At 42.0% G+C, this 72,089-nt stretch overlaps 1 protein-coding gene and 1 long non-coding RNA gene across 7 annotated transcripts in view; one reads left to right on the forward strand and one right to left on the reverse strand.

Annotated features, from left to right (window-relative positions):
- Positions 1–1,368: 1,368 nt before the first annotated feature.
- LOC121146798 lies at positions 1,369–55,233 on the reverse strand. Its single transcript, XR_005882249.1, has 3 exons — positions 55,122–55,233; positions 2,692–2,860; positions 1,369–1,400 (listed from the first exon to the last, which is right to left on the reverse strand). It is a non-coding gene; the product is annotated as an uncharacterized LOC121146798 (long non-coding RNA).
- A 15,785-nt stretch (positions 55,234–71,018) lies between these two features.
- CPEB2 (cytoplasmic polyadenylation element binding protein 2) overlaps positions 71,019–72,089 on the forward strand; it is a 59,077-nt gene continuing 58,006 nt past the window's right edge. For all 6 annotated transcript variants that reach the window (XM_040966167.1, XM_040966169.1, XM_040966165.1 and 3 more), the window contains exon 1: positions 71,019–72,089. This exon is cut by the window's right edge and continues 708 nt beyond it. In XM_040966167.1, the coding sequence (XP_040822101.1) occupies positions 71,433–72,089 (657 nt within the window). In that variant the 5' untranslated portion in view covers positions 71,019–71,432.

The following is a 72,089-nucleotide window of genomic DNA, read 5'->3' on the forward strand; positions in this document are numbered from 1 at the left end:
AAATACTCATGCTTCTCTGAGTTTTTCATTTGTAAAGATTTGCATGTTCTCATACACGCTACTGAGGTGGAGAAGACACATGCCATTATTTTTATTCCATCTTGAGAGTTGCTAGAATTTAGAGTTGTTAAGAAAATCCCTCAGGTGAGAGATCCAAGGAATGGGGACAGAGATTACCTTACCTCTATGTCCAGCAGACAACAAGGAGGAAAACAGGTAAGAGTTGAGCTTACACACACCCTACAATTCGACCCAGTCACATAGTTGTTTGAATATCAGTTCCTTCATTTATGAAATGGATACTATTCAAATGGAAATACTGCTTTGTGGGTTCAAGGAGATTATATAGGGTAGACATCCAGTGTATACTAAATAGATATTGCTAGTTCTCATCTTTCTCCCTCTTTTAGAGAACACTTTATGCAAAGTTAAGCATGACCTGTGCAATTCCAAAGTCATGATCATTATGTAAAAGCCATGCAAGACCTTCAGCTATCAGTAAGATTCATATTTACATTGACCATTTCCAGTTCCATCCTTGCCACTACTCTTTCTTCAATATTTATTTCATTTATTTGAAAAGCAGAAGTAAAAAATCTTCCAGCCACTGGTTTACTCCCACAAATAGCCACAAAAGTCAAGCCTGGATGCAGGCTGAAATCCAAGGAATTCACTTGGAATTCAATCCAGGTCCCCCACAAAGAAGAACACGACTTGGGGTGCTCATGAGTGGAAAGCTAGAATTGGCATGGAAATCAGGAGGGGGCATCTCAAATGGTAATTTAGCCTGCAGCACAAGTACCTGCCTGCTTTTCTATTTCTTTTTTTTCAGCAGATAACACTTCCATTTCTAAATCTGAAACCTGCAAGATACCCTATGCCTCTCGTGCTTGCCCTCTACATTCCCATTAATCATTGTGTCCTACCATGTTACTTCTTAAAAATCTGCCCTAATTCTACTTTCTCCCCCTCCTTCACAATGGCCAGTGCACTGATGCATTCCCCCTCTTGCTTCCAGTCTCAACCACTCCACTCTTAAGTCTTCAGGACATCTGCATGGCCATGGAAGCATCCTGAATCAAGCAACCCTTCCATCTGTCTGAAGACTCTACAATCTCTAGGTCCAAAGTCGCGCCCCTCCCCAATTCCATTCACTGTCCATTGAGGGCAGCAGGTGGGCCCCGGACCAGCCCAGTCACGGAGACCTCCCTCCTCGGTGTACTCACCCCAAAGGGAGCAGCCCCCGGAGCCCAGGCAGGCCTGGTGACAGCTCACCATGTGCACATGGTGGCTGTTGTCTGGGATCCAGGCATGAGACACCCCATCCTGAGACCCCGACCCTAAGGGTTCATGTATTAGATGCCTGTTCCCAGTGTGATCATGTTGAAAGGTGGTGGAACCTGTAAGAAGCAGGGCTTAGTGGGTAATGATTAACTAATCAGAGTAACTGTCCTCAGAAAGAAGTATTTCTGGTCTTGCGAGGGGGAGTTTTTTTCAACAGTGAATTGTTACAGAGGAGCAAGACTGCAAGACTGGCCTCTCCCTGGCATCCTGTGCTAATGTGGGATCTCTCTCTCTCTTCCACACATAAACACACACACACACACACACACACACACACACACACATATACATACTCATATCTGCCATGACCACATCCACCAGAGGGAACCAGGCAAGAGCTGACACTATCCTCTATACCATCTGCTTCCAAAATGTTTTCAAAATAAATGTCTTTATTTTTACATGACCTAGTGTTGCATATTTTGCTGAAGCAATGGAAAACACAAAGACAGTTGTAATGTTCTGCTGGGGTGAGAAACGAACTCTAAGAGATGCTGCAATCATCTCTTACCAATTACGGGATGTATAATTGACTGCTGTATGTTTTTTTGTATGTGTTTGTAAAAAGGGTGTGTATTAGCTGGGAAGCTTATGCTCTCACAATTGTGGAGGGCCAAAGTCTGATGTCAACCTGTTAGCAGAGTCCAGCTCTCCTGACGGCTTCAGAGACAATCTCACAAGGACACTAGTCCTTAGATTTAGGACTCCACTTGATAATACATAATGATTCTTAATCTCAAGATTATCATTTTTTTATAGTAAGGTCACATTTACAAACTCCAGATATTAAGACGTAGACATGTATTTTGGGAAGCCTTCATTCAACTCACTGCAAGGTGTGACAGTTTGCAAACACTGATGGAGACGACAAATGTAAAGCTCTCAGAATAGAACCTTGCAGAAAATAAATACAATAAATTACTGTTGATATTGCTAATGTTACTAACACTGTGTCATGGTGACTGTAACCGAAGTTGGCACAAAGATAGTACTTTTCCATTATTGCTTTTCTATTTAGGAAACTATATTTCTTAGGCTAAAAATATTAACTATCACACTTCAGACATATGTGCAACAGTTTAAAAAGGTTATTCTAGTTAATCATCAGTTTGCCAAAAAAAATTCAATCGATCAGAATTATCATTCCCTGTGTGAGAATATGAGTATCATTTCGATCTATAGCCATTTAATAATAATAAAAAAGATTATTCATGCCAAGGGCATGGAGTATTTGGGATTTTTGTGTTACTCAAATAGAGACTAACTTCATTTGAAATAAAGTTGAAAAGGTCAAGTGTATGTAATTATAGACTTGGAAAGGCTAGGAAAACAACATCAAATAACTACCTTGCAAGATTACAGCTGTGGGGATGAGCAAAGTTGGCAGAGAAACGACTTGTCCCAGGTCACTCCCAGAGTTGGTGACAAAGGGGGCAGTATTGATCCAGCTTCATCACAGTATACGTGTTTCATCTTGTCATCACCCAACGCAAAGACCAGTGCTAACGTAAGCTACCTGAAAGGACAGGGAAGATACAAAAAAAATCAATGTGTGTGACCGAAAAGCTTACTCTCAGGAGCTTTCACTATTCTAACACATCCGTGAAAATATATAAATAATACATTTTTAATTTACCTCTCATTTCATTTGATAAAAGCACCAGGGAAAAGCAGTGTAACAGCTTCCAAATGCCTTATTTTGATACCCAATGTCATTTACAACTTTCTCTGATAGTAACATAACCCTTTTCTTCCATTTCACATGTACTCTGTTCCAATAAAATGAAATGCTCACTAGTTCCACAATTACTCCATGCATCCTTCCTTCCACATTTTGATCAAAGTTTTGTTCTTTCTGTTTTGAACATTATTTATTTCCATATATCCAAACCCTGTTGCATTTGAGAGCTCAGTTCAAGTGCTGTATGGGCCATGGAGTCTTTGCTCCTTCATGGTGGTAACACTTCCTGTCTATGAGCCTCGGTAGCTCATTTTCTATACCTCTCTGGCATTAATCACATATAAGTTTGTATTTATTTTTATTCATTTAGTTAAAGCCCCATGGAAATTTTTAGCAAGAGATTTCAATAAATAGTACTTATGTCAGATTTTATTAAAAGTCCCCCTGTCCATAGAAGTATGCTCTGACAGAGATTAAAGATATGAACCTAACACCCTGGCCCAAGCAAATGGAGTAGGATGAGAACGGAGCTCAGGTCCACCAATGCCTGTCGTGAGCAGGGACTATGAGGTAGCAGACAGGGAGGATAAGTGATGAGAGTTCACCGCTGCTTCACGGGATTTGTTCAGTTTTCAGAATTTGAACAGTCAAGTGAGTCACAGTGTTGATTTCAAATCAACTGTAGTGCGAATATTTGCATTACAGAAAATGACAAACAGTAAATAAGTATTCAGGTTAGCCCAGGCCCGAGCCGACCTCCCAGAGCACCATGACGGTAACAAACCAAATCTTGTCCCTTGTTGTCTTGAGTATGAGGCCTGCCGTCAGTGGTCCTTGACAGAAACAGACAAGGAGAAGTCAACAAGAAAAGAGCATGAGTGGTGAAAGGAATACAGCGGCCAAGGCTCGGAGGCTGAAACCTAAGAACAGAACTAAGTTCATCCGCGATGGCAGGTGTCGTTAACGCACAGGCGTGTGGTGCAGCTGTTATGAGCACAAACTCCTACAGTAGGAGCACAGACTCCACCTCAGTCCCACAGTTTTTCTAGATCCCAAGCATCGTTTTTAATCCCTGCTGTTCGTCGGGGCAACCTCTGCAGTGATCCCTGTTTTCCTCTCTTTTTGTCTCTCTCCATTTTTCCCCCTCTTCACACTGGACTTGCAACTCATGGAACATGAAGGAGTTACCAGAACACTTTGCAGGCTCAAGAAGTACTTCCATATGCATCCTCGTGTTTAATCCTCAGCACAACCTGAGCAGGCACATAGGTCATTTACTCTCGTTAGCACTTAAGAGAAGGAAGCTGAGGCTCAGAGAATCTGCAGCCAGAAAAGTGAGAAAAAACAAACCCATGTCCTCTGGTATCAGAATCAGGAACCCCAACCACTTTTGGTGTCGTGGACCTATAAGTTTCATGAAGTATGAAAATATTTTGGCGGTTTCCAATGTCAGGTCACATTCCGTGAATGACATTAGGATTAGCAAATCATCAAAGCACAAAGGCCCAGAGGCAAAGAAAAAAATGAAGGACAGAGAGAGAATAGGAGAAAATGAGATTCGAATGTTTGAATGCCATAACTAGAAAACGTAGTGTGTTAATACACAAACACAGATAACACACACACACAAGAGAGGTCTTGGAAAAGTTTATGGATGATGCATACTATTAAAAATTGTTATTAAAAATTATGCAGTTTTCAATTTTTGCACCAAAACAAGCTTATCTTTTATTCCATTTCCCCTGAACTTTTGGTGCATCCTCATACATGTGTACTATTGCATGGATACTATTAAATATGCATTGTGTGGCATCAAACATACCCGAGTTAAAATCCCAGCTTACCTACAACTTGGCCATGATAATCTCAGCAAGTCACATATCAAGCCAGCAGGATCCATGCATAAAAAGAACTTTGGTTTCTTTGTTTCCCACACTAGGACCTGGTAAATTTTAATGGTAAAGGAATGTGACCAGCTAGGCACAAATTTTGCCACAGAGTTAAGTCTTTCATCTATGATATCCATTTATTACTATTATGTTAAGGAAAATAATGAATAATTATGATCATTTAAAGTCACATGACTCTAATCCTAAAACAGGAACATTCCGATGGCTAACAGAGGACTTCTCTGTAGAAAATGAGGGAATTTTACACATATGCACGGTCTACCATGATTATGTACCAAGTTCCAGATTAAACAAACAAAACGGCTGCTGCTGGACTGTGCTCCCTAGAGAGATCTGATTCTTGAAAATAACGAAGGGGCTAGATTGTCCTTTGATTCCTGTGCTACCTGCACGTGGGCGATGTGATTGCCTTCCCAACCTCCTGGCTGGAGGAAGGATTCAGATGCTTGAGAACAAAGCCTACTGAGCTGGACACACAGCTTCCTGGGACCCTCAATCAGCAGGGAATTCCCTGGCCACCTCAGAGACAGTGTGCTAAATCTCCATCTATTTTCTGAGAGAGCAATCACCTGTATTCTCAGAGACCTCTCCATGTGGCTTCATCATTGCCGGCCGTGTCTCTGCTAATACATGATACAGACTCATTCCAGTTGCAAGGTGATTTTCTCATGCTAAAATCTAGAGATTAGACTCAGAACAGCTTCTGGAGAGAGGCTTCTGGATATAATTCTTTTACAATTTCAAAGTTAGAAGAGAAAAATGAATGAAAACATATAAACTAGAACCAAGAATTAAACCCCACCCAATATAGCCTCTATTTTTAAAATTTCCATTTCTTTTTTAATGTGAGAAAGAGAGAATGTTCCCATCTGTTACCCACTCTTCAAATGATGCTAATGAGGGTGAGGTGCAGTCTTGATCTAATTGTGTTGATTGGGAAGTGGGCCTGATGGGAGGTCCATGGGTGCTTGCAAGAGGGTTGTCTGTTCCAGCCCCATTTCAACTAGCCTCTGCCTCTGTTTCTGGGCTTTCAAGGGGCCGTTCCAGGGTGTCGCCGCCCCCATTGGCAGCCTCTGTCCTCAAGAGATACCAGACAACCAGGGATCTCCAACTTACGCCTTTTGTCCTCAGAAGTAGCTGCTTTCAAGTATATTATTCACAATAATGAAAAACCAAAGTATATGTATAGAAACACACATATATCACACACATTTATACATTTATGGGGAAAGGAGGGGTAAGAAAAGCAAGTACCAGGACACACTCAGAGTGACAGACGGAGACAGAGGCGGAGACGGGGGAGTGCTTAAAGACCTGGTTCACATCATTGTGTGAGTTGGCAAGCCCAAAGTTGGGCATAAATGCAGATAAAATCAGGCATTTCAGGGTGGAGTCGTTAGGATATAAACGCAGGTGGGATTTCTCTGCTGTTGTCCAGAGCCAGAATTCCTTCCTCCAAACACCTTTAGGCTGAATGGGTAAGGGCCACCCATATCACAGAGGGCCATCAGCTTTCCATAAAACAAATGTATTATAAACATCAACCACAGCAACATTTAGACTGGTGTTTGAGCAAATATCTCTGGTGAGTACAGCCTAGTGAGGCTAACACACAGAATTCACCATTGTGGCCACATTTCTAATAGCTACTCGAAAGCTCCTACAATACAGTATAATGGCTCCTGACTTTGAAGATGGCAACTTATTTGACTTCCTTTCCAAACCCCAGCATGGGGAGACACATTCTGGGTAAGAGCATTAGCAGGCTGTAAAGTGCTGACAAGGTGTAGACCAGACACAAGCAGCTTCCCGACTGGGTGATTAACACAGGAGGGCAGGGCAACCTAGGCCGCACCTCCTCAGCACACCCCTGAACCCATGCACAGTCCACCTGCTCATGCACCCTGTACTTCAGGGTGTGCGGGACATTACCTAATTATGCTCAATGAAAAGGAGTTCTTTTATCATTAGATGGAACTCTTGTCCCAACCTGCCACACCTGGCTGGACGCAGCCAAGAGAATGCCATTTTCAGGTAGTTATAAATGTCTTTCCAACCCCAAGCCATGTGCCATTTTTGCTTAGCTGCATTCTGGTGTCATGGGAAAGCAGTCACACACCCCTTCCCTATATGGCCCAAGGGGAAGCACCCAGAGTAGGCTGTGGGAAATCCTGGCTTCAGAGTCTAGTGTTCCATAACCTGGCATCGGCAGAGATTCCAGAGAATTTGCTGGTTTGACTCACTGCTCAGTCATGTCCAGGCCTGAGAAACCAAGCTTTCCTTTCATTGTTTTTATTTATTTTTATTTTTTAAACAAAGAATCTCTTCTCTTCCCCAGACATGGACTTTGTTTTGCCTTGGGCTGTCATGGACATCTATGTAACAGGAGTTGGCAACAGGATCTACACAGGCTCTTTTACTGTTTTCTCCATTATCTGCAAAACAGAATGATCATCCATGCCACAGAGTCCCTGTGAGGGTTCCATCACAGCGGAGGCAATATGCCTCCCACAGAGAATCCTCTTCCCTGCTCCCTGTTGTCTATGAAATGCCTTCATTGCAGCGTAGCTTTCCCTGTGTTGTCCTATAGGATGGCACGCCCAATGACACCAGTGTTCATTTCCCCCAACTAGTAGAAGTGGGCACTGCCATCAGTTTGACATCCTTATGACTCTAGGATCAACAGAAGGAAGATCCATTTGGTTCTCAATTCATACATTCACTAGCATTGTGGGGCTGTTTGTCCACAACCTATGACCTAGCAGGGAAATGGGTGGTGTCTGGGAACATGGTGACAGAAGATCAGGACAAGCAGGCAAGAGCGTAATTGGAGAGGCAATCAGTAGGAAGTGCAGGTCCAGGCAGAGGCTGAGTGTACAGGTGACTGCAGCAAAACAAAGGGAGAATCTGAGTTAAATGGGCTGAGAGAATGAAAGAGAAGGTCAATCTGTGCATAAATAACCTGTTTTTTTTTTAATTTCCCAGAATAATAACTGGTGATCTAACATCTTCAGGTGACAAAAGCGAGTGAAAGGAAGTGCAACAGAACTAGGAGAAAGGCAGCTCCTCCATTCAATTGTTCTATCTCACCACCAGTGTTCTTTCTTGGAATCCTAGAGTGGCCTTTTAACTGGTCAGCTGCTGTCAGCCTTCGTCCTTTCAGCCCAGTCTTCCCAAAACAGTCAGATCCTCATAAAAGCAGGAGTCACCTTAGGTCACTCCTCCATTCAAACCCCCAGTGACTCAGCTCACTGGAAGTCCTTGCAGTGCCCTCTGTGGGCCTCTGTGTATTGGCTCTGTTTTGATCCAGAAGGTGACATTTGCATAGCCCACTACTGGAGGGCTTCACTCCAGCTATTTCTCTACTTGGAACATTCTCTACCTCAGACATACGCTTGACTGATTCAGTTGTCTCCTTCCAGCCTGTTCAGATCCAATGCTCTCAAGGAGATGTCCTTACACACCTGCTGTCTACTGTCAATGGTCTCAGTTTTCCTTCCCACTCTTGTCTATTTTTTTCTTGCTATTGTTTTCCCTTTATCATCTGTGTCTCATCATAAAGGATAAGAATCCACAGTCAGGAGATTTTAATCTGTTTTGTTCATGACTGTCTTCCAAGATCTGAGACAGTCCATAGCAAATGGTGGCTATTCCATAAAGTTTTGGAATCATGAATGAATGAACAGAAATTTGGGCTAGGAGTCCTGGCGATCACAGTTTAAGGACTTGAACATTCTGCCCCTTTAACTGGAAGACTGAGATTTCTGTGGCTTGGTGTCCTCATCTGTAAAATGACAACTCCCTTGTACACCTCCTAAATCAACTGTATATAAAGTGCCTGATATAAAATGGGCTTTCAATGAATGTTAATTCTCATTCAATATTTTAACATGACAAACACGTCAGAAAACAGGCTCATAAAGTTTGATATTTTGAGCTGAATCAATCCAAAATATTGTTGATAGCACCTCTGAGAAGGCACCACGCTAAGCCCAGCAAGGAAGACTGGACAGAAAGTCACACACCACCAAGAGGCACTGACATCATGAATTGTTGAGTAAAGCAAATCTAGCCATCATGAGGCATTAGGACCCTACTAGAAGAATTTGGAAAGTGAGTGAGAGGAAAAATGTCTAAAATTAACTTTCAAATATTTTCAGGCTTATGAGTTGTTAAAAATACAAAGAGTTCCTGACTGACTTTCATACAGCTCGCTTCAGTAGTAACAGCTTCCATCACCAAGAGGCACACATTTGGTTAAGTTTAAGTATCAATTTGACTAAGTAAAGAAGAACTTAGATTCTGGAAATATATATATGTATTTATTGGGCATATCTCTGAGGGTATTTCTGAAGGTGATGGATATATGAGTTGATGGATTGAGTGAGTAGATCCTTCAAGTTGTTAGGCACCATCCAGTCGGCTTGAGACCTGAAAATAGACCTAAGGCAAAGGAAACATGAATTTGAATTCTCTCTCTCCGTCTCTTTCTCTCTTCCATTCTCCCCATCCCATTTTCCCTCTCCTTCTCTTTCTATCCCTGGAGCTGGGACAGCTGTTTTTCCCTAACCTTGGACACTGGAACTCCTGAGACTGCAGCCATTTTCAGACCTTCAACTTCAACTGAGAGTTCGTCATCCGCTTCCCTGTTTCTGAGGTCTTTGGACTTGAATTGAACCACACCACTGGCATCTGGATGGATAGGCTATCGTAGAACTTCCCAGCCTCAATAATCAGGACAGCCAATGCTCCTATTAAAGCTTCTCTTTATCTATCTATCTATCCATCCATCTATCTATCTATCTATCTATCCATACCTTCATCCATCCTTTGGGTTTTCTCTAACTCTCTGAAGATCATTGACTAACATCGTTTCAACTACAAACCTTATTCAGATTTTACCAGTTATATATATATATATAATATGCACAAATATATATCATATATATAGGAGTGAGCTATAGTTTGTGTATTAATTTGGATGTCCCCAAAAAGCACGTGGGTTATGGCGTGGCCCTCCTATTCTTACATTATTGGTCAGTGAATTAGTGTTAATGGTTAAAGGTGGACACTTTGCTCAATAGTGGTGTGTGCAAGTGAGGCCTTCGGAGGTGATCAGGTTGAAATGATTAAACGATGGTGTTATAAAGTGGGACATATGGACACAGACAATGCTCCCTGGCTTGGCACTGAATCCTTCTATATGCGGTCTGCTATTCACTGTCCCATTAGACTTGACCTTAGACTGAATTTGCAAAACCATGAGTCAAAACAAACCTTTCTTCTTCAGAAGTCACTGCCCTTGGGTAATTTAGCAGTGATAACAAAAAACTAACTATATGAATGCAGCACTGATATTTTATCACATATATGGATTATTAACTGCTAAAGAAAAGCAGAGATGTAACAAAATCAACAAAGTATCTTGTCCCTTCCACACAATTCTAGAGATCATGACTGAACACTGTCATGTTATAGATAAGTAACAGTTTAAAGCTCAGAAAAGCGAAGAGACCTGCTGAAGAGGATGCAAAGTTATTAAGTAACTGGAGCTCCTGGGACCCTGCGTCTTTCTGAGGCTAAGTGTGTGCTCTGTTGAAGTCTCCATCCTGAAGAAGGAGGCTGAAGGCTGCTGTGAAAGAACAGCAGCAGTTAGGCTCAAGCTTCAGACTTGATAGACTATAGACAATTTTGTTGCTATGGGACTGCCGTTTTATAAGCGCTAAACTGTTATTTCCCTTGATTTTACTCTAAGATCTGAGTTTCAGAATAGCTTTTGTAAAATGCAGGAACGAGAGCCTCCTTTTCCACAGGAAATACCCACTCTCGTTATCCTCGCCAGCCAAAGCCACCTCTTCGGGCTGTCAGGGAGAAGCCTTCAGAGGGAAAAAAAAAAAAAAAGAACGCAAAAAGGTTTCAAAATGGGAAATAGAGAGCAGCTTAAGCAGCCTGGGAAGAATTCTACAGAAAGAAAGTGACTGTTGTCCCTCCCTCTGAGGCGCCTTTTTGTTGCCTGGTCTGGCAGAAAGCAGCGTGGCCTGAACCTCAGCCAAGGCACAAAGGGCTTTTTTGGCTAAGAGAAGTCATTGTGGTCATGATGGGCTGGAACAGGAGGGAAGCGTTTTATGGGGAAACAGGGCCTACCAAATGCTGGCTTCAGCGTCTGCAGGATGTCGTTTAATTCGGCAAGCACTTACTATGCACCTGCTTCATCCCAGGCATATTCAAATAATAAAGAGACAATGCAAGCCTCCACCGATCTCCCAAACTATTAGAGGAGTCATTCATTCCACTCATCCATTCATTCATTCACTCATTCATTTAATGTCTCACTTCTTTCACCATATAATTTGGTAATTAAGATTGCATCCTTGAAATAAGAGACACAGGCCCATTCATTCATTCAATAATTCAGTCTTTCTAAGTGCTCAAGGCACTAGGGAAACAGAGGCAGACAAAATATAGATTCTCTACCTTCCAGAACATTGATTGACTCAGAGTTGGAGAAACAGACAGTGATCAATAAGCATAACAAATAAATGACATAGCACTTGTGTCTTGGCAGCTGGCAAGAGCTACATGAACAAGAAAACAGATCAGGACAAGGGTCTTTGGAGTTACTGCATGGGGGAATTTAGAATGCAACATTACATTAGGCTAACAAGGAAGACCTTATTGAATAGGCTACAAGTGAGCAAAGATCACAACAAGCAATGCAGTGGCCAGGGCACAGAGATACGGAATTGGGGAAGGGAAGAAATGAAAATACAGGAACAGCTAAAAACAAGGTTCTAAGGCACAACCATTCATGCTCCATATGGGAACAGTAAGAAATTCCAGGGCAAAGGCACAGAGTGAGACGGGAGAAGAGAAAGAGGAATAAGACTAGGGGTTAGACTACACGGGACCATGCGGGCCTGGATATGAGTAACCACAGCAGGGTTTTAACTGAGAAGTACCATGATCTATCTCATGTTCTAACAGAATCACTCTAGCTGAAATGCTGGATAAACCTTAAGTGTGCAAATCCAGAGGCAGGAGAACCTGCACAACTGCCAAAGCAGCAATCCTGACAAGAGGCGATGGTAATTCAGGCCAAGACAATACTAACAGATATGAGGAGATCTGGATTCTGGGCATATTTTGAAAGCTAAGTTAAAGCACTATGGGATCAGCTAGGGTTCAAAAGAAAGGGAGGAATTGAAGAGGTTTCCAAAATTCATTCCAGAGCCATTAAACGTTTATCAAGTATGATCTTGAGAGTGAATCAAGATGCATTTGTTACCGCTTCATAATGCCTGGTTCAATTCCTGGCTCCCAGCTCTAGTCTCCAACTTCCCTCAAACACAGATCCTGGAAGGCAAGAGTGACAGTTCAAATCATCTGGTTCCTGTCATTCATGTGGGAGATTGGGATTGCGTCCCTGACTGCAGACTACAGTCCCAACCCAACGTCATTCACTGTGGTCACTCAGGGAGTATACTAACAGAGAAGCTCACACTGTCTCTCTGTGTCCAACTCTCACACTAAAACAACAGCAAAGTGTCATTGTTTTCTGCACTGTAGGATCACTGTGAATATTAAAGAAATAAAACATGTAAAGACTGATTTGTGAGGAAAGCTTATAAGAAGGGTAGACAATCAAGTGTGACATGTGCAAGGCACCAGAACAGCACAGTGAGGGATTCTGAGAAAGACTGAGCACGGATGGGTTCAAGTCCTGAGCAAGGAAACAAGAGACTCAGACTGCATTCACACGGTCACTCTACTAACCACTTCATGGCCTTTGATGAATCACTCTGCTTCTCAAAACATAAAATACAAGGGAAATTGATTGAGATAAGGGAGCTGTAAGCAAATTCACCACATGTTTTTACAAATTAGGTTTTACTGGAATGCAGCTGTGCTTGGTTTTAATATATTGTTTACAACAGCCTTCCTGCTATAACACTGAGAGATAGCTATGACAGAAACAGCTTGTAGATCCGCAATGTAGACCACTTTTTTCACAATGGTCATTTACATAGACATAACATAGATATAGGCCAAGACTTATGCTGGGGAGCACTTTCTTCAAATAAAATCTCAGATACAAGTTTAACAGAAAAGGGTGGACTGATTCAGTGGACAAGTGCTGGGGTGGGAGATGGGGGGAGACTTCCACTCCGTCTGTGACTCTAACCTGTCATCTTCATTCCTGAGGCGTCGAAAACAAGGTTTATGGAAGCCAAATCTCAGGTCATTCCTAAGGCCTTGTCAAGGTCCCTGAGTCTAATGGTTTACATCACAAATCCAAATACAAACTCTGAATACACGGAGATTCACGGTGAGCAGAATGATAAAAACAATCCTCCTTTTATTATGAAAGCACTTCAAAACATTAGTGGAAAATAGTAAAGCCTATTTTGGTGCAAAGCCTTTTGAAATCTATACATATGATTATGTATCAAGGAGATCATGGATGTGACCTTTAGATGTTGGGCAAAGTAACACTTTTGTTGAAAGCCTCAAAATTGGTCTTATGCCTAACAAGGTAATGCTACATTTGGTAAGGCCCAAAGGCAGTTGTTGCAGTGACAAACACTTCCCACCTCAAAAATGAGGTGGCATTTCCTCATTACAGGCTGCTGTTCCTCTGAAACTCCTGAAAATGCTCCAAATTTTAAAATCACATTTACCTTTTCTAATCAAACTTCTACAATAAGGTATCTTCTCTACATACTTTCTTTTATTCTCTCCTTATATGGATATTTGTGTGCTGTGACCTGAATGTGTGCCTCAGTCCCCAAAACTCATATGTTGAAGCTATCACTCCAAATGTGATGGTTTTTGGACAGGAGCCTTTGGAAAGTAATTGGGGCCAAAAGATGAGGGTGGATGGGGGTGCGTCGTGATGAGATTACTTCCCTTGCAAGATGAGGCTGCAGAAGAATGCTCTTGCTCCCTCCCTCTCCATAATGTGAGGACACAATGTGCAGGTGTCTGTCTGCCTGTCAGAGACAGAGCCCGCACTAGGGAAACTGGGCCCTCGACCTCGGATGTCCAGCCTCCAGAAAATTCACTTCTTTTGTTGGAGAGGTCCAGTCTGGCATTTTGTTACAAAGACGCCGTATCTGCAGTTGCATTAGCTTACCAAATCAGTCCCTGACCTTTCTCAAACCAACCAACCTCACAGAGGAAATGCCGCTTCTCTGGCCGATGCTCTTTCACACCAGCACAAAATCAAACATCTGTTGGCCAACATCAACTAGTTCTCCTACACAAATATCCTATTACCAATGTCCAAAATAAAACTATCTACCCCCGTCTCCTCCTGCATACTCATCCTCCCTTCCTTGCTTCTCATAATGTCACCATCTTCCTCACAATCAGGTTACTCTATACCCCTGCCTCTCTGCCCCACAAATCCAATCGCCAGCAGTGTCTATTAGCCTGCTTTCATTGCACATTCTGTATTCATCTCATTCCCTGTTTCCAGTGCCGACTTCCAGCTCAAATCCTGAAGCCCTCTCCTCCAGACCATCATATTAGACTCCTATTTCATGTCTCTGGCTTGTCCTTTCACAAGACTCTCAGATAAATCTTCTCTAATTGCATGACTGACCATATAATTCCTTTGCTCAAAAACCATCAGTAGTTCTCCACTTCATGAATGAAGTCAGATACATTTCTAATGTCAGTTCCTTTTCAATTGGATTCAATTGACCTGCCTATCTGAAATCCTGCTCTTGCTCTTTCTGTGCTCTATGTGAACGCTTAAAGGAAGGATTCACCCTTGACTGAATGCTGTCCTCATTCTCCGTCTTCTACTTACAAGAACCTCCCAGAGTTTTAACGCATGTTCAAACCCTTCAAGGCTCAGATCAAACTTCTTTCTTCAATGGCCTTTCCTCTTACCTCTTTCCCCTTTCCTTTAAATACTTTCAATGTTTTAACCAGACACTTGCAATGGCATGCCCCGGACAGTTTTTTCCTGCTTGAGACTTTCAGCATTTGCTGTTTCCTGTTAGGATAATACTAGCTCTTCTAACAAATGTGTATTTTTTCTCTCCCAATTTTGGTGGCTTGATACAATGAAAGTACCAAAGAATCTAATGTGGGTCTTTCTGCTTGACAGAGAACTTCCTCCACAAAGCGATTCATCCTGTAGTTCTATCATGTCTTGAGATTTCTGAGTCTTCTGCCGCTAGTCAATAGGAGAGGAAAGTGAGAGCAGAAACATCTGTGCCCTAATCACCACCACCAGGACCCTTATCGCTTCCTGTTGTACTGTAAAAGTGAGTCAAAGGGAAATGTGATCCCTGGCCGGGCAGTTCCTCCGCAGAGCTCTAGTCCACAAGAGTGGACATGCTGGATGGAGACTAAGCCAGCTCATTCTGACGCAGAGTAGATGCCTTGCATCAAAAACATAGCAGAGACTCTGCAACACAAATGTAACACTGGAGATGATGACAAGACCTCGGTGTCCATAATCTATCACCTAGTAAGAATCTTTTTATATTAAAAATCACACACAGAAACACACTGGAAATTACAGAAATTGAAAACCGAAGTCAGAGATACTCTCATTTTGGTGCAAATCTTTTTAAATTTATGAATAAGTCTTTCATAATTTGAATTTTCTATAAACTCATTGATGTACACACATTAAAATGTATATTATTTCCATCACAAAGGATAATCTTGCAATATAAAGCTGATGCAGACAAAGAAATTTACTTGAAAAACATGCAAGAATAATAATCATAAAGGCAATATTTATTGGGTATTGATTATGAAAAGGAACTAATGGTCTCACATAAAAGGTTAATCAAGTTTATAAGCTGTTTATTAGGTTTTGAAACCAGCCTAACCTGATTTTCAAGTCCCTATTTTTCCTTCATGGTGCACAGCTAAAATGCACAAAATAAAATGGATTAACATTCAGGAAGCACTTCTTATATGCCAGTCTCAATTATATACCTTTTACATGTACAAGTATTGGAAAATTTAATTCACAACATATTTTAGTACAATTATATGTTATTCACTGATTCTCAAAGTGGAATACAAATTATAAAATAGTGTGTATATTTTAATGGTGATATATACTTTATAGCATATATTGGCACATAAAATATATACACATGTAGTATATGTATATTTGTATCCATGCATGCATGAATATATACATACATCCATATTTGTGCCAATGTTTATATTTGTATCTAACAGTTCCATAACAGATAGTTCATATGCGTATGGGCATTTGCATATATACGCCCTATGTAGCACCATAATGTATTTTTTTATAGACATCATGAAACTGAGGCACAAAGGAGCTCAATAACTTGTTCGGGAGCTCAGTGAACAATGCGCCTGCCTGTGTGAGCCTGGGGCAGCCAGAGGTCTTCACACACGGGTTAACCGCCTGGGCTGTCTCTGCTTTGCAGGCCGTATTAGTCTCTGCAGGAGTATGAGCAGGGTTATCAAGAACCAGACTTGTGCTCATAATTTTATCCTTGTTTTCTAGCATTGCCTGCTTCACCTCCAGAGCTATTTGTTGAACTGGATTGACAAAGTTTAGGGAAAATGGTTTCCAAGAGTCAAGACTAGAATTTATACTTTGTGAGGCTAGAGGAGGAGCAACTATGTCTGCCAGAGAAAGAAAGTGGCCAGGCGTTTTAAGAAGAAAATAGGAGTCTGAAGCGCTCACTCTTTGTCCTCCTGGGGAACCTGTGCATTTCTGGCGGCCGACCAGGGCTGGAGAGTCCCACGCAGAGAGAAGTCCACTGGATCTCATCCACAGCTTTGAGGAGTGACTCGAAACCCTCTCCCCAGGCGCATCTCAGCCGAGCAATGCCCAAGGACTCGGGAGCCTGGAAAACACTTTTCTGTTTGCATTCAAAGTTTGGTAAAGGCAGAGTAAAATCCAGGGTCTTTAGCAGTTCATCTTGTATGTTCAGGACATAAGTAAAAATAGGACCTGTGTGAGGAAGATCTTGGGATTTTCTAATGAGGAGACCCATAATAAATAGATTTGTGATGCCCATTAGATAATACAAACATGGCTGTATACAGTATCTTGGCTATTCCATCTAAGTCAAAACCATTCAAATCTTATGATTTTTTTTCTATGTAAGAGGAAATAGGTTTTCATCTGAATGCTTGACTTTGAGGTTGTTGCTGCTGCTGTGTTTTTTTTAACAAGTTTATATTTAGACTTTCCATAACAATGCTTGTTCCTCTGTTCCAAACACACAGATGTGATAGAAATCCAAATGTGAGCGTTGTGTGTGCAGGTGTGTGATGCCAGAAATAAATGGGGGAAGGGAAGCTGATCTCTCTCAAATGAGAAATGAGACAAGTATATAATGAGTGAGCAGAACCCTACAAGGTGACTATCAGCTACCAAAGACAGAAGCCAAGGCTAGACGCACCACTGAGAGACACTAAATGAATACACAGATTTTCCCAATTTGAAAAGGGAAAATGTCCCCCATGCCCTCTTTGTGGGACTGTGGATTATGGTAAGTGTGAGGCTTGAAGGACTCTGGAGGACCTGCTCACTCACCACCAGACGTGGAGCTGGAAGTGTCCCAAGTTAGAGACCAGACCTAGAGAACGTCTGCTCTTGTTTGGTGTGGGAGAGGATTCCTGAAATGCTATGCAGAGAGCTGGAGAACTGTTCTCAGACCTTGGGGCAAATATCAAATTATTAGGTAGGACAGAATTTACACTGGTGGGAAATGGGAAAATAAGTTCTCTGATATAACCTTCAGCTTAACCCCAGTCATGTTGTCCTAGTTTAACCCTAATGGTGTAGAGAACAGGACTCAGAAACAGCAGGTGCTTTGGACATTAGCTGTATCAGGAAACAGAAACTACAAGGACTGCTTAAAACGATGTGTAAAAGTCAGTTGGACTCCTAGTACACCTCCTACAACCTATGTAACTATGCTTCCTGCTCCCTCCCATGCCCAGGGCCACACATAAAAGGCTAGTTCATCATCGGATATATCACACCAGGAATCTCCGGACTCTGGGACAGCAGGATTAGCTGAGGGAGAGCTCAAAAGTAAAGATGCTGACAACGGAAGCCAAGCAACTTTTGTTCAACCAACTTCCACAAAGTCAGCAATCAGGCTGATACACCCAGACAAGAAAACTTTACAAGACTCACAAGGCCAAAGAAAATGTCAATTAGATATTCTGCAACACAACAGTTGACTATTTGCTCCACTAACCCATAATGAAGAATGCCACTCAACAAGCCCTCACTCCTCTGAGGTTTTTTACATGCCTTACTTTTTGATTAAATGGAGAGCAAACAATTTCCAGGCTTTCTGGAAGAATACATCTAACATAATAAACAAACAAACAAACAAACAAACACAATTACAGGAGACAAAGAAATGGAAAGGAAGCGGAGAAGCGGAAGATATTCTTAGAGAGGTAAAAATATACTCCATTCTTGAAACAGAATCAGGATAAAAACAGAGTCCATTTGACACTGCATTGGAGGCCCTGCCCAATGCAGTTCGATAAGAAGAAAATTAAGAGGTATAAGAGAAAAAAAACGGGCTCAAGAATTGGAAAATTCATTTCACACACATAAAATTTTCACATAAAAGCCCAAAGAAAATTTACAGGGAAACTAGAATTCAAAAAAGGAGACAGCCTGGTACCAGGAATGCAATTTCCATGTGTCAAAGCACATGAAATATTCTAGCCTAAGTATAAAAGGAAGGCTTTTACAGAAATGATCATCACTTCATTTTTGTTATAAGAATGTTAAAATCATCAAAATGTTCATCAGTAAGGAATCTTTACAAATATTACATATTAAGTTAGAAACATCAACAAAAATGAATTTAGAACTATCAATATAGAGGCTGTCAAGATAGCTTAATTGGCTAATCCTTTACCTGCAAATGCAAGGATCCCATATGGATGCCAGTCTATGCCCTCATTGATCCCCTTCCCATCCAGCTCCACGCTTGTGGCCTGAGAAAGCAAGAGAAAATGATCCAACGCCTTGGAACCCTGTACCCACATGGGAGACCCAGAAGAAGCTGCTGACTCCTAGCTTTGGATAAAGTCAGCTGCGGCCATTGTGGCCATTTGGAGAGAGTGAACCAATGGATGGAAAATCTTTCTTTCTCTCCTTCTCTCTGTAGACCTGCCTTTCCAATAAAAATATTTAAATCTAATTTTAAAAACATGTAAATAAATCTTAAAATGTAACGTTAGAAAATAAGTTGCAAAACATTAACAGCATAGTGATTTTTAAAACAAATTCTTCACTGATATTTTAAGTATGTTAGAATTAGGTTAACTGTTAGACACAAACACTGGAGACATAAAACCATACCTAATGATCTATTTTGCTCTCATCTAGAAAATACCTAGAGAAATATACCAACAAAGCTTTCAATGGCAGATCTATAAGCTAACCAGAGTTGCAGAATCATCCCCATGATCTTTCTGCCTTCCTAGAGAACATCTCTTACCCCAGGGCCCACGATTGCTGCTATGACCCCATTACACCCCTGTCCCAACAGCAGGATGAAGAAATGGGCAAAGAAGTTTTCCCCTGCTTTGAAGGGGATTTGCTTGTACTTGCTACAACATCCTAATGGTCTAATTTTAGAGTGGTACATTTATTGCAAGCACAGAGGAGCAACATAATCCTTGCACCAAAAAAAAAAAAAAAAAAAAAAAAATTAAGAGTTTGCTATTCCAAAGAAACAGACTGGATCTGAGATGTTAACACACAATTGGCAATAATGTTTAAATGGAATCTAGAGATCATCCCGGATGGATAAGAGAATGAAATGGAGAAAGGAATACGAATATTCAAATATATATGTGATATCTTACGTCTTAGCAAACATTATTTGGGGAAAGTACATCAAAAGAATGTCAGAATTTAGCAAAGCCAGGTAGAAATTTGTCAAAGCATTTCTTTTGGCTTTCACTATATTTTCAGTTTTTTGCAAAATTTAAGTTTGATTCACAAAAGGTCAGTTTTGCATTACTATTTTCGGTTAACAAAAAAATAAACCTACATACATATAATCTAGAATAATACAGAAGCAATAAAGAGAATACCTAAATTTTATTACAAATTGTTTCCTATCTGGATTTTCAGTTACTTTAATTGCATCAGCTTTTGTATAGAGAATCAGAAACCTGGGGAATCTTTCCAATTCCATAGGCTAATACAATAATACAAGTTAAATGACCAACACTGAATATATTTTGTGAAATAGTATCTGAAAGGAAGTCCTGCGATCAGTTGTCTCTACATAATAAGTAGTCACCTAATGATGGTTAATAGTAATGAACAACAGTTGGTAGGCCTAATGAATTAGGAGCCATATGTTAAATAGTTTTGGAACCCTGTGTTAACCACTTCCTTTCACCACCTTCCCTGCACTCTAAGCTCCTTTTCACTGGTTCAAACGCTTCAGATGAGCAGGCTTTCACTGAAGGCAGGTGCGCTGTTCTCACTTTTATAGTGATACCAACACATTGCCCAGAGCATGGTACTTAGGAGGCGTTAATTTTTAATAAATGACTGACTGAATTTCCATTTCCTTTCTCTGTCATTGTACTGGTGGTGCCATCTGGTTTTGTATCTGATTTAAACAACTTCAGAACACTGCAACCACTGAAAGCTAACGGCTGCATGCTCCTTTGACTCTACTTTTGGAATTTCCCTCCGTAAAGATAATCAGAATTTAGAGGTCTCAATTTCTGAGAAGCCATGAGAAATGTTGTAAGAGGCAACAATCAACACTAGCCTACTGAAGGAATTTATGCGAGATAATGAAGTTCCAGAATCCCTACATCAGCAGGAGAAACAGCAGAACAGAGCAAAATCTCTGGCCAAGGCTATGGGGCCTCGTTCATCCCTGTTTCTTCTAGTAGCTTCCCCAATGACACGACCCTTGACCTTTTCAGACCTCAGTTCTTGAGGCGCTACGTGAGTCCTTGCAAAATTTTACCAAATGTAGGCCTAGAGCATCTTAGAATACAATTTCTTCTTTTTTTTTTTAAGATTTATTTTTTTTTTTTTCATTAAAAAGGCAGATATACAGAGAGAAGAGACAGAGAGGAAGATCTTCCCTCCAACGATTCACTCCCCTAGTGGCTGCAACAGCTGGAGCTGAGCCAATCTGAAGCCAGGAGCCTATTCCGGGGTCTTCCACGTGGATGCATGGTCCAAGGCTTTGGGCCATCCTTGACTGCTTTCCCAGGCCACAAGCAGGGAGCTGGATGGGAAGTGGGGCCGCTGGGTTAGAACTGGTGCCCATATGGGATCCCAGCACGTGCAAGGCAAGGAACTTAACCACTATGCCATCGCACCGGGCCCAGGACACAATTTCTTAACATTATCTTGCTCTGACCTCAAAATCACACTTGCAAAAATGGGAGTTCCATTAACCTTCTACAAAGATGCTGAGGAGTCTCAAAGATCTAAGAAAACTACATGTTTACCAGGTCTACTACTTTTTTCTAACTTATTTATTTGAAAGACAGAATGACAGAAATGGAGAGACAGTGAAATGGAGAAATCCTCCATTTACTGGTTCATTATCCTAATGTTTGCCATAGCTAGCGTGGAGCCAAGCCAAACCCAAGAGCCAGGAACATGCAGATCTGTGGTAGGAGTGTCCATCCCAGCTTTAGCCACCAAACAGGTATCGTCACGGGGAAGAAAGACAGTCAAGAAAAAGGCCATGTGAAGAAATGAAGAACTGTGGGAGCCAAGGAGCTGGAGAGAAGGCACACTGTCACCCCCTGCATGGGAGACCTGGAAGAAGCTCCTGGATCCTGGCTTCAGATCAGCTCAGCTCCAGCTGTTTCAGCCACTTGGGGCATGAAACAGTGCACAAAAGATCTTTCTCTGTCTCTCCTCTTCTCTGTAGATATGCCTTTCCAGTAAAAAAAAAATCTTAAAATGGCATACATTAGAATGTAAAGTACATGAGTATGGGAAAATTTGCATGTACTGGTGCTAAACAATTTCCAGCACATGCTAGGAGTCCAATGAACATTTAGTGAATTAAATGGAACTTAATCTTCACAGGCAATGAGCAACAAAAGTAGAAATCGAGGGTTTGGATCCAGGTAAAGTGATTTTAGAAATCATATTTTTAGCCAGTGGCCCAGTCTTCCACTAATGCAATTTTTATTTATTGTTTTAAACAATTAAATAAACAACTTTTAAATAAAACTGAAAAAACTAATTCAGAAAGAAAAGGCTAAAGAAACTATGCAGTTCCACCTGCCCCCCATAATGTACCACAACATCAAGAAGCATTAGCATTGTGTTGATATTCGAAGTCGGGGTTATTTTTATTTTTGAGTTTATACTTTGCCCTGAAGGTTACATCTTAATTTGAAATACATGTTCTGCTCTTAAAATTTTGCATTGTAAGGGCCAATGCAGTGGCACAATGAGCTAACCTCCACCTACAAGTGCTGACATCCAAGATAGGAGCCAGTCAATATAATCATGATGCTTTACTTCCAGTTTGGCTCTCTGTTTATGCCCTAGGAAGGCAGTGGAGGATGGCTCAAATCCTTGGGACCCGCACCGGATGGGAGGTGAGGAAGAAGCTCCGGGCTCCCAGTTTTGGATCAGTTAAGCTCTGGCTGTTGCGACCATTTAGAGAGTGAATAGTGGAAGGAAGATCTCTCTCATTCCCTCTCCTCTCTTCTGTAAAAATTTGCCTTTCAAATAAAAACAAATAAATCTTTAAAAATTTGCGTTGTAACATTTTACTATTTTGTTATATACTCATATACAGAATCTCCCATTTTATTGATACATGACTGGCAATAAATCATATTTTATTGATCTATATGAATGTAAAATTATTATTTAATTGGGAGATTCTCATGCAATTTACTTTGCATATTCTCCATTGTAGGACACAGATCTTTCCACTATTTTTTTCTGCTGCAAACCATTCTTTGGTAAATATTCTGGTCCAAAAACTTCATAATATCTATGAGTATTTCACTAACAAAGTTGCCACAAAAGAAAAAGAAAACTGCAATCAAGTAATGCAACTGTTAAAGAGTATTGTTACTATAAATTGACAAAATGTCTTCCAAAACATATTTACTAATTTACGCTCCAACCAGTAATGTGTGAATATGTGAACAGAAAGTTAGAGATAGTCTCCATAAAAACATTTACTAATCTCATAAACAGTAGATGGCAATCTGTGCTTTTACTTTGAATTCCTTACAAACTAAAATTCTTTAAAACACAACACACATACACTATGGCCCAAAAATTCTACTCCAAAAGTATCTGTATATGTACTCCTAGGTATGTACCCAAAACAAATGCATGGCCATCCACCATACCTCATTTATTCAAAATACTCAAACAGGAAATAAAACTCAAATGTTTCTAAATCATCAGTAGAACAGATACATATGTTTCAGTAAATCCCCCCCCCCAAAAAAAACTATATTCCAGCAAACTGTACCATTTGTCATTATGCTTTCTTATGGAGGTAAATATATTTTAAAATTAAAATTTACTATTCATTTTTCTCTTCTTTAGAAAATGAGAAATGCTTAGTGAAGAAATTATAAACCACATTTAGAAATTTTTAATGAATCATACCTCCTAAATGTAACCAATGCTAAAATTTTGATTTTATATTCTTCAAGCTTTTTAGTATCTTCATTTTTAAAATTGTTTTTCATAATGCAGTTCCTGAGGCCCAGGGATTTCCCTTTTCATCCTCCTCCACCTCCTCCCTCCACACGCCCACACACTTTCTCCCCTGTTGTAACAGCAGTTTAGTCCCTCAACAACAGTCCTAAGTCCATCATTCTGCTATTTTAAGCATATCCTGACACTGTAGGTCTAGAGAATGGTATAAAGTCCAGGATTCTAGTGTCAAGATATATTTAGCAGTTTCATTAGTAGTCTACCTTTCATGCAGAAGTAGAGACACATACTACATTGTATCTCCACTTCATGCTATACTTCCCTATATTATACAGATCCTCTAGATAAGCATATGTGTGTACAAGCTTACCTATATACCTATTGATTTTGTACTTTCCATAAAGGCTGCCTTACATTAGAATGTGTGATATTTCCATCCTGATACTTCACCCTGTCCTTAAATTAAGCATGCCACTCAGGGTTCAATATTTGCAACATTGACATCCCATCAGAAATGCCAATTCTGGTCCCAGCTGCCTAGTTTCTGATCTAGTCTGCTGCTGATGTGCCTGGCAAAACAAAGCAAGATGACCCAAGTTCTTGGGCCCCTGCCACTCAAGCTGGGGCTCCTGATGGAGTTCCTGGTCCAAGCTTCCACCTGGCTCAGCCTGAACACGTGCAGCCATTTACAGAGTGAGCCCACAGAACAAACATCTCTGTCTCTCCCTGTTTCTGACCCCCTCACTTGCAAATAAATAAATCTTTTTGAAAAATGCCACACAAATTCATAAAAATGTGATTTCTAGAAGGTGTATTTTCTTTCCTAAGTTCTTATGGCTATTTCACCAGACTGAACGAGTTTAGAAAAATAATATGATTTTTAAAATTGTGACTTTTTCCCCTGCATAGAATTCCTAATTGAAATTGCTGAAAACCTTGAAAACTTTGATAATTTTGTCAAATGTACTTTCAAAAGTATCAATTTACAATAAAACCAGCTATATACAACTGCCTATTTCCTCACCTCCTTATGAAGATCTAATTGTAATTGGGGGGTAGGGAGTGGGAGGTAGCAATGGAGGTAGTGAAGATTTTGGTGAAGAAACAAAGCCCTACCATTGTTTTATTTCCATGATGTTTAACATAACTTTTAACAATAATGACTTCATTGTATCTGTTAAAACATGTACTGTTATTTTTTTTAACTTTAATCTCCACATTCAAGTAGTGTGATCAACCTTTTCCGAGCACTGCTCCAGTCATTCTTCTCCAGTAAGAAAAGTATAAGGAGATAAGAGCTAGGAAGGAGGCAAAGGAAGCGCAACATGGCTAACAAAACAGGATTCTCTGTATCCAGAGTCTCCATGAGTTCATTTACACCTTAAAATGCACTCGGAACATGGAAAGTCCTATTTGTGCAGTATGTGTGGTCATTCACAGACAGACTGGGCAGCAAGAATCTGAGTCATGCAACATGGCTGCTCCCAACCCAAAGAAACAAGGCAGTGGTCTACGTGCCCAATTTGTTACCCTTATGAAGTCTAGTTAGTGCCATGTTTTCCACATTTCTACACTTCTTCAGATTGGTTTTATGTTTGAAATGATCCTGCAGCACAGTACTTAGGTTCTATTTTCCGTATTCCCAAGTGCAATAAGCTATGATGTGAGAAAATATACGCACCAGTTAAAACATTGCTCAGGCACAAATTACAATGGTGTTGGTCATGGGTTCAATATCAATGGATCAATAATGCCTATGAAATGAGGTGTGTTTAAGTAGCAACCTCCTTTTATAAGGAGGTTATGTATTAACTGGTTGATGAAAACGCTGTGACCAGAGACTCACAGGACCTAACCTTAGGGGCAGCATCTCCTGGGAAACTTAGCACTTGATGATTCAGTTTTCTTGGCAACTCCGTATAATCTAGTTACCATGAAAAAACAACTGATTAAAATAAGATTTTTAAACAATTATACTATAAATTCTAATAGGGGTCAAAGTATCAAATTTGCTTTTACTTAACAACAAAAGCATAAATTATGTAGAATAAAAGTAACTAATATAAACCATTCAAAAATTTCCCTAACCAGAAATATAAATTCTTTTATCTGTAGATTATTAAATTTAAGGGGATGAAAACGAGTATGAACTTACTAAAAATATGGAAGCTTTATGTTTTAAGCCAAAATTTACATTTGTACCACACACAGACTCTCTGATTTGAGGCCATAACAGCACACACTTGTGATACAGATTTTCCCTGCACTTTCCACTCTGAATTTATTCAGTTGCTACTTTGACACTGCTGAAGCCTATGTCACCAGCATATGTATTTGTGACCACAATTCAATGATTTCTCAGACATAATTTTTAAGCTAATTCAAAATCCCATACGTGTACTCTGGGTGCTATTGCTCGACTCCTAAGCTATGATTTGGGTCAGTATTATTAATATCTTATTATCCCTATTATCAGTGATATTTAGAATGGAACTACAGTATTATCTTTCAGATAGAGAGACATACTTTTGCAATGTGAGCATGGACACACACACACACATAGGACCAGGCTAAATCACACATGAGAAAAAAATTCTCTATGGGCCCATCACCAGGAGGCAGCACCAATGATCCAGATGGAAAGGTAAAGCTCCAATGCCAGGGTCCACAGGTGAGGCACCTACTGGCAGCCTGCAGCTGACCTGTAAAGCAAGAACTGCCCTCTTGTGTTTTACTGATTCTGGGACACATACATTTTTTTCCTCCACTTTTTAATGTCTTTAAAACTGAGGCGTGCCTTACATGTGGCATCACAGAAGAGTTCATTGGCAGAAGCTTGCTTGTTTCTTAATGTTGCATAAAAAAATGTATCTTAAAATTGATGGCATATTTCATTTTAAAGAATCCAGGGACATAAATCTGTTTGGGTAGCCCATGGAGCAGACAGGCTTGCAGAGCTGGGAGTGATTGACAGGTATGGAGGAAGACTGAGTAACTGGGGCAGAAAAATGACAAAGGTGAATGAGTGGGAAGAGTCACAGGAACTGCAAATATTTTAGCTGGAAGACTATGCAAAGGTCAGCTTGTCCATGAGCATCATCCTCAAATACGTGAAGGGCTGCCATGTGGAAGAAGAGAACACACTTGTTTTGTTCAACGCCCGAGGGCAGAACGGGGGCCAACAAGTGAAGCAAATTATGCCACTCCAGGTTCAAAACCAAAGGATTTCGGAAATATTCAGAGAGCCAGCAACTGGATAAACTGTGTGAAATGTTTGTGGGAAGGTGTCAGGTTAAGGCATGCAGCACTAGTGGAAATCTCTGCCTGGAGTCTGAGATTCAGTAAAGAAACATATTTTCCTAATTCTCAGATTCCAGAGCTCTAGAAATGTATGCCCATTTTCAGCCTCAACCAGGAAGTTAGCTTACATAAACGCTCTAAGAAGAGAATAGAGAAATTTGTAGGAAGATGTTAATTGCAGAATAAGAGTCAATTAATACATCAGTTTATAGATAGATGTTAAATAAATCTCACAACTTGATGAGAAGTAAATATACCTGCTTAAAACAACCATTGTGAATATAAGAAAAAATTGTATCTGATCTGGTCTTAAAATAATGATTAAGCAATGACCCCAAATTGCAACTTTCCTTGTTATTCTAAAAACATTTTCACATGGACAAAGACTACTACAGGTGTAAGGAAATGAAAGCAGGTGATTTGTTGAGTGGCAGAAGTTGGGCTATTCTTTCTGTTTTATATTCACTTTCTGCTATCATGAATGGTTGCATAAGCAAATTCTGCTCTGTAGAAGTTAGCTCTTGTTCCTGCTTGGGATGGACACAAACTGGAGCCTCTCCAATACTAATAACATGCACCGTAAGCTCCTGACGCTCCTTTTTCAAGCACTTACACTGTGAAAGACAACCCCAAGTACTTCGGGTTGAATAACCTACAGAATACACATCTCAGGTACTTCTTTTAGATAGAGACTAGGAAAAAACAGTGAGGCAAAGCAACCTGAGCCAAGAGACTTGGTGGACTATCTAATATGGTTCCTATACTCCAAGAATTCATAATTCAGATCCAATAGCATTGGTGACAAAGCAGTAAGTGAAACCAAAATAATGAATTACATACTCTAGATTAAAATAGAGAAGGAGGAATTGGGGTTGGAGGAGATGAGAGGACAAGCAGTTTAGACTGCATGAAAAGACGTCAAGAAAAGCTACACAGAAAACAATTTCTAATGTTAGTTGACGTCTCTTATTTCAACAGTAAACACTTTAAAAAAGCAATTTCATACTGGAAGATGGTCCTCTTTGCATCTCTCCCCACCTAATCCCCAATCCAGCGCCTCAAAACCAGACTCTTTCAACTTGTATAATTTTATTCCTACATAATGTCTTTATACTGTTACACATTGTTTTATAAAGTTTAGACCTTAAGAATTGAATTATTGTTGGATAAGTTATCCTTCTTACACGATTGGTGACCTCATAATTTAATTGGGTCAAACATTGGGCTAGTCAGTAGTCATTACATTATAGTAATCAACCAATTACATTATTATTGTATCATTGTTAATATGAAGCTAGATAGAAATACACTGTAATCATGTATCTTATTGCAGAACTTCGCATTTTTGCTAGCTATTAATGATTTTTTCACTGTGTTTATGCGCTAACCATTACTTTTCCCAGTTGTCCCAACAATTTTTGCCCTTGTCCCAAGCAATTTTTACAAATGTTCAACCATAGTTTCAAGCATTCTAGCCATTTCTGCCTCCTACCCCACACCCATTTTCCCACACTGTCTCTTTTTCATAGCCCACCATCCTGCTGCTCCTGTCTGGATCCTTTGATTTCTAGGCCAACCATCCAGCTTTCATGCCAAGCCTTAGTTTCTCCAGACTCCCATAGTTCAGGCATTTAATGCCTTGAATTTCTAATCCCACATCTTTCCCTTGCTTGATCAACAGTCTCATTTTATTAAGTACATCTTTCAGTAACTTCCTAAGAAAAGATTTGTAATGGGTAAAATATTTGAGTTTTCAATGTCATAAAATTACTCTGGATTCCCCATCAATATTTTCATTCAGTAAAAAATGTTAGTTCAGAAATAATTGTTTCTCCAAATTTTTGAAAATACTGATCTTCTGTTGAACTATCCAATATTATTGTAAGTCTTAAGCCACTCAGCCTTCTGAATGGTGATAAAAAAAAAGCACCTTTTGCCTGAGAAGCGTTGGTGGGCCCAGAGTTGTCTTCCAGTGAATCCCTTCTAGCCTGTCCTTCTGTTCTTCCATGGATCCCACTTCGCAGGGATCCCCTGGGCAAGTCATCCGCAGGCTTATCAGTGAGCACTTTCTCCATTCCGCTAAATTGCCACTAGGCCAGAGTCTGCTTCCTATCTGCAGAAAAGTGGTTAATCCATCTGTCTATTGTTGTCTCTTCCACTATCCTGTTTATCCTTGCAGATCAATATCTTCACTCTCCTGCCACCATTTTAAGCAAGGGTGAGGCAAAAGAGGAAGCCTGGGTGGACAAGGCATCGTTATTGTAATGGGTAGGACACTTGGTTGCCCAAAAGAGCTTGAAGCAGTATCGTATTCAATTTTCAAACCTAAGTTCTAAAATGTTACTCAATAGTTTTCACTAAATAGCTATGAACTCATCAGGAACATGAAACCTTTCTAGGCTTCCATCTGTCAATATGAACAATGATTGGACCTACCTCATAATTTTATTGAACCAAATAAATAAAATGGTGCTTTGTAAAGAGTGTAGGAACAGAACTGGCAAAAGAGCACTAAAAAGCATGAGCTAATATGCCAACATCATCATTTAATTATAATTATACATATTTACAGGGAAATTATAACTAAAAGTATTTTGCATAAGCAGAAGAGAACTGTAAGAAGACTCACAAGGGAATTATGAAAGCCTTAAACGAGAGATGTTTTGTTATCTTGAATGTGATCAAAGGGTTAGATATTTAGCCCTGTAACTAAGCCACCAGCTGCCACACCCATACCCTGTATCAAGACACCAAGTTCTGAGTTCCACTTCAACCTCTTGATTTCAGCTTCCAGAAATGCAAACCCTAAAAATGCAACATTTGCAGGGTTCAGGTTGTTGGGTGTCTGACACTAATGGGAAACCTGAATCGATTTCTGCTTTGACCTTGCCCTCCTCCAAGCCGTTGTAGGAGTTCAAGGAGTAAACCAGCTGATGGAAGCACTCTCTTTCCCTCCATTTCAAGCATTATACAATCATTACATGTATAGCATGACAAAGAAGAAACCTTGAATCTTAGAAGTGGAACTCTGGAATGAGAATGCAAGGGGATTAACAGACTTAAAAACTACCATAGATGTATACTCTGATATTTTAGTCAAGCCCTAGTATTAATGGGATGTCCCACTGTGCTCTGGTGCCAGATCTGGTACTTACCTTAAAACACCTCATTTTCCATCCATTTCCTTTCCTCAAAATAATACAATTGTTGGTGGGAGTATCCCGGTGAGCCTAATTCTCCTTCCACCCACAGCTCCTAGCACACAATAATTGCTGACAATAAATGACAGTTGCTTCAATTCTATAATTAGTTCAAAGACAAGAGTTCATATAATAGAAAAGAAAGTTGTGGGACTGGGTTTTTTTTTTTCCAAGTCATTTTCATGCCCCCAAAATCTAATATTAAAACCTTTTTCATTTTCTAAACAAAATCTAGACATGAAGCAGATCCACTGAGTGACACTGCACTTAACCCCATTTGACTCCAACTGTTTTCGTGAATTCCCAAAGCTGGAAAATCTGCCCTGAGCCTACCCAGCAGGGCTGATCACCACTTCAGCCACTTTTGACAAAGCTTGAGAGACAAGCATCTCGGGCCTACAATGGTGATCCTATTTCTTTAAACCAACGTACTTACCAGGCTTTTCTTATTAGTCAGACATCTTGTCACAGATTATTAAAATGAAACAGTGCTTGTTAAACAAATGAATAAAAGATGCTCTCTGCAATGTCTTGAATTTTACTCTTTGTGGATGTGCCAAATTGCAGGATTCTACAATGTTTCCTGTCATCGAAGGGAACAAGGACTTTTTTCTACATACCCAGGGCTGCAGAGCAAACTAAGATGAAATGTTGTAATGGAGTTCAAAGTGCTTTCAGGCATTTATGTCATTTGGTTGTCGCCAACAATCCAGTGAGAATAATCCCATTGTTTCACAGAGAAATAAGGGCTCAGGTAGGGGGTAAGTAACACAAATAAAGGTGGCACTCAGACTGGAGAGCGCACAGGATGGCAGAATGCACCCAGACAAGCAGCAAGCAGTCTGGGAGGGATTGTCTTCCTGACTTTCACAAGCCATTTGCACTCAGGAAAGTTATCTCACTTCTCTGGCTGTTTTCCTCCTTGTCTGGAAAATGAGAAGGTTAAACTGACAGCCTTTCCAGCTCCAATATTCTAAAGTTACCGGATCTAAACTGGACTTGCTGGCCTTTTACCAACCTGCAATACAAAACTGAGTTACCCTCTGCGATCAAGTTTCTGCTGTTACCAAAGAACCCAAACGCATCCTCATTTCCCAATTCCCAGCTGATTACTTCAAAAGATAATAACAGAACACAATTGGGCCGGTTGGTTGGTATTCAGCAGGTGGTACACTAGACAGTGGTGATGCCAAGGTAAAGAGACCTAGTGATTTATTGTGACCTCAGTAATTCACTGTGCAGGAGAGACACCAGCTACAAATCTGCATCACACTGACAAAAAATGAAGAGATGATCTACAGGGTGCAGAGGAGGCACTGACAATTCACTAACAAATAAATAGATACACACTTTGCTAACTCAGGTTTAACTTGGTTAAGAAGTGGTGTTTGGGCTGACTCTTGCAAATGAACCAGAGTAAGACATTGTGTCACTATTTAAAAGCATGTCACACTCAAGAATTCAGGGGGTAGGAAATAGAAGATAGCTAAGACAAAAAAAAAAAAAAAGTCCTCCTGAAGTCGGGATAGGGCTGATTGAAAGGGAGAATCGTGCAGAAAAGGATCCCACTGTGGAAATGGGCCAGGATTCAGTCACGAAAGGCTACTAGGGTCACTTTTTATCTACTTGTGTCATGCCTTGTTCCCTAAAATATTTTTTCCCAGAAGATTTGAGGTAGTTTAAGCAAGTGCAACTGGGGCCAGCACCATGGTGTAACATGTAGAACTGCTACTGTAAGGCCAGCATCCTTCTGCGCACCAGTTCAAGTCCCATCTGCTCCACTTCCGATCCCACTCCTTGGTAATAGTCTGGGGAAAGCAGCAGAAAACAACCCAATATTTGTGCCTCTGCCCCCAGGTGACAGGGCTGGAAGAGGATCCTGGCTCCTAACTTTGACCAGGCTCAATCCCATCTGTTATGCACATCTGCAGGATGAACCAGCAGATGGAAGGTCTCTCTATGTGTTTGTAGGTCTCACTTTCTCTCTGCAACATACAGGTGAATAATAAATCTTAAAAAAAAAAAAGCAAGAGCAACCATAAACCACAAAATTAAAAGCATGAAAAAATTACTTGCCTCAGGAAAGAAAAAAAATCTAGAGACAGTTAGATTTCAAACCATCTTAATCCAGAGGCTAGAGACTCAGTTTCTCTATGGTTTTATGATCATCCCTTACTCTGAGTTCAGTTCCAATACACAGCAGATTCCTCCTGTTCAGTTATCGAAGCTGTCTGACTCAGATCCTAAAAATTTGCCCTTTCTTTTCCCCGAGGTCATGGGTCCACTGAAGAATCAATGAGCCATCCATGTTCACTCATAACTCAATGCTTGAGTCCAGGGTCTAGCAGGTGCTTGTGGACCATCTTAGGCGTGGAGTCCTGAGCCACCAAACCAGCACTGGAAGGATTCTCCCCAGACCTCTCACATCCGCCTCAGAACTGAAGATGGAGGCAGCTTCCCTCCAAGGACTGTGATGGGTGATCTGTCCACCAGTGAATGAACACTGGGTAAAGGGAACCAAGAATGTGGAAACAGCAAGGCGTATCACAACTAGAACTGGTACCTTGAATGTTTTTGTTAACAAAAGCAATCTTAGTTTATTGAATTTAGTTATGAAGTTTGGCTGAGGTTCACACTTAAAACAAATGTTTCTAATTTCTTCATAAACTAACAAATCAACCAAATAATTGCAAGTGTAAATTCAGCCTCCATGTCTTGCAAATATGTGATTGTTTCCCTAATGCCTTGTTCTGATTGTCATTGTTTATCTTTTTTCTTTGTTGCTTCTCAGTAACTGAGTGCTGTTAAAACTAGACACAGAAAAACAAAGGGGAAAATATTCTCCATCTTGAACTTGAGGTTGTTAGATACCCATGATTTGCTTTCCAAAGAGTAAAGCCAGTACTTAAACTAGTTACTTTCTGGGCTAAGCTGTACAGAGACAGACAAAATTCAGTGTTCAATGACTTTAAAAGGATAGAGAGCAGGGCAGGTGACTCCAAGGAGAGAAGGCATTGCGGTACCACAGGTTAGGAAACCATTTGGGAAGTCTGCAAGTCATATCCGAGTGCTTACATCTAGCTTCAGTTCCTCTGCTTCTGATTCAGCCTCTTGCTAATGCGCCTGGAAGGCAGCAGAGGATGGCACAAGTGCTTGGGATTGTGCCACCTCTGTGGGAGACAAGATGGCATTCTTGGCTCCTGCTCACACACAGCAAGCATTTGGGGATTGAAACATTAGTTGGAAAACCTCTTTCACTCTCCCTCCACCACACTCTGATTGCCCATCTGCTGTCATTCTGACTTTCAAATCCATAAATTAGTACATCTGAAACAGAACTGTGTCTTGGACATAAATACTGCATTAGTTTCTACTGCTGCTTAATGAATTCCCATACATTTAGTGGCTTAAAGCAATGCTCATTTCTGAATTCACAGTCCTGTGGGTCAGAAGTTCAGACAGCATCTCTGTGCTCTGATTTAATCACAACACTACAGGCAGAAATTATGGTGATGGTCATGTTGAGTTTTTGTCAGGAGGCCTTGGAGAAGACACTCTTCAAGCTCATCCTTAATGCCAGCTCCATCAGGCTATAGAATTGAGGCCTCGCTTTCCTTGCTGTCAACCAAGGTGTCCTCGAGATGATTCTGACTCCTCTCCGTGTGGCCGCACCATTTCCAAGCTGGTAAAGGTGTGCCAGTTCCTTCTGTGCTTTCCCACAGCTGTTGTCTTGCATCAGCAGCTGGGAGCCCCTGTGCTTCCAAGGGGCTCACAGAGCTCACGCAGTGGTGCCCACAAGATCATTTCAGTACTTTGAAGTTAACTATGCCAAAGGAATGATATTCAGTCATAAAGAGGAGTGGAATTTTATCATTAGGAGCAAAATGGACACAACTGGAGGACCTCATGTTGGGCAAAATAAGCCAGACACAGGAACACAAATATTTTATGTTTTTCCCTTATATGTGGGAAATAAAATTAAAAGAAGGAAATGTCTGTATCAAATGGTTAGTAATGTTATACTACTTTAGGTTTAACAATGTGTGTTTACTTAAACATTTACTGTATATAGGTGAAGTGTTTTTTTTTTTTTTTTCATTCAGCTCTTGTTTGTAGTTGTCTCTATATTTCTGCTATCCTAGGGTATTTTTGCTTTTTATTTGTTAAATTTATTTTATTGTAAAATACGAAACCTTTTCACTGCCATGTAAATTTAAAATACGTTATCTCAAAAGCTAAAAAAGAGAAAGAGATGAGGAAGAGGGGCAGATGGAGAAAGGGGAAGGGAGGGCAGGAGAGAGGGAGGAAGGGAATAGCACTGTGTTTGTAGAATTGCATCTACAAACCACCTTGAGTCTGATCAATCTAATCAAATATTTTAAAAGGAATTGCTGAAAATAAACTACAAATGCTAGTTCAAAAATAATAAAGTCCACTTTATCAAATAATGCTTGAGAAAGCTCCATTATCGTCACAGCCCGGGGACTTACATAAAATACGTACTCTTGCGAACAGTGGATCTTAGGGCCTGCCTCAGATTGGCTTCTCTACCAACCACCAAGGTTAGTCCAGAAAAATGTGTCGAATAAAACCATGAATAACACATGTTGTCACCTATACCTAAATAACCTCACAAATGTCAACATTAAAGTAATTATGATTCATAAAGATATCACCGTGACATCAGAAAAGGAGTGACGTGGTTTATGAGCTGCCATGGTTGGTAAGACAGGCCATTAAAGCAATGACATTGTCTTAACTGTGGGGCTCCCAAAAGCTAAATCCTAATTAGCTGGCAAAGAAGTTTAAATAACTAATGACAATAATAATAGTAATCATAATAACATTGATTAATCGGTAAGGTTTAATTTTCATTTTATTTAGCTGCATATTAGATCTGGTATTGAACAATTCATATAACATGTCCAGTATTGATATCTAACTTCAAAAATGTACAGCCATCTCACAGGTGGCTGCAAGATTTGTACCATTAAACACATGGACATTATCTCATGCAGAGTAGCTGATTGATAATTTGGTCTCCCATCACTCTGAAGAAGTCACCTATGGAGAATGATAATTCTCAGATCTGCTCCATCTAAACAAAGTCATTCGAAGGAGTCACAGGGTAAGAGTGGACAGGGGTGGGCCCAGCGTGGTGGCCTAGCAGCTGAAGTCCTCACCTTGAATGCACTGGGATCACATATGGGTGCCGGTTCTAATCCCGGTGGCCCCACTTCCCATCCAGCTCCCTGCTTGTGCCCTGGGAAAGCAGTTGAGGACTGCCCAAAGCCTTGGGATTGTGCACCTGCCTGGGAGACCCAGAGGAGGTTCCTGGGATCCTGGAAAGTGCCAAGGCAGGGACTTTAGCCGCTAGGCTACCATGTCGGTCCCAGTGGACATGTTTTATTGGAAATATTCACTCTCAATAGAGCAGAGGACTTTTAATATGAGAGTCAACTCACACAGTGGAAGCTAACTCCAGCCCTGCCGTATCATATCTCTGTGTCACTGGATGAGCTTTCATAAACCCTCTGTACCTCGGTATTGTCATGTGAAAAATGGGAAGCATGATTCACCACAGGACTGAGGCAAGGCTCAAATGACTCAGTGTGAGTGAAACTCCTAGAACAATCTGACGTGTGAGGGATGCTGTAACATCTTCCTTGATTAGGATGAGGACTTTAAGAAATAAATGGACTTGGCTGAGAGAACACAAGCCAAGCATGCTCAGTTGCCACCCCCACTTTGTAGACAGCACTGTGTAAACCGCGCTTCTTCTCCACCTCCACTCAGGTTCCCTGAGAAGCAGGCACCAAAAGCAGTGCGATTTAGTGGGTGGAGAAAGAGGAACAATTGTGAAAGACCATGGGGCAGAGGTCCAGGAGTGGGCAGAGAGCTTCCTGACCATGACTCTGATTGAACACCTGCACAAGGAGAGTGGGAAGGAAGGAAGACCCACCAGGAAATGCCTCAGACCACAGGGCAGCTAGGAGGAAGCCTTAGCCAATCCAGCGAGGAGTCAAGGGGCAAACAAAAGACTGCCTGTTAGAGGATTCCCACGTCAGGCTGCAGCACGCCTTCCACCCTCAGATGTTGGCTGGGAAGAGCCAGGGGAAGCATGGCCTTGACACTTTCAGACGTGAAGGCCCAAAGGCTGAGATCCCCACTCACGTTCTACTGAAACAGGATCTGGAAGGCCCACGTGAGCAACGGCCACTGTCCTGTGTTTGCGTTAATGTGCACATAGCCAGTGAGCACTGAATGTCCACCAAACACTTCTGTTAGACCGTCATTAAAAGATCCTTGCTGAGAGGTGGCCACTGCCCTGGGGACCCTTGGAGGACTAACACAAGGAAGCAACTGAGGCCAATGACAGTCTTGTGATGAAATCTACCCAGAAAGAAGGGAGGTACTCAATGTGTCTGGGGCAGGGACATTGAACTTTGCCCTTATTGCATGTGTTATGGCTGTGGAATCCATGCTGAACAACTTCATCTCCCTTCACATGAAGGCCAATTCAGTAACAATATGTATGTATGCATGTATGATGCATCTGTATATGTGTACACATGTATGTGTTTATTATTAATATAGGCCACATTTCTTTTAAGGGAAGATAACCCTATTGGATACCATGGAAAGCTTGTCTGTTCTCAGAACTATCTACTTCAGTAAGAAGAATGTCATCAAAAACAATTTGCATTTTAGCCAGCAAATTAAAAATACACAGACTTCTTTGGAGAGCATATCAACAAATCAGCTTGCTAAGTTTGCCTATGGAAATTAGATCACTGGCCACATTCCAAAGTTCAGCAGTGCCTACTGGTGCTCTGGCCTGCTTGCTGGCCACATGATCCCTTGGCACCAGGCATGCAGGAGGCACAAGGAACCCAGAACAGAAACATTCTGCCCTAAGGCTTGGGAGGACATGGCTGTCTGAACAAAACAGCAAAGGAAGCACTATGCAGGTGCTCTGGGATTCAGGAAAGGGAGCCACAGACAGCAACCACCGGAAGAGCAGTGGCTACCAGGCCCCCAAGAGACAGCCAGGGCTGTCATGGCAGGGCTGCTGCACAGAGCCAACCACCAGTATTTCACAGAGATTGTGTCAACAGATTGAGAGGGTGTGGATTTGGTGTCACAATCCTGGGACTGAGCTTGTGTATGACTTGGACAACTTCCTGAACCTCATTTTCTGTCTGAAAAATAGAGATAGCAGTACATATCTTGCAAAGCATGCATTAAATTACGTATGCAACAGGCAAAGAACTATGATTGAAATAATAAAAAATGAAATGTAGAAAGTAAACATATGTGTAAAAAGAAAATTTTAAATATTTTAAAAATAATTTAGAGTTAGGACAAGTGTTCCTGAGCAGCCTTTAAAAGATCTAGAAGTCAAAGTATAATAGATTTGAATACACAAAAATGATTTTAAAACAAAGCCTAAACAAAATTCTCTAATGGCATATAACAGGCCAGGATACTAATCGTTGCAATGAATCTAATTTACACACATTAATAGCTGTTATATTTAAGGTGTTCTTACAAATAAATAAGAAAAATGCACCTCCACAGAAAAATGACTAAATAGTATATATTAGCAATTTACGGAAGAATTATAAAAGGCTATTAAAAGTCCAATCACATCCTCAGGTGAGGTGGTTTTTAAGGGGCGCAATTTGAAACAATAAGGTCACTCCACTATTCTTACTAACAAGAATGACGAAACAGTTTAAATGTTGATAATAATACTTATTTATTTTATTTATTTTTTAAATTTAATTAATTAAAAAGTAACTTGATATAGTTAATTGGAAGAGATAGTTAGCAATATCTATAAAGATATTAAACAAACACAAGTCTAGGAACATTAATCATACTTCTCATCATTGATCCTAAAAATTATTATGTATATACCAAAGGTATTAATTTGCTCATTAAATAGTTATTCATTAAATATTTCATACAAAATGTGCCCTGTACTCTTCTTACAACTTTTCTCTGCATTTACATGTGAGTGGGAATCAGAAACGATAAGGAAGTGGTTCTCATGTAGCAAGTACTTATTATTAAGCATTCTGTTCAATTTCAATTTCTAGATGTCATAATCTCACAATACAAATGTTTTCAATTTCTTCAAGGCTCCATTGCAATACAACATTCACTTGTGACTGAAGATGATTCCAGAGTCTATCTAATTCTTATAGAATTGTACACCTTACAAACAGTTTATGGGGCAGGCACAGTGACCCAGCAAGCTAATCCTCTACCTGAATCATTCGCTTCTGTATGGGTACTGGTTCCTGTCCCAGCTTCTCTACTTGAGATCCTGCTCTCTGTTTATGACCTGGGAAGGCAGCAGAGGATTAAACAGGTCCGTGGGCCCCTGCACCCACATGGGACACACAGAACCTCCTGGTTCCTGTCTCCTGGCTTTGGATTGGCTTAACTCAGGTCATTGTAATCACTTGGAGAATCAACCAGCAGATGAAAGATAACGAATGAACTAACTAACTAACTAACTAACTCTCTCTCTCCGTGTGTGTAAATCTCCCTTTATTGTATTTCTCTCAAGTACCAATATTGTGATTTAGGTATAAGTGAGTATTTCTATTATTTTCATTAATAATGACTGCAGATACAAGCAGGATATACAAAATGAGCACAAATCAGTTTGTTAAAGAATTGAAAATAAAATCAAGATGGTGGCAAAGGGTGCAGACATGTTTGAGATGATGGAGAACTATTAGGGTAAAGAACAGAAAGCAGATTACAGAAAAATATAAGGGTCAGGAAGTCAAAAGGGAGGTACCTGGAAGACCCCTGGACACAGGGAAGAAGCGACGACCGTGGGGCGGTGTTACAGGGAACAGAAAACCCACCAGCCACCAGTGAGCTGTGATCCAGACTCCAATGACAACCAGCAATCCAGAGGCAGCCACAGATCAGCCCTATGGCAGCCTGGTAGGAGCTTGGGATTGCACAGGGAGCTCCGGAGGTGAAGACAGGCTGGGAGTGTCCAACCCTGCTAAATACCTTGGCCAAGCAAGGAATGGAAAGGGAGCTAAGGACTCCACAGGGCAGACTGGTGGCAAGTTGAAGCTAACAGCACAGGGATCAAATGCTGGAGTGGGCACATTTCCAGCTAGTCACACCCAGCTGATTTCACGGGGAGGACAGCGCCAGCTTCATATCCTACAGGATCTATGTGGTCCCCAGATCAGAAAGCCAACAGCCCCAGCACTCTGGCAGTGCTTCGCTAGGCACCATCTTGTGTGTTTAGACAAGATCAAAGCCACCAATACACTAGTTATCTGGGAAAGTTGGCGTCTTCCTAACCCAAGACATTGATTGAACATAAAAACTGACTTATAGATCTGTAGGTAATACATCATAGAAAATTGCACTAAGGAGAAAAATACACCAAACAGGATTGCAATGTCAAAACATAAAAGAAAAGACAGAAAAGCACAATGAGTATGATCGAAGACTCCCCAGTAAAGGAACAAAAGCCTCTACCATCCTCAGAGTTAACTGAGGAAAACATTGGAAAAATTAGGGACACAGAATTCAGAAAAATTATTATAAAGCTTCTGACGAACAATGAGAAGTACATAATACAAGAGTTCAAAGAATTTAGAGAACTTGTTTGTTACACAGGAAATGAATTAAATGCAAGCTGACATTTCAGAAGTTAAGAATACAGTGGAGCAAATTAAAAGCACAGTGGAGAGTCTAAAAAATAGAATGAAAGAAGCAGGAGAAAGTATCTCAGAACTGGAAGATATTTCCTGTTACCAGGGGGGAAGCAAATCAAAAGCTGGAAAAAAGGCTTTTTAGGCCAAGCTAAAAAAAGTATTGAGGAATTAAAAGATACAATTAAAAGGCCCAACATAAGAATTATGGGAGTTCCAGAAAGTACAGAAAGAGCATCTGGGATGAAAGGTGTATTCAATGAAATAATACACGAAAACTTCCCTAATCTAGGGAAAGAATTGGGAAACAACATTCAAGAGGGACACTGGACTGCCAACAGGGTTGACAAAAAGTGACCTTCACCAAGACACATGATAATTGAGCTCTCCTCAGATGAACATAAGGAAAAAATCCTTAAATGTGCATGTGAGAAAAATCAAGTGACCTATAGGGGAACCCCAATCAAACTCACAGCTGATCTCTCAGAGGAAATACTGCAAGCCAGGAGAGAATGGAGTGACATATTCCAGACTCTAAAAGGGAAAAATTTCCAGCCCAGAATAACATATCCTGCAAAGCTCTCCTTTGTCTTTGAAAATGAAATAAAATTCTTCAACAATAAAGAAAAACATCAAGAATTCATGTCCTCCAAACCAGCCCTACAGCTAATACTTAAAGATGTTCCATTGAAAGAGAAAAGGAATAGCAGCTACTAAAGCCAAAGGCAAATGTGGAGAACATCCCACTAAAAGACTAACAGAAGATTCAACCAAAGAACAACACATTACTACGATGACAGAACCAAATTGCCACCTATCCATATTGACATTGAATGTAAATGGTTTAAATTCATCAATCAAGCACCACAGGACTGAATCAAAAAACAAAACACATCTATCTGCTGCTTACAGGAGACACATTTCACTAACAAACATCAGAGGAAACTGAAAGTGAAAGGATGGAAAAGGATATTCCAAGCAAATAGTAAGGAAAAATGTGCAGGGATATGTAGGCCCTGGTCTCCCAACTCCACAGCTTAGCTTGGTTCTCAAGGTGTAACAGGAAGGGCAATCATGGCCTGATACATTTAGCCCCTGTGGTTTGACTACAATTTCCCTCCTTCCTGCTTCCCCTTTTTGCACATCCTTGGGGGAGCTTAGGTGTTGCTTAACCATTGGGAAGATCCTGGGAGGGGCCAACCAGACTATATAAGAGAGTTCGACTTTGAATAAAGGCTTCACTTCACAAGAATGAGTCTCGGTGTGTTGTGTGTGTTGTCTGTCTTGTCTGTCTCATAACCCTAGTCCCTCCGCTCGGCTCAGGGTACGTGGCAACGCAGGCGATGCCAACAGGCATAGCCATTCTTACACCAGATGATATAGACTTTGATGTGAAGAGCATCAAAAGAGATGAAGAAGGATATCATATAACGACCAGGGGATCCATTCAGCAAGAAGAGATCACCATAATAAATATATATGCGCCAAATGCCAAGGCACCTAGCTATGTGAAACAAACATTAATGGATTTCAAGGAAGAAATAGATTCCAATACAATCACAGTGCATGGCCTTAATACTCCTTTAACATCAATGGACAGAGCAAAAAACAAAACAAAACACAAACAAACAACAGAAACTCAGCAAAGAAACAACAGAACTCACCCAAACTCTACAGTAAATGGACTTAGTTAATATCTATCAAACTTTTCATTCTACAGATATACATTTTTTTTTTCATCAGAGCATGGAACTTTCTCCAGAATTGACCATGTTATAGGCCACAGAACAAGTCTCAGCAAATTTTTTTAAAAATCGAAATTATACCATACATATTCTCAGACCATCATGGAGTGAGGTTAGAGACTAAGAAGTCAACACACCAAGGAAGACTTGCAAACACGTGGAGAATGAACAATATGTTACTAAATGAGCAACGGATTAGAGAGGAAATCAAAGGGGAAATTTTAAAAATTGATTGAAACAAATGAAGGCATCAACACAACATATCAAAACATAATTATGGGACACAATCAAGGCAGAGTTACAAGAAAAGTTCATCTCAATAAATGCTTATGTTAAGAAATTAGAAAGGCGTAAAGTAAATCAGCTAACCTTACAGTTGAAAGAACTAGAAAAATAACAGCAAAGCAATCCCAAGATTACTAGGAAAAAAATAAATCAACAAAACAGGGGAGGAAACAAGCCAAATAGAGACCAAGAGAACAGTACATAAGATCAATGAAACAAAGAGCTGGTTATTTGAGAAAATAAAAAAAAATAGATCCCCCACTAACCCAACTAATCAAAAAAAGGAGGGAGAAAATACACATCAATAACATCAGAGACCAGAAAGAAAATATAACAACAGATGCCTCAGAAATACAAAGAATCATCAGGAACTATTACAAGCAACTATATGTGAACAAATCTGAAGACCTAGAGGAGATGGATAGATTTCTGGACACATACAATCCACCAAAATTGAATCAAGAAGCAATTAACAATCTAAATAGATGAAAAACATGCACTGAGACTGAATTAGTAATTAAAGCCTTCTCAACCAGGACAGTCCAGACCAGATGGCTTCACTGCTGAATTCTACCAAACGTTTCAAGAGGAACTTACCCCAATCATACACAAGCTTTTCCAAACCATAGAAAAAAGGCAATCCTTCCAAACTTTTTCTATGAAGCTAATATCACCTTAATACCAAAGGCAGATAGAGAAACAACAAAAAAGAGAACTACAGATGGATATCCTTGATGAACATAGATGCAAAGATCCTCAATAAAATACTAGCCAACAGAATCCAACAACATATCCGGCAGATCATTCACCTGGACCAGGTGGGATTCATCCCAGGTGTGCAGGGATGGTTCAACATGAGCAAATCAATTGATGTGATACATCACATCAACAAATTGAAAACTAAAAACCATATGATCCTCTCAATAGATGCAGAGAAGCCATTTGATAAAAATCCAACAACACTTCATGCTGAAAGCTCTAAGCAAATAGGAATAGAAGGAACATTCTACAACACAACCAAAGCAGGTTACAAAAAACCCAATACCAGCATCATACTAAATGGGGAAAGATTGGAAGCCTTCCCACTAAAATCTGGAGCTAGACAGGGATATCCACTGTCACCACTACTCTTCAATATAGTATAGTCCTTGCCAGAGCTATTAGGAAAAAAAAAAAGAATTAAAGGAATCCAAATTGGAAAACAAGAAATTAAATTATCTCTATTTGCAGACAACATGATTTTCTACATAGGAGAACCAAAAAACTCAGTCAAGAGACTATTGGAACTCACAAAAGGCTTTGGCAGGGTAGCAGAATACAAAATTAACGGACACAGGTCGATGGCATTAGTGTACACAAATAATTCCATGAATGAGACAGAAATTCTAAGTACAGTCCCCTTTAAAATAGAGGCGAGGAATTGTAAATATCTAGGAATTAAGCTAACTAAATATGTGAAAGACCTCTATGCTGAAAGCTATGAAACATTAAAAAAGGAAATAGAAGAAGACCTTGAAAAATGGAGAAACTTACCATGTTCTTGGATTGGCAGGATCAACACCATCAAAATGACCATATTACCAAAAGCAATATACAGATTCAACACAATCCCAATCAAAATACCAACAACATTCTTTTCAGAAATAGAAAAGATGATACAAAAGTTCACCTGAAATAACAAAAGACCAGAAAGACCAGGATAGCCAAAGCTATCCTGAAAAATAAAAATCAAGCTGAAGGAATCACAATTCCACACTTCAAGACATACACAGGGCACTGATTATCAAAACAGTCTGGTACTGGTACAGAAACAAAGAAGAACAATGGAACAGAATAGAAACACTAGAAGGGAGGCCACACAGGTATAGTCAACTAATCTTTGACAAGAAAAGTGAAAACAATCCAGGCAAAAGGTTGGTCTATTCAACAAATACTACTGGGACAACTGGATAGCAGCATGCTGAATTAACAAGCAAGACCCACACCTGTCACATTATACAAAAATCAGCTCTAACTGGATCAAGGACCTAAATCTACACCCAGAAACCATCAAACTATTAAAGGAAAACATAGGAAACACACTCCAAGATATAGGAACAGGGAAAGACTACTTAGAAAAGACGTCAAAAGCACAGGCAATCAAAGCCAAAATGAACAATTGGGACTACATCAAACTAAAACGCTTCTGTACAGCAATGGAAACCATTAACAAAGTGAAGAAGCAACCAACAGAATGGGAGAAAATTTTTGCACACTACACGAGTGACAGGGGACTGATATCTAGGATTTACAAAGAGTTTCAGAAAACCAGGGACAGAAAAAAAAAAAAAAACCCTGTAACAAAATGGGCAAAGGAAATTAACAGACATTTTTTCAAAAGAACAGATTCAAATGGTTAAGAGACACATAAAAAGATGCTCAGGTTCCCTAGTTGTCAGTGAGATGCAAATGAAAACCACGTTGAGATACCACCTAACTCCAGTGAGACTGGCCTACATATGGAACTCAACTAACACCACCAACTGGTGTGGATGTGGGGAGAAAGGTACCCTCCTTCACTGCTGATGGGAGTGTAGGCTAGTACAACCACTGTGCTGTGGAAATCAGTATGGAGAGTGCTTGGAGAATTGCAAAGAAACTTGCCATATGTCCCAGCTATCCCACTCCTAGGAATATACCCAATAGGAATGAAATCTACATATGAGAAGGGGATATATAATCCTATATTTGCAGCAGCACAATCCACAATAGCAAAGACATAGAAACAATGTAGATATGTGTCCAAAGAAGAGTAGTTAAAGAAACTGTGGTACATCTACTCCATGGAATATTATTCAGCTATTAATGAAATTATACTATGTAAAACTAGATGGCCCCAAGTAAAGACCATTATGCTCAGTGAAATGAGTCAATCACAAAAGAACAAATACCATATATTCTCCCCTATATAAGGAAACCAGCATAGAAAGTGTAGCTTCAATAATCCGATCCATACCGTTTTTTTGTTTTGTTTTGTTTTGTTTTGGTTGCATCCCATGTGTTTTGATTTTTTTTATTTCAGTTTTACACATTCCAAATACTTTCTTTTCTCTTGTCGAATCCATTGATGGCTCATGGATTACACAGTGGCATCCTTTTTCCCAAGAGACTTTTATAATTCCTTTTTGTCACCAATGTGTTGGTTACTCAGTGGCACGTTTTTTCATGGTGCTGTAATTTGTTGTTGTTATTGTTGTCATTGTTGTTGAGGCTGTTGTTCTAACTCATATCAGTTTAGACCTTGTTTCATGGCTTCTCAATTATGGAAACATATAATGATGGAGAACCGGGGTCTGCCATATCCACATGTGGCAGTATAATGCAAAATGCATCCCTGCTTCCCAACGAAAGATGGATTCCCAATGAAACTGCTGGACATGTGTAGACAATGGGATGCTGGACTATCTGACATTGTCTGTACCAGCAATGTTGGGGTACATTTAAATAAGAGACTGATGGAATTATGATTGCTTATGAAGGACAATATCACTGTAGTAAAATGGGGAAAATTTGTTGGGGGTTGGGAGCTTGGGGGAAAATCCCAGTCATTATGAAATTGTACCACATAATTCAAAAAAATCAAAATATTATCTGTATATATAATATATATGAAGAATTCAAAACAAAGAGGCATGGTCTATGGAACAGTACTATTTAGGTAACAAAGTCAGTCATCTACCCCAACACTGCTAGCTCTAATTCTTGGGCTTTCTCACCTACACCACCTTTGCAATTTCAAGTGTGGAACAGAGCAACTAAAGCTAAAATTACAAAGATAGAAGTGTTGGTCATAGTCAAACCAGAGCCTCAGGAGAAATCTAAGACTAAATGTCTTAATTTGACCACATATGCGTGACTTGAATGAGCTAGTCTACCTCTCTGTAAAACGAGGTGATTACACTAATTGAATAATTCCTCCTGGCTCCAAAATGTGATGATGTGTCAACTTTGTCAGCCACGCCTGTCTGATAATTGTGAACATCAATGGTTGTACTTGAGTTGACTCTGCAGGCAGGGATACACATTGCAAAAGAGTTATTTGAGGCAGCTCTGTGAGCAATTGAGTGTTTTAGGCTAAAGAAATTAGGTTTCAAACCTAATTATGACAAAGAATAAGCACCAGAAGAGAGGGAGTTTGTTTGAGCCTCAAACGCCATGACATGACTTTGTAGCTACTTAGGAACAGGCGGCAGATCTGGACTATGGAAAAGGAAAAGTCTTCCTAGCCAATTGCTTCATGCCGAAGGTCTGCTGACAGAAACAAATCTGTCATAGGACATATGACCCATTAGCTGCATACTTCTAGATTACAAAGAACAGCAAGCACACGTAGTCTCTCACCCAACTCTCACGACAATCTCCTGCAGTAGAAAGTAAGTAGGCATTGGCATATCATGAGCCATCGCTGAAAATTCTGGCCTTTGTTCAGAACAACCTTGAATAAAAATCCTTACCCCCAGCACCATCCAAAGGTGGGCTACGTTGGGGGAGCACTGGTTAAGTGCAGAACTCTAGGCTACTCACCGCTGATCATGCGGTCTTTACTGATATGGATGGAGAGAACGGAATGTTTGGAGTTAACAAGGCTGTTAGCTAGTATTCCCAGCTGCCAGGCTTCTCCTTACCTGGCCTTTGTACAAAACAGCAGGCATTTGTTGGAGTTTTTTTTTTAATGTATACCTGTAAGTATTTATAGTATTCTAACTTATTTGGTTCATGTTTTGTGACTTACAAGACAAAAAGAAAACTCAAAGGCTTTAAAAACCATATTGCTCCTTTAGTTTTAAAGTTTTCTAGGCAGTTTATCTTCCTTCTCCCCTCCACAGTTCAGATATTTTATACTTGTTTTATATACAACACCAAGGAATATTAGCTGGAATTATTGAAAGAATAATGAAAAATCATTTACTTTATTAAAGCAGCTATAAACATTTATACTTAATATCATTTTATAGCATTTTAAGGGAGATTGAATAAAGTGCTAAAAGTAGAAAATAAGTTTATTCATAATGGGATTACAGGCAAGTTCAGATTTCTAGGTGGTACTGCCCATATTCCCAGCAAAGACATACACATATCTCATCAACTACACAAGCTAAAGGATATTTAAAAAAAAAAAAGTTATATATTCACCTGTCTTTATTTTAGGTAGATAAAATGAGCTGTCTCTCTTCCCAGTGGTCCCCAGCAGCCAGGGCTGGATCAGGGCCAAGCCAGGAGACAAGATCTCAACCCACCTGTCTCCCACATGAGCAGCAGTGGCCCAACTACTTAGTCATCACCTACTAACTGCACAGGTGCATATTAACAGGGAGACAGAGAGAGAAGCTGAGCCAGGACTGAAACTCATTGCTCTGATGTGGGATGAGGGCATGTCAAGTGGAGATTTAATTGTTGCACCAAACACTCGTCCAAAGGCTATTTTTGGTAGCCAATTCTCTGATTGTCGGTGGATATGTGTGATTGGAAGGCTCCAGGGAAGCCATTATTCCACAAATAAATCCTCTCTCTGGTCAGGCTTAAGCTTTGTCCTCTTGGCTTTTGTTTATAATTCCTGTTGAAATATAGACAACCGTGGAGGATATATGATCCACTCTAAACACCAACTGCTCTGCCTCCTGAAAACACTTCACCAGCAAAGAGGAAAAGTTACTTAATAAAACCAAACCTATCTGAGAGTTAACTGTTTCCTCGAGCACAGTTTTTGGATGTGGATACATACACATACTAGTCACAGCCATTCTGCTTTGCAACACATGCGTATGTATACCTCAAACAATCACATGAGCAAAAAATGTGCAACTGAATGACACTTTTGATTACAAATACTGTTTATAGCCAACTGTTTGGTATATTGACAAGGACACAAACAGACCACTGGTGGAGCAATGGGATTTGATCTTTCATCTCCCTCAGTCATGCAGGAGCTAAGCTCCAGATACATTTATTAAGTACTTTCTACGGAGCAGACACTCTATGCAAGGGATCGGAGGTAAGAATTCATGTATCAGTTTTCTATGCTTTCTCTTATTTGATAACTCTTATACTAACAAAGGTATTTTTGTGAAATCAGTGTTCTCAGGGGTAAGTTTGTCAGCCCTTGAATTCCACATCTATTATTCCTCAGATTTCATGAACTGAAGAGATGCACACCGGAAATGTCACTGTCTTTCCTGTTCTCACATGCCTAGAATTACAATGAGATTTCAAATAACAGATTTTTGATGCCTAAATGCAGGACGCTTTTCAGATCACACCTCGATGCCATTCCTGGCTCCCAAAGAGCTGAGCAGCCTTGATTAAGATCTCATCTTGTAATTATACCCATTTTGCAGAATCTTTCCTGCAAAACACAAAACTCCACCAGGGTGTTGATCTTATTACTATGATCTGAGTAACTGCAAGAGGATCCAGATTCAGAAATTTGAACATAACCCTGATGCTCGACCTTGCTACCAGCCTCAGGACTGATCCCTTCCTGGCTCCACAAATCAGTTACAACAGCAAGAATTATTCCAGCTTAGGTGTCTTGTTTGTAAAATGGACATAACAATGCTTTGCTCATAAAGCTGTAATGCATACATATTAGTGATCCATATTAAGGATGCATAACTCTAACTAAGGCCAGTATGCAGCTCTCCTTCCTCCTCCTGGACAGTAATCTTCAAATGTCTTATTTAAAATCATAGCACATAGCACCTTCAGAAAGGCACAAAGCACTGTGCTGAATGAAGGGGTACATGCATATAAAATCACAGAATGATTAACTATCAATATTACCAAATATTTAATGTTACGAGCAGCAAACCGGGACAATATTTTAGCTATACAGTCTATGTATGTGTGTATGTATCTTCTAGACCAAAATAACACAGATGATCAGTAGTCACGCTGAATTTATTCACTTGCCGTATCATTTATTTCATCTTTTTCCTCCAAACTGGCACCCTGCTAGCTGTCTGCACCCTTTCCTGTAAGCTGATTAATGATTTGCGTACACAATTAGCATTTACTGAGCACTTATAGTCTACTACAGACTAGCTTCCAAAGATTCATAAGACTGTCTTTGCCTTCATAGGATTTATGTGCTACCAGGGAAAATCAACACATAAACAATTTATAATTAATGACGATGTTATGAAAGAAGCAGAAAAAAAAAAGTGCTATGGTTATAAAATGATTCATTTTTCCCAAGAGTTTGCTTACAGGAGCTTACGCACTGGAAAGTGATTTTTCTCTTTGTAAACTAAATTGACTTACTGGTAATAAAAATAGCTTCCATTTGTACAGTACTTTGCAAAGTGCTTTCACATCCATTTCTTCTTTTAATCCTCATAATGGATGTTCTATACTTTAGTGATTTTCTTGAAAATATATTCATCAAAGAATGAGATACGAGGCCAACTGATGAATAATACGAAAATTCAGTCTAACAGCCATAGGGAAAGGATGCAAGCTGAGACTGTAAACAGTATTCTAGAGGAGCCTCACAGAAATCATTCCAAGAAAAGATAACAACAATGCCCAGTTGGTTTCCCTTTATTCTCAATGTCATTTCCTTGCTTCCAATCTGCCCTAACATCTCCCTCCTCCTTGATTGAAAAAGACCTTCTAAGTATATTTCCAGATTCACCCTTGAAGCCATTTGCCACACTGGCCATAAAATGATCATTTTTAAAGGTGAATCGGGCCACATGATCTTCCTGTTGAAAGTCATTTAATTCTGGAGAGCTCCTCATTCCTGTAGGATAAAGCCTGGATGCTTTTGTACATGTCTAACCACTTTATCCTCTAAGCCTATCAACTGCTTCACACTCTTCATTGGTCAACTATTGGCCCATCCATATTCACTTATTATGCAAAAAATCACTGGAGTACTTTTATTTCTGTGCCTTTACAAGATGCACTCATTACCCTAGAATGCCCCTGGTTCTATCATTTTGTCTGGTAAAATGGTGGCAGACATAGAAAATGTGGTTCTTGTTGTTTATAAATAGTTATTTAATAATAATAGCAGAATCTTGGCAGCATAATTTCAGCTCTTTTTCCTCTTGTATCATCACTGCATAAAATAGAGTTTAGAAACAAGTAGTCTAGTTTTTTCTCCTGAAACATCAAGAAAAGAGCAATGTTCTCTAAATGGATGTTAAACACTTGTGATATTTGTATATTTTTAACACAGAGCTAAAATGTATTTATATTCCGTATTAAAGGACAAATTGGCATATATGACTACTACGGAATTTACATTCAAATGAAATAAACAGCCAATATAATAACTAAGTAAATTAAATCTTATAGGTTGGTGACATGTGCCATTAAAAAATGAAGGATGGCCTGAGAAAACAGTACTTTGGAGAGGATGGTCCATGAAGGTTTCCATGCAGAAGCCACATGTAGGTTAGTCTTAAAACATGAGGAGGCAGCACGGAAATTGGGAAGGGTGTGCCGGGTCAAGGACACAGCAAGCACAGGCACTGTGTCATGGAAAAGTGTGAAGTGTTTGAAGACTGCAAGACCAATGGGACTGACCATGCCAGGGTGAAAGGCTCAGTGATGCGACTTACGCTGGAACATGAACACTGTGGGCCAAGGCAAGGAAACCACTGGGGACTTTCAAGAAAATGAACAATCAACCACAGTGTCAAATTGGCTGCTGAGTGGAGAATGGATTACAAGAAGTCAGGAGTGAACTAGGGACACCACTGGCAGAACAGCCTAGTGGTCCCTTCAAGAGACACTGATCGTTAGGGCTAAAGCGGTGGCAGCAGCAATCGAGACAAGTAGATGGGTTCGAGACACACTTTGGGGATGAACCCAATCCATTTTGATGGATCAGGAACAAGAAGCAAGGATGCGTTAGGTCTCTGGCATGTAAATTTTGAGGTATCTCTAAGACATTCTGGTGAGGATGTCAAGTTGAATAAACACGCTTATATCTCAAAAGGAAATCCTGAGCCAGACACGCCAGTGGGAGTTTTAACTATACAAATGAGTTAATCTATTGAGTTAATATATTGAAAGTATCAAAATGAAATAATACATAAAAAACAGTAGCTACTTCCTTTGGCATGTAACAAACCATGCTTAAAATATATTAGTTATCAGAGACTGCTTATGGTGAAAACTTTCTTCACATGGTGTGACCAAAATATTGTGCGATAACAATAAACTGCATTCCTAACACTTTCTTCCTTCTTTCAATATTTATCTATTTTTATTGGAAAGACAGATTTACCAAGAGAAGGAGAGACAGAAAGATCTTCCATCCACCAGTCACTCCCCAAATGGCCGCAAAGACCATAGCTGAGCCAGTTGGAGTCAGGAGCTTCTTCTAGGTCTCCCACATGGGTGCAGGGTCCCAAGGCTTTGGGCCATCCTGTACTGCCACAGGCAAGAAGCTGGCTGGGAAGTGGAGGAACCAGGACACGAACTGGCACCCATATGGGAGCCCAGCGCATGCAAGGCAAGGATTAGCCACTAGGCTACTGCACAGGACCCTATTACTTTCTTTACAATGGAAATAAGAAACAGACAGTAATCTTCAAAAGTTATTCATGTATTTGAGGCTAATGTAGAGTGCTTTGTATATTTACATGTAGAAATGTAAAAGACACAAAGAAAACTCTAGCAAAAACATGTCACCCATATTGAAAAGTTCTGATAAACTACAGAAAAGACATATTACATTATATTTAAAATCATATTCATATAATTTGGCTTAAAATATGTTTTTAAGAAACTAAATGAAAACATGATTATAAGATTAGTAAGTTAATTTATGACCCAGCAGATTGAAATTTATGCTAGCACAGTAGTTATAATTAAGAAAACATGGCTTCACCCCATTATTTTGTTTCTATTATTAATCTTATCTGTGAACTTGTGAAAATTATATATCCTCTTTGTTCCTCAATATCCTAATCTGCAAAACACAGATAATTATAATCTATCTAATCAGGCTATCAGGTGAGCTTACAATAATGTGTGTAAATGTGCAGTAGGTACCTGAAGTAAAGAACAAATAAGCGATCTGCTTGGCTCTTGACCCTGTGTGAACCCTAGCATCTAGGTAATTTTAGAAATACTGATGGCCGGGCTTGAATCAAACCGGTTAAATCAGAATTTTTGGAGGAGGGCCTGAAACCAATCAAAACTGCATAAAGGCAGGCTGTGATTCTAACATGTGTCCAGGGTTGAAAACTACTGATATTTAATGAAAGCCCCATTCAAAATATAGGTGTGTCATCATCTTATTGTGTGTTTTTATTATAAATTGTATTTGTGCAGTCTAGAGTAATGTCAATTAAGCAAATGGTCATAATTTCAAAAAATCTGTCTTGTAGTTAAGTTTGGGAAAAATGTGAAGGAAAAAAATGTAAGAAAATTGGAGAAGCAAATAAATGCTACTTAGGGAAAGGAATGTTCTAAGCTCTCTGGAGTAAACTTGTAGCTCTTGAGTCCCAGTTCCACCACGCTGACTCTGTTACTTTAAGCTAATTCTTCAACCTCTGTTTCTTCATTTATAAAATACAGACAGTAACAGTGACTGCATTTCATCATGCTGTTAGAGACAGCATCAGATGATTTAACACTTATAAAATTCTTAGATAATATCTAGTATATAGGAAGCAAAATATATATGTATATATTAAAATGCGTAGGAGTATTCAAGATGAAATTTAGTAGTCATCAATATGTAAAAAGTTTTGAAGTGACTATCAGTAAGACATGGTTTAGGCCTTATATCAAAGATCCAAGGATCCTCAGTCATACTAGCCATCTCTCACTCTGAAAAGAGGATCCGTTAACTATCCAGGCCTGCATAAGACACCACGGAAGAGGTTAGTCCACGTGTCTGGCACCCTGAAGCCCTGAGGCTCAGATATATGATCAGCTGTAAGGAATTTTTAAAACACAAATATCATGCACAGGTGCTGGGCTCGGTTTAGATCCTTGGAGGCCGACTTCGAGTCATGGCAGTAACGGGCCCTTCTTCATCTCACCTAGACACACGCTTATCTAATTCTTAGGCTTGTTCAGAAGGCCTCGTCTCATACTCTTGCTCCATGCAGGCCACTCTTCACTTGTCCAACACATCTAAGGGTTTGCCTCCTCCAAGTCTTTGGGATGCTTGTGGAATGCTCTTCCTAGAATGTTTTTCCCACTCTGCTCTGACCATATCATCGCCGACCCTTACACCTTCTGAGACACAAGTACCATCCTCTTTCAATACATGTTTGCCTCTGCCTCCTATCAAAAATAACCATTCCCTTTTTTGCATTTACCTATCCCATGGCATTTCAACTAACATGACTGAATCCCCCTAACACCAGTGACACCTTCTATTTTATTTTATTTTATTTTACACATATATTTATTTTATCAGCAGCACCTATCACAATGTGAATTAATTGCACTGGCTTGGGGAATAGAAGGAAGGGATGGGGAGAAACAAAGAAGGAACGGCGTCCATCTGCATGATGGAAGCTCCAGAAGAGCATGAGTATATCCATGGGAACTTTCGGCTTCTGAGTTCAGTAAGGTCAACAAGCAACCCACTCTCAGCAGTGAGTCTCTCCACTGTTCTTACTGTACAGAGTAACACCGCTCCACATTTCAGTGATACTCAGAGCTCTGAGACAGGGAGAAGAGCTCTGCAAAGCTTCAGAGAGAGAGGTCATTTACAAACATTGTGAATTCTTTGACTTCCCATTTATCTAAATTCACTCTCATCTTTCAAAGATCTTCTCAACTGCCACTACTTCTTGGAAGTCTTTCAACTTAGCGGAGACAAAATTCTGAGACACACCATTTCCAGCACGGTGGATTAAGAGCGGGCACTTGGAGAGGCTGCTCAACTAATAGCTCTGTGGTTTAAGGCAAGTTCCTTAACACTTCAATGTCTCAATGCACTTGCTTGCAATAAAGGGACAATGGTTCCTCTTAGCAAAGACGTATAAAGAAGAATTAATATGTATAATAAAGACCTTCACATGGAACTAAATAATGTTAGGATTTTATATTATGCATTGTTAACAATTCCTATTATAAATGTTACATTAATAGCATAGGAAAGAATTACTGAATTTCCCTCCATCCTCTTTCTACCCTTTTTTTGTTTTTCCTTCCACCTGTAAATAGAAAAAAATGTAGCTACCTGTATTTTAATTCCAATAACATCATTCATTTTAGATGTCAGAGGACTATACATACTGACCATATAGAGATTATACTTTTACCTTGTATGTACATAGTCCAGTATACGCTTAACTTACAAAACAGATTTCTCTTCTGTGAACCCTCTGTGGTGCTGATTGCTTCAGAATTTATATCAGCAATTGTGCAACTTGACAAGATAACCCTTGTGTAACGCTGGAGAAATGAAAGGACACCCTTGCCCAAGATTCATAAGTTTCAAGTAAGACAGTATGTGTCAGGTGTACTGGGACACTCTTCTTGAAACCAGAATGAACGGGACACAAGTAGAAAGCTGGTTACTCAGCTCAGTTTCAGTTCCTTCCTAACTTTGGGAAACCTCTACTATCTGTGAAGACCAAGCCATCAAAGAATTATCTATGTGTAGTTGGAGATTAGGCTAAGCAAACACCTACAGACACCCACCAGCCCCATTTCCACCCTCCCATCAGGAGGGCCAACATCTTTCTGAGCAAATGAGCTGCAGAGGGCTCCAAAGAGACTGAGACCCTTAGGATCTGGGGATCCTTAACATGATGCGTAAAGAAACATTCCAGGTTATTCCCCATAAGGATAAATAAACAACCTGCTAATAGATTATTTTCAGTTTATATTTAAAATCAACGAACAATTTCACATACAGTGTGAATTTGGAGAATTATTATTTTAAGCTTATTTACACATTTGAAAGCGGGCAACAGTGAAGGGGAGACTTATTTCCCTAATGTCACAACAACCAGAACCGTACCAGGTAGAATCGAGGGGCCAGGAAATGCATCCAGGTCTCCCCCATGGGTGGCAGGGACCCAAGCCTTGAACAATAATCACTGCCTACCAAGATAGACACTATAAGGAAATCAAATCCAAAGCAGACACAGGACTGGAACCTAAGCACTTCAAAACGACATGTAGGCATCCCAAGCACCGGCTCAACTGCTGACTGTAGAGCCTACCCTCATTTTGAGCATTCCTGATTATAAAAAAGACACTGTTTTAGAAGCCGCATGTTTTTCTAGACATCTTGTGTTCTTACCAGATCAAGTTCTTAAGTTCCTCAAGGAAAGATGTCCTCTTGATCAAAAGGTTTTCTTGCTTTGTCCAATTCCTCTCTGCAGACTTTTAATCCAGCCACTGAACAGTCATTCTGTCCTGTTGAGCAAAAAAAAAAAAAACCTGTGTCTTGATTGGTTTACTTCACTTCCATCATTTACTCACCAACAAAATTTGGATAATAATACTGCCTACTCCCTCCATCTCACAGAATTAGTTTGAGGACACAAGAACTGCTAATGAAGCCAATGCTCAGCTACCAAATGTCACTGCGTGCCCACTCATTCCATCCTACAGCACAGCCCAAGAGCTTCAATCCAGGATGTCCAGAATAGGGCAAGAGGCAAGCAGAATCAGACAAGGAGATAACAGCAGTGACACCCTCCCTCCTGGATCTCTGAAGCACAATCTACAACACGATACATTCCACGGCCAAGGCAAGGAAAGCACTTTGACACGTTCAACCAATCTGGTAGATGCTGGGGAAGGGAATGGTTTGCCTCCTGGTGGAGCTGCTTCCTTTGGACACAATTATATGGAATAGTGAGCAGCCCCAAGCAGTAAGCAATCAAAAGTAACAGCAGATAAGTGATGGATGCTCTGGTTTTGATGAAGGGAATCTGGGAGGAGTACCAAGAGTATCTACTGTACTGCATTTTCTTAACAGTGTAACTTTGGATAACCACTACTCCCTTACTCTCAAGATGGCCAGGTGGAATTGAATCATCTCCATCTCCTACTCCAATAATCAATCAAGGTGAGCAAGGCTAACTCAAATATGGTCATAATTATTGATTTATGAACACTTACGATTTAATTTCAAACAGCAAGATCCAAAGCTAACATTATTGTTGTCGTCATTTGTTTTGTTTTATTCTTTCCATTTAATTTTAGTCTGCTGAATATTAGACATAACTGATGATATATACATATACCAATGTAGGATACGTATGAAATAATATATTATGGTTGTTTATGACAAAAGTTTTTATAAATAAATAAATTCAGGGTATCAGTATTTGTGAACAATCTTATGCTTCAGAAATTTCCCCATCTATAAAATGAATGTGAGAATAATAATGACTCAAAGATCCAATAGGAAGCATGCAATGAAGTGGCACAGCACAGCACTCTGAACAACCTGGAACTTAGAAAGCATCCCATAAAAATTAAGGAATGCTCCTCTTTGATAAGGTAGGTTTTGAGGGCCATTTAAGAATGGACAAACTCCAGTTCCTCACCGGTAAACAGAAGGTATGCTGGCAAAAGATGCACTCCTAATCCCCTCCTCTAGCCTTCTGCCCACCTACTCTCCACGGGCACATTCTTAGCCATCTCATCCCTTTTCTTTCTTGCTTGCTTGCTTGCTTTCTCTCTCTTTCTTTTAAGATTTCTTTCTTTTTATTGGAAAGTCACATATACAGACAAGAGAGACAAAAACATCTCCCGTCTGCTGGAGCTGAGCGAATCCAAAGCCAAGAATTTCTTCTGGGTCTCCCACGCAGGGGTAGGGTCCCAAGGCTTTAGGCCATCCTCTGCTGCTTTCCCAGACCACAAGCAGGGAGCAGGATGGGAAGTGGGGTGGACAGGACATGAACTGCCATGTCCATTGGCTCATGCAAGGTGAGGACTTGAGCCACGGGGCTTCTGTGCTGGCTAAATACTTCTCATGGCTTCAGCTAGGACCTGCACATCCATGTTGTGCTTCTCAACCACCATTCACATCTGTTGTATTCATCTTGATTACTGTTGGAGCATGCAGGCATCTGAGCACCATTCGTTCTCCACTCAGCTACCCACGTTCTTCTCCTAAAAAATATGCCCTCCACCCCCACACCATAAAAAAATGCCTAAGATAATTTTCTAGGATAACTTCAGTGGCTGGACATTTCCAAGTCAGTGATGTCTCTTTGACCCACAGAAATTTTACCACTTCAAGCTCCTTTCTATTCTTATCCATACATCTCAAATTTCAACACAAATAAAACTAAGTGAATCTTTCCAGAAATATGTGTTCTAATTGTTTTCATTTGCCTTTGCTCTTTTTATTCTGCTACCTTAAATGCCTTGCCTGCCACCATACTCACTTGCATGCTTTCTTCTTTACACTTCAGTACTCAATTTGAATTCTCAAACTGCATAGCTTTTGCCATGATTAATAAATCTCTCAGGATCTATTGTTCACTCAGTTGGACTTACATATTCTGTGTACATAGAACTGCATGAGTTAATAGTCTTAATAGGCACAAGATGGCCAAATAATTGCAATTCCAAGTAGTTCAACCTGTAAAGTAATACATTCCTTTTATATTTTTCATCCTGATTCACCAGGAAGTTTCATTCTTTTAGTACATTGGTCACAAACTCCACCTTCCTCATTTTTGCATGCTTAATGCCAGACAAGTAGATGCGCAAGAAATGCCTGTAGAATCCAAGGCAAATACTATGTGACATTCCGTTGAACTACAGTAAGTCAATGCCTTAAGCTTTCATTTTCTGGAATCTGACAAAGCAAAACTAGCCACATAGGACATCTGTTCAAACTAGGATTTTTTTTTTTTTTTGTAAGCATCACACCTGCACTTTCCTGCCCCCATCTCTGTCAGGATCTAACTTTCACAATCTGCTAACTGCGTAACCTTGCCAGAGACCATTCTCAAGGACCATGCCTCAAGGATCACCCTTCTATCATACAGCAGGCAGGCAATTTGTAAATGACACCATTCAACGCATTTCATTCATTTATTCATTTGTTCATGGAGATACAGCTGTAAATTCTCCAGCTAGAGTTTACATATTTAGAATGTCTCTGTTGCCTTTTCTAGTCTTCTAACTTTTCACTATAAAAAGTATCTCAGGCCCAGCATGATGGCCTAGTGGCTAAATCCTCACCTTACACACCCAGGATCCCATTAGGATGCCAGTTTGTGTCCAGGTTGCTCCACTTCCCCTCCAGCTCCCTGCTTGTGGCCTCCAAAAGCAGCAGAGGATGGCCCAATGCCTAGGGACCCAGCACCTGTGTGGGAGACCTGGAGGAAGTTCCTGGCTTTGGATCAGCTCAGCTCCCCAATAACCACTTGGGAAGTGAAGCAGTGGATGGAAGATTTTTCTGACTCTCCTTCTCTCTGTAAATCTGCCTTTCCAAACAAAAAGTAAATCTTTTTTTAAGAAATTCTCAAAAACATTTTGAATATATTTTAAATATAACTTGTGTACTTGAATAGTTTCAAATGTATCACTTTAAATCACTAAAAACATTGTAAGTTGAAATATTTACAAATGATATAATTTTAAGCATCACAACACTATCACTTTACAGTTATATCATTTAACTATATCCAATAAATTTGAATCTTTTAGCAACTTGATACCAATGGCTACTTAAAATGAAAAAAAAATTTAAGAGCTGAGGATTTTGTATCTTTCCTTGTAACCTTTAACCTCATATTTGTATTATATTATTCCTTTGAATTTTACATACATATACGAAATCAAATTAATGTTTAATTCAGTTTGTGAGAAACATTGTGTAGTATATTTCTGAGAAAGAGAAATCAAGGATATGTTGGTTCATTTCCTGAATTGTCCACAAAAGTCAGGATTAGGCCAGGCAGAAGCCAGGATCCTGGAACTCAACCCAGGGCTCCCATGCGGAGGGCAGGAATCCAACCACTCATCGTCAGCTACCTCCCTAGGTGTGTCATAGCGAGAAGGTGGGATCAGAACCCAGGCTCTCCATGATGGAAGGTAGGCGTTGTGGGTACCTGCTGCAGCCACCTGGGGAGTGAACCAGCAGATGGAGGGCCTCTATTTCTCTATCTTTCCTTCTCTCTTTTTAACTCTGCCTTTCAAATGAACAAATAATCTTAAAAAAAAAAAAGAGAGAGAGAGAGAGAGAGAAAGGTTTGCTGCTAAAGATTTTTTTTTTCTTTTTCATGGAATAGTTTGACTTTGTAAAGCTTAAAACTTCCGATCTTCTGGGAGGCTAAAAGTATTAAGATCAAATTTGATATAATACTCTTTATGTCATCAAAGTCTAAAAAGCTTAATATTTACTTCAAACACATCTTCTCTTGGCATGGAATTTTTTAAGATTTTGCATGGAATAAGTTATTAACTGAAGGAGTTAGCTTCCCAGAATGGGAAGAAAAACAAATAAATGAAAGATATCCATTACATATCACACAGGTTTCATCATTATAATAAAGTAAGGGAAAAACAATATTTATGGGACACCTGTTTTTTTTTTAATATTTATTTCCTTTTTAGTGTTGTTCACCTAGTTGAGAAGGATGTATGCCCAAGTAGGCCACTGATCAGGGTGGGGAGGGACGAGATATGGAGAAAGGAAGGTGGGACAAATGTTTCTAATTTTTTTTTATCCTATTTCTGCAGGGTTCAGGGGAAGAGGCCACTATTTGCTTCCAAACTACATCAGCATTCAAGAATAGGGGATGGTCAGTTGTTGATTCTTTAGGGACCCCGATATGGGTGTGAATGTTCTGAGGGTGGTTTTGATAACTCTAAGACATTGTTGATTTCATCACTTAGGGTTGAGAAAAGCTTTCCAATGTCTATTGTTTGACAAAGTCCACCTAAATGCATCCACATACCCAGGCACTTACTGCCAAAGCTTAGCCAGGAGAGATGTCCAGCCCATCTGCTTTCTATCCTCTGACATGGCACTCGACTTCCTCTGCTGGCCTACATGACCTGGCTGTCATGTCCTACATGTGTATCTGGATATTCATGGGCATCACTACATGGGCATCCCCCAGATTCACTACATGGGCATCACAGCTGAGGGAAGCCAGTCCCAATATATACACTTCAAGACTGGATCTCATATCCTCTGATTTTACCTGTTACTAGAGTTTGAGTCCACAGGTCTAGTTGGGGTGTCTCCCAGACAACCTCACTTGGGTGATCTCACCTGACTCTTGTATATGCCAGCTAGTCTGAGATTTGTGTTCAGTCTGTCACCCACATCAGCCTATACACATACCAGTGAATATAGTTTCCTGTTCAGTTTCATCTCCAGCCCCATGTCCGATGCAAACTGGTGGGTACTGTGGCCTGGCTCAACTCAGCCTGCCACAAATCCAGCCCTTATGCACAATAGCAGAAACTGCAGTCTACTTGGGTAACCCCTACTCATCCCCACTGGGCTCTCTTCTAGTCCTGGTTCCTGGGCATGCCAGCATGTACAGCAATCTAGTCTGGCCCATCCCATATCCCATCTGGCTTTTGTACACACCCATAGGTGCTGTGACTTATCTCAGCATGACCAACCCCCAGTTCCTAGTCCACACATATGCCAATGGTTGTTACAGCCTTGTCTAGCCTATGTTGCCCTGCTCTGCCTTTCATGCTCACCAGCAGGTACAGTTACCCTATGAGGCCTATTCCAAGCCCTAGCTCTTACACTTGCCAGTGGGCACTGCAGTTTAGCTTGACATGACTTGCACCCACTATCGGCACTTGCCAGTGGGTGTTGTGATGGAGCTCACCTGGCCTGCACTTATTCTGGCTCTTGCATGTGCCAGCACATGTGGTAGCCTAGTTTAGGTGCTCCCCTACCCCCAAACTAAATTCACATGCAGGTCAATAGGTGTTGTAGCCCTGCCCAGTCTGGTCCACCCCAGTCCCAGCTCTCATGCTCACCAATGAAAGCAACGGCGTAGCAGGGTATCCCTAAAGTTCCCCTACCAGGCTCGCTTTCAGCCCTAGGTTTTTCACATGCAAGTAAGGCATGGTCCATCTCGAATTAGCATTCACTAGTGGGTGCTGTAGCCTGCCTTCACCCAGCTACCCCAGTCTCAACTTACGGTGGTGGGTGCTGCAAGCTAGCTTAATCTGGTCAGCTCCCAGTCCTAGCCCTCATGTGAACCAGTAGGTGTTGCAGCCCAGCCTGAGATGATCTGAATCCCATACTGACTCTCAATAAACCTTACGTTCCCCCAGATTCAGTACGAATCTTGTGTGTGCTGGTGGTGATCATGCTCCAACCCAGCCTGGCATGGCCTGTCCTTGTCTCAGTACTTGCCAGCAGGTGTAACAGCCTGACCTGGTCCTGCCTGCCCCCAGACCTAATTCTCAATAGATACTGTGGCCTAGCCCTGACATCCTGCCCCCATCCTTGGCTCTCATGTGAACCTGCGGGCGAAATGGCCTAACTCAGAGCAGCCCACACACCATCCCAGCTCCCACATGTGCTAATTGGTGTTGAGACTTGGCCCAGCCCAGCTCAGCCCAACCCAGCCTGTGGTGTAGCTCTGGCTGGCTTGGCCCACCTGCAGCCCCAACTTATTGGAAGGAGCTGAGGCATAGAAGGAAGTTCCCCAAGTTCCTCCACCAGGCCCACTCCCAGACACATATCTCACTCATGCAGATGGATGCTAAGGCCTCTGCCTGGCATGGCCCAGTGGGTACTGAAGACCCACAGGGGTGAGTGCACATATTTTCTATAGAATATCCCCCCACAAATTCTGTTGAGCTAAACTGCAGAACCACCTGGAGAGGGCCAGATCTGGGACTGGCAGTGGGCATCACTAGGAAACTGTGGACACCTCTCTTGGGTTACCGTTCTCACCGTATAGCATGAAAACCAGGACTGGGGAAGGCATAGTTAGACAGAGCATGGCACCTGCCAGCACTATGTGGGCTGGATAGTGGGGCTGGTTGGGTTAAGCTAGGCTTCAAAGCCCATTGACAAGTATGAGAGCTAAATAGGATGTGGAACGGAGTGCACCAGTCTGCTATACATACTGGCAAGCATGGGAACCAAGACAGGGAGCAGGCCTGGTAGGGATTATTGAGGCTCACTCTGACTTGGCCGCAGCTCCCACTGGAATATGTGAAGGCAGAGTGTGTGGTGGGCAGGAATGGGCTGAGCTGCAACACCAGTGGTTTGCATAGGAGAAGGAGCTAGAGAAAGAACTGACCCAGCAATTGCAACCACCATTATGCACATAGGCTGAAGTGGGTGACGGAATGAGTTGGATGCTATACTGGCAAGTATACACAAGAGTCAGGTCTGAGATCACCTGAGATGAAGTTTTTTAGGGCATTCCCCCCAAATGAACTGCTGGACTCATGGGGAGAATCGCAGGATCTGTGGTCTGACTGAGGCGCACATGTACCAGGACTGGGCTTCATCAGCGGCTTGGACAGAGCAGTGGATGGCATGTCCAGGTGCACATTGAAGATATGGCAGTCCATTGGTGTCTACAGAGGACACCTGGTACCATAACAGAGGAAGGAGGACAGGACAAATTGATCAACTACTCCAGGCAAGCATTGGCAGTGAATATCTGGGCAAATGGAGACTCTGAGGTGGACCATGTCAGCCAGTAGATCCTGGAGGGATTTCATAGCGCTTGCAGTGGCAAAATCAACAGCAATTCAGAACTACTGAACTACCAAAATCACTTAAGCAGGACCCTTGGAGCATGCCTCACGTCAGGGACCCTGGGATGACACTGGGTGGTCATCCACTAACCCAGGGTATGGAGGAAGTTGGGAGGCTGGGTATGGCTTCTTCCCTTATCTCCCCTCTTCTCCAAAACACAGGAAGACAAAAGAATCTGCCTCCAGACCTGGCTCTCTCACATGCTGGTTGGTGTCATGACCCAGCCTTGCATGGGCCTGCCCCAACACTAATTGGTGCTGTGGCTTAGCCCTGCCAGGCAGACTCTCTAGCCATGGCTTTCCTGTGTGATGGTAGGTGGAAGAGGATGTTACCAAGTCCAAGTCCACAAGGGCATTGGTCTGATCCAGACATGCCCTCCAGTTTCCCCTCTCTAAAGCATCAGATATCAGCTCCCTTGTTTACCTGCAAGTGCAGTGCAGTGGACCAGTCCTTGGAAGCCCCAGACATCATCCCACACCTGTAAGATACTCCTTCAGTGGTTCCTACTCCCACATATCTCCAAAAACCCTTCCAGGCAATGCGCAGCCTCCCCTGCTGGCGTGGGTCCCGGGATTGACCTCCCACATAACTTCAAAAAAAAAAAAATAATAATAGTGGCTCTGCTGGCACTCTGGTATAGTTAACCCACATTTGACAATGACTAGGCCCAGAATGCCCGCCAGCCATTTTGGCTTTTCTCCCGACAGTAACACTTGCCTAGGTACAAGGCAACTTAGGCAGTTGCCTACAGTGGGGACACATTTTGAAAATAAGTGATTTCAATTTGAGACCAATACTACCAATTTTTAAGCATATTTTTGAATAAATGTAGCAGTCATTGCTCCATTTGTTGTATTAGTGACACTTCTCTACAGTATGGAATAATCAAATCAATCTAACATATCTTTAACTTTAAACATATATGATTTTAAATATACTGTAACTTTTTACTCTTTCACCAACAGTTCCCCACTACCCATATCCCAAGGCTCTGGCAACCACCATTCTGCCTTCTGCTTCTGTAAGCTTGTATTATAGACAGTATGTAAGTGAGAATGTAGATTTTTTTGTGCCTGGTTGATTTCAGTGAACATAATATCCACCAACTTCATGCATGCTGTGACAAGTGACACAATTCCTTTTTCAAGGCTGATTGATATTTCACTATGTATATATCACATTTTTCCATACATTTATCCACTAAAGACACAGGTTGAGTTCATAACTTGGCTGTTGTAAATAATGTACAATGAGCCTAGGGTACAGCCACCTCGTATACTCATTGATTTTAAGCTCTTAGGCTAAGTACAAAAACACTCTCTCCAAGGGCCTGTGACTGTGCTCTCCTCTGTTGAGGTCCTCGCTCGGCAGCAACCTCTCTGCCTCCTACTTTGTCACCAGCCCAAAGGACAAAAAATGGAATAAGAGGCTGAGAAATATGGGTATACCGAAGAATTAAAGCTCAGTTTGTTCAACCCAGCTAAAGCAAATCATTTTTGTCTGAGTTTTGGTTTTCAAAGAATAAAACAGGAACAATACCATTTTACCTACTAATCAAGTGTACTGTCACGGAAATGTCACTGCCAGCTAGGATTAAGGTGTGTCTCTGTGTGTAATGTCATCTCCCTGCCTACTGATTTTCCCTAGCCTCAACAGCCAGTGACAATGATGGGGCTCCACCTGACCAGCCCAGCAAGGCTAGGTTGTAGCAAGTGTGATTGCAATTTAGTAGGTCAGTTTCAGCCTAGGATTTCAGTTTATTCCTCATCTAGGTCATTTGAATTGGCAATTATCACACACACAAAAAATCAACAACATTTATTTACAGTTTCTATGAGTACACAGAATAAATTGCAGGGGTTTTTGCTGTTGTTGTTATTGCTCATGAACGTACCTCCAGTGCCTAGCATAATATGTGGCACATGCTACAATATCTAGCAAACAGCTCTGGGACACGTAAGTGAGTCAGTAAGAACCAGGAGAAGAGGTGGTTATTGTTAATGTCACTGCTTAGGACCCCTCATCCTTTATAGAAGTTCCGGGATCTTCTGGCTTGCACTGCTTCCCATACAGTTTGCTATTAATCTGCATCCTATGGGGCAGCAGACATCAGCCAAGTATCTGAGTCCTTGGCACCTACATGGGAGAGCAGGCTGGGGTTCCAGGCTCCTATCCTCAGCCTGTCCTAGTCCTTGTAGGACTGAACTAGCACACAGAAGGTCTCTCTCCATTATCTTTCAAGTAAAATGAAGTGAGAATGATTTTAAAGAACTGGGGAAACAGAGGGCTATGTGAAGTCATAATTACTACTTCAACACCTGTAACATAGCCAAGCCAAGCAGGCCTGAGCACAAAGGCCAAGAGGCAGCAGAGAGGCAAGTCAGTCTACTTAGGCGCTCAATGAGCATCCTGGCAGGAGCTCCTGAAGACAGGGATGGCTGCTCACTTAGGCGGGGTTTCAGCAGGGGATGACGAATCTCTCAGGCTCCACAGAGAGTGACACCATCTGTGAAGACTCCTAATTGTGTTTTGGAGATTACATCTTGTCATCAGAGGAAGAGTCTAGGTATTTTCCTGTCAACATGTCCATCTTTGGATCAAAACAAAACAAAACAGAAAGAGACTTTTAGTCTGGTATTGTCAAGAACAAATATTGAGGAGATTTTATGTTATCGTTATAGTCTGTCCATTGCAGTTAATCTCTAATCAGCATATGTCATTGACTAGTTTCCTAAAAAATGGCACGTTTCCTTACATGTATGATTTGTCTCCTTCTTCTATTTTTTCTCCCTTCATCTCTCTTTTTTCTCCTTTTCTTCCTTTCATTATGTTTTCCTATAGCTCTCATGGGACAATACTAATCAACAAGATCTTATTAAATAACTGTGTGTTCCAGATACAGGTGGGAGTGGTGGGGGAGGTGACAGGCCTCCCCCGCCTAGTACCTATTGTTCAAGTACACGTATTATCACACACACAATCCTTATGACAACACTGCAAGAACACACAAGAGGGTTCCATTTACTGACTGTGAATCAGGAAAGACTGTGACATTTGAGCTGGGTCCTGAGAAGTAAGGAGACACTGGCTTCATGACAGGAGCTGAGGGCAGTTTCAGCAGGTAGAAACATCATGTGTAAAGTTAGAGCTATAAAGTGACATGACTGATTGAGAAGACCAGGGAGTGACGAGTAGTTAAGAGGCAAACCTCAAATAGATTCTGACGGGTTCTACCTACAAAGAAGCGTGGTCTAAGTAACGGGGGGAGCTAGACAGGCTCATAAGCGCAAAGTGGAAAACTAACAGTGGTTGTGACTACTAATGGGAAGAAACTGAGACGAAGATCCAGTAGAGAGAGCACTTGCCACAGTGAGCGGCACACGGGAACAGAAACACTCGGAGCTAGGACACTGACCTTGGAGACGTGATTACACTTGAGCAATGCTTTTGCGAAACAGAATTGACAGGGCATGAGAGCCAATTGTTGTTACAAGGTGAAGGAGAGGGAAGAAGGTAATGACTCATATTTCCAGCTTGAGAGGCCAGTTCTGTGCCGATGTCATGAGCTCAAAGAGCTAAAGAGAGACATCTGGGGTGGGGGAATATGGCGGCACAGGCATGGACACATCGAATGAATGTGTCTCAGGGACACGAGGGTCACATTATTTAGCGTACAGCGGGAAACGTGACTTTGATCTGAAAGCTAGAGAGACAGGTTTGAGAGATACTAACACTAGGGTGGGGTCTGCAAACACAATGGTGGGTAATTTCACCCAGGAAAGGTATGGCAGGATTTGAGAAGAGGAGCAAGAGTGTAAGCCCAATGAAATCCACATATAAGGGGTGTGCAAAGAGAAGGTCTTGGAAGAGATCATGAAAGAAGGCTGGAAATCCAGAAGCTGGAGAAGCTGCTCAGGAGGTGCCGTGGTGCAGTACGACCCTGAGGTCGGCCTCACTTGCTGTGAATCTTAACCTCGACATTCTCTCAAAATCATTTCCATTCCCTGGGATTTAATCATTTATTGTCTCAACAATGATTAAAAACCAGCAGCATGGAGGCAACAGCAGTTGGCTTTATTGTGATGCTTCTAATTGTCTGATTCCATGAGCTAGTTTTCACATTTCTCTATCATGTCACCTAAAACCACGTTTTTAACTTTAACATTCCATTTCCCTGCCTAGACAGAAGCTTTGTCCCTTGGAGTCCAAGTTTATTCGTTCCAGTGTTAAATGACTTGGACCTTTTATTTCGCCCTCCCAGCCCACTCAGCCTATTAGCACCTTGGAATTAGTTTGCATATGAGTCCTGGGAGCATCAGCGTGGCATTTGTGAAGCTTCTACCCAAAAACAATCAGCTGACAAACATTCGCTCATGCTGCTACTGCACACATATAGCTACACATGCATTGACAACTGTTGCATTCGTACGTGGTGACAAGAACAGCTTGTAGTCTAACCAGGAAAACATACAACAACAATACAATGTATTATCGGCTAGAGAAAAAGCATACAGTGTATGAGGAACACGGACAGCTGGAATGGAAGATGCAGGTTCCATCTCAGAGGCCAGTGGCGGTCAAGGAAAACACCACTAGGAAAATGACTTACAGGCCCCAAAGAGATGGAGCAGGCCTGCTGGAGTCTGGAGGACAAACACCGGGCAGTGGGAACTGCAACGACTAGGGCCTTGAGGTTGACGTGGGCTGCTGTAACACAGAAACATTCCATTGGGGCAAAGAGTTGTCCACAGGGACAATCAGGAAGAATCTTTGAATTACTGAAAACGTTCTGATGCTTATTCTGAGGAAAATATATTGGGCAGTGGAAGTGAGATGGCATGATCTGTGGTCCACTTCAGAAGGGCCACTGTGTGCCCATTCTGCAAATGTTAAACACAGACTGGGGAGACAAGATCGAAAACTGGAGGCAGGAGGTGAGAGGCACAGCCCAGGGGTGGGCTGCACCCAGATGCTTGTGGTAGAAGTGGTGAGAAGTGGCTGGATTTTAGATGCGATTTAAAGGAAGAACGAGCGGTATACTCAGATGGCTTCGATGTGAGGCAAGAAAGAAGTCCGGCTGCTGCCCCAAGGTTGCTGACCTGAGTAACTACAATGACAGAGCGTCCGAGGGGTACAGAATAGTGAACAGGATGGTTCCGTTTTGGACATGATGAATTCAGGGTGTTTATGATGCACTCAGAGATTCCAGTAACAGCAGAAAAAGGGGGCAGTAAAGCAGGGAGAGCAGGAGGCCAGAGGGCGTTTGCTTCTGTTTTCCTAAAACAGAACTGGCAAAGCACACTTTTGTAGACCTAGAAGTGCTCCCATTAAAGAGGAAGGAGACAGAGAGAACAGCCAGAGGAGAGGCAAGACTCACAAAGCAGCAAGGACCGGTCAACCCCGGTTGCCGCAGGCAGGCAAGGTGTGCGAGAACAAAGGAGGGTGATGGTGGGAGTTCTATGACGGCTTCCATTTCCTCAACGAACAAGCGGCCGGCCCAGCAGCAGGCGCGAGGAGAGGTTCTCAGAGCAGCTGTGTGACAAGGTCTTCCTCCGTGAAGGTTTGCAGTTCCGGCTCATGACTCAATTGTGAGTCTTAAGTGATTTGAGATAAATCCAGTGAGTGTAGGACTTTAAAAATGAACTTTTGCCATATATGAAGAGAATGAATTGCTTACTAAATAAATTTCAGTTAAATTTGTGTGAATTTGTGTGTATATTAAATTAGAGGAGGAAAAAATCGAAATGCTTCGCGGGATCAGTGGGAATAAACAAGGGACTGCCAAAAGTTAAGATCCCAGTTACAGATCACAAAACTAACACATTTTCATGGAGAACACAAGAGGAAGATCACGACAAAGGAGATATTAGCATAAGATATTGGCACAGAACGTTCTAATACTTGTAATTCCTCATCTGCTACCTACTGCAGCCCCCAATCCCACCATTCCACATCCATTCCAGGAACTGTTTCTGTTGGAATATTTTCAGTAATGGGATGCTTACCTGCTGAGAAGTTTTAGATGTCAGCAAGTAAAAATCTATGAGGGGCCCGGCACCATAGCGTAGCGGTTAAGGGCCTCACCTTGAATGCGCCAGGATACAATGAATGCTGGTTGTAATCCCGCCAGCTCCACTTGCCATCCAGCTCCCTGCTTGTGGCCTGGGAATGCAGTCAAGGCCAGCCCAAGACTTTGGGACCTTGCACCCGTGTGGGAGACCTGGAAGAGTCTCCTGGCTTCGGTTGTCTCAGCTCCAGCCATTGCAGCTGCTTGGGGAGTGAACCATCTTCCTCTCTGTATATCCACCTTTCCAATTAAAAAAAAAAATCCTTAAAAATAATTTAAAAAAACTTAGGGGGCCCTCCCTGGGATGTCAACATGACAAGTGAAGGGCCTAATCCCAGGACTTGGAATCTAGTGTACCCCATGGCTTATCCCTGTGCTTTAGAGTTCTAAATCCTCCAAGGCAACTATTAGTCCAGGGGGCTAAGAATGTTGTTAAAACTACAACCAGGAAAGAACTATTCAGCTTTCAAACTTAACCCGGGGTCTTCAAAAAGTTTATGGGAAAAAAATAGATACATGAAAGAAAAGTATGCATGGATATAAAAATGCTTTGCCCCCAAATCATTTATCTTTTCTTCTTCCAACTTTTGCTCTACTTCTTATGCTGTATTGATTGCAGTTCTAATAGATTACCAAGTTAATGTTAATGCCCACATTCTCTTCCACATCTGCAGATGTTTCCAATCGCATACAACCTATTACACACCGAGCCTGCTGAAGCGGCCTTGGCCCTGTGACATGTGTCCGTGAATATCATACAGCAAGATGTCAACAGGTGCTGAGAAAATAGCCCTGTATACTTTAATCCTAATGCTCTCAGAACTCTGTTTTTCATTTTTGCCTGATGGTTACAAATGATTTTGAGATTAAATCGAGCCAATTTTTGTATTCAGCAGACCAATTTCTGGACAATTCACACGGCTTTTGTTGTTGGTAAGTACTTGTCTTTATTGTCAAGGCAGGATGAAAATGAGTACATTAGGCAGGATATCAGACAAACATCATACACGGGGCATTTTCCCCTAGCGACGCTCACTGCACTGCGCTCACTCTGACTTACACAACTCTGAAATGCAGAACAGATGCAGATATCAAATCTAACAGAGAACGAACTCATAAAAATGAGCACTCAGCTGACAGCAGTAAGAGGATGCTAATTTGTCACATCCAATATCGCATCTCAGTCCATTTGAAAATCTAGTCGTCTGGAACTCACTAGTAAAGTTTTGGGGATTGGAACTGCTACTTCCAGCACCACGCTCGGTGATTCCACTTTGCCAAGCACAAAAACAATGTTCCAATCGCAAAACTGCAACAAGGTTCACTTGGTTATTTTTTATCTAGACAGTCAAATAACGACTTTGCTCTATGTACGGAAAGCTAACATGACTTTCCCTCCCCCGTGCCGGGGCCGATGCTCTCCCCTTGGGTTTTGCAAGCCTCGACAAGTCCGCTGCTGAGTCAGAACCTCTGCTCCCCCCACCACGATGCGAGCAATCTTTCCGTGCGGAAAATTAATAATGCTTCGGAAATGTTTAAATTAGAGGCTCCTTGGGGGGGAGGGGCGGAGCAGCCGGGGTGAATGCAGCGGGGAGGAGTCCCGCACCCCCAGTGCTCGCGCCTCCGGAGCTTTCCTGAAACGGGAAGGCTTGGAGCGGCCCACGGTTACCGTGGGAGCTGGCGTCGGAACCCACACTCTAAGCGCGCGGAGCCGCGCTGGCTCGCGGACGCAGGCGGCTGGTCCCTGAAGCGGGCACGCCGGCCAAACAGCAGGCTCCCCGGGCTGCGGCAGCGACGCCGCGGCACGCACCTTCCCACCCGCGCAGGGAGCCCGCCCGGGCGCGCATCCGCGGGGCCTCAGTTTACCCCGCTCGGGTCCCGGCTGCCGGACCTCACGTGACCGAGCGCTGGACGGAGGGGCACAGGAAGGAGGCGGGGCCCGAGCGGCGGGCGCGTGCCACCCGCGCAGGTTCCGCGCGGACCCCGCGGGGCCGTTGTCCGGGAACCGTCCCGGCCGCCGGCGCGTGCTCGCCCTGGTGGCGGCGCGCAGGCGCGCTCCCGGGCCGAGGCAGCGCCCGGTGTCCCCGCCCCGGCTGCCCGGCTCTCCTGCTCCCCGCCCCGGCTGCCCGGCTCCCCGCCCCGGCCCCGGCTGCCTGCCCGGCTCCCCGCCCCGGCTCCCCGGCCGCCCGGCTCCCCGGCTCCCCGGCCGCCCGGCCCGCGCCCCCCAAGCCCCGAGCGCGCCCCCCAAGCCCCGAGCGCGCCCCGGCCGACGCGGCGTGCGCCTGAGGGGCGGGCCGGGGAGCGCGCGTGCCGGACGGCCGGCGGGGGGCGGCGCGATTGTGAGGTGGTGCTGACGCACGTTCCGGGGTTCTGAGGCGGCCGGGGCGGCGGCGGCGGCGGCGGGGCCCGAGTGTCGCCGGCCCCCGGCTCAGTCACCGCGTCCCCCGTGTCACTGACCGGCCCCTGGCCGCCCTCCTCCTCGGCCGCGCGCGCCCCCCGCGCCCGGGGGTCCCCGAGCCCCTCCCCGCCGCCGCCAGCCCCGTCCCGTGAGGGACGTGGAGTCCGGGCTGCCGCAGCAGAGCGCCCCGCTGCGGCACGGCAGCCCCGGGGCCCGGTGCGCGGGCGGGGCGTGCGGTCCCCAGGCCGCCCCGCCGCCCGCCGCCACGCCCTCCGGCCGGCTCCCGTCGCCGCCGTCGCCTGTCACCGGCTTCTCGAAGGCCGCCTCCCCCTCGTCCGTCCCCCGCGGCGGCGGCGGCGGCGCGTCCCCCCCGGCCGCCGCTTCCTCTTCCTCCCCGCTCCCGGCGCAGCAGCACACCATGCAGGATGAGCCGCCGCCGGGGCTGACACAGCAGCCGGCGCGGCCGCGCTCGGGGGCGGCGGCCCCGGAGAAACTGCCCAGCCACCACCCCGGCGGCGGCGGCGAGGCGGGTGTGACCCACCTCCTCCCCTCCCAGGACTTCAAACCGAGTCTGCACCACCCCTCCTCCTCCTCCGCCTCCTCCTGCTGCTGCTGCCGCACCTCCTCCCCGCAGGACTTCAGTAAGCGGCAGCCGCAGCAGCCGAGCAGCCAGAAGAGGAAAGAGTTGAGCCCTCCCCGCCTTCCCCACCCTCCGGACCCGAAGCCGCCGCCGCCGCCGCTCCACTGCCCGGGCCGGTTCAGCTCGCCGCCGCCGCCGCCGCCCGGCCCGCTCCTCCAGCCGGCGCACGTCGCCCGGCGCCCGCAGCACTCGTGCCGCCCGCACCCGCAACACCTCCCGCCGCAGGACCTCTCCCCGCCGCCGCGGCCGGCCGACCCGACCCCGCTCCCGCAACTCCCGCGGCGCCGCCACGGAGGAGGCGCGGGCAGCCCTCGCAAGACCCCGGGCGCGGGCGAGGGCAGCGCCGCCGAGTCCCCCAATGCGGGCTTGGCCTCCTCGACGCCGCCGCTGAACCCCGCGCCGCCGGGCTCCATGGAGTCCCCCAACCACCCTCTG

This window comes from Ochotona curzoniae, unplaced genomic scaffold, assembly GCF_017591425.1.
Source record: "Ochotona curzoniae isolate NIBS_2020 unplaced genomic scaffold, NIBS_Ocur_1.0 scaffold_4505, whole genome shotgun sequence".
NCBI classification, from domain to species: Eukaryota; Metazoa; Chordata; class Mammalia; order Lagomorpha; family Ochotonidae; genus Ochotona; species Ochotona curzoniae.